The sequence below is a fragment of the Caretta caretta genome, chromosome 2, assembly GCF_965140235.1.
Source record: "Caretta caretta isolate rCarCar2 chromosome 2, rCarCar1.hap1, whole genome shotgun sequence".
Lineage (NCBI taxonomy): Eukaryota > Metazoa > Chordata > Testudines > Cheloniidae > Caretta > Caretta caretta.
In genome coordinates this window covers 68,144,089-68,216,177 of record NC_134207.1, presented here as the reverse complement: position 1 = coordinate 68,216,177, position 72,089 = coordinate 68,144,089, and the positions used below count along the sequence as shown (strand labels likewise).

The 72,089-nt window shown below is 42.1% G+C and overlaps 1 protein-coding gene and 1 long non-coding RNA gene across 5 annotated transcripts; one reads left to right on the top strand and one right to left on the bottom strand.

Annotated features, from left to right (window-relative positions):
• Nucleotides 1–27,073: 27,073 nt before the first annotated feature.
• PENK (proenkephalin) lies at nucleotides 27,074–34,436 on the bottom strand. 4 transcript variants are annotated; one of them, XM_048840725.2, is made up of 3 exons: nucleotides 34,099–34,436; nucleotides 33,221–33,361; nucleotides 27,074–28,045 (listed from the first exon to the last, which is right to left on the bottom strand). In XM_048840725.2, the coding sequence occupies exons 2-3, from the start codon at nucleotides 33,356–33,358 to the stop codon at nucleotides 27,377–27,379; spliced, it is 807 nt and encodes a 268-aa protein (XP_048696682.1). In that variant the 5' UTR covers nucleotides 33,359–33,361; nucleotides 34,099–34,436; the 3' UTR covers nucleotides 27,074–27,376. The 4 variants fall into 4 exon arrangements, with proteins under 4 accessions (XP_048696682.1, XP_048696681.1, XP_048696684.1 ...); XM_048840724.2 differs by having other exon boundaries at nucleotides 34,095–34,435; XM_048840727.2 differs by having other exon boundaries at nucleotides 34,293–34,431.
• Nucleotides 34,437–37,521: 3,085 nt separating this feature from the next.
• LOC125632475 (uncharacterized) lies at nucleotides 37,522–44,868 on the top strand. The gene is made up of 4 exons (XR_007355322.2): nucleotides 37,522–37,733; nucleotides 40,859–41,190; nucleotides 42,633–42,760; nucleotides 43,003–44,868. It is a non-coding gene; the product is annotated as an uncharacterized LOC125632475 (long non-coding RNA).
• Nucleotides 44,869–72,089: the final 27,221 nt, after the last annotated feature.

The following is a 72,089-nucleotide window of genomic DNA, read 5'->3' as shown; positions in this document are numbered from 1 at the left end:
CATATTTTATTCCAACACTGTTTGAGCTGAGCTTGTTTTCTGTTACATATTGCCTGAATCTCAAGGGGTTCTGTATGGGTGGTCAGGAGTGAAGGATCACTTCTGTACTAGAATGTACTGTTTTGCACATCAGGAAGCAGCTTTAATGGAGCACTAATTCTTCTATACCCCTGTTTCTTGATTGACTGTATGAGTGAGTTTTGGAATTTGTCAGGCCTTAGGAATTTTGGGGTTTACCATGATAGTGCATCTTCTGATCACTACGTAAAGGAGAAAGTGGCCTATGGCCTCAGTGAAAAAGATTTTACACTTCTCATAGCTACATTCAGGCTGAGGATGCAGCCCGGAGTATGTCCAGAGATCACCCATGTGAAATATTTTTGGTGCAGAATTTCTAATTTTTTAGCGCAGAATGCCCTTAGGAGTAATTGCTACCAGTGACTTGTCTTTAAGTCCCTGCTCTAGCAGCGGGATTCAAAGCAGTGTCTCCCCAAATCCCAGGCAAGTGCCCTAACCCCTGGGCTAAAGGTTATAAAAGGGGAAAAGCACCCACAAACTTTTCTCCCCCACCAGAAACTATCAGGTCAAATTCATGAATAGTTTTGGGTCAACCACAATTACATTTTTTGGCAAATAAATTATTTGTCCAAAATTGTGATGATCTCGATTCATGGGGCTAGTATATGGAGTGCATATTTTCCTTGCTGTACACATCTGCTCAACTATAGCCTCTGCAACACAGCAGTGTGCAAGCTAATCATTATTAAATTTCTGTCATTAAAGTTAATTAAAAGCTTGGAGGAGATGTGTTTGCAACACACATGCCCCACCTTGATCACCAAGATGGATCATTGTCTAAATAATTTTGCTTGTCAGAGAATGTCTCTAGTCTCCTAGTTTCAAGCACTATGGCTATGACATGCTCAGGGCTAACAATTGTCACGTGTTGTAACCTATGTTTCATACGTCATAGTGACTCTTGTAACTACATAATTCAGTAGAGGAAGGGAAGGAAATAATAGCTCTATTACCTGGTTTTCTGACATTTCATTGCACCCCCTGAATGAGCCGGTACTTATTCTTGCAGATCCAGCATTACACTCATGCGCAATCACAAGTACAGTTTCTTTCACCTATCTATAGGGGAGCCAGGAACACCAGCACAACATCAACAAGTAGCCAATGCACGTATAGCCTCCTCAGTCACTCACGGGAAACCTTCACTATCACTAGACATGTTGCTGCATATTAAATACATAACTTAAATCTGAAGAACTAGATATGGAAGGGGATCAGTTACCAATTGATGAGGCTGTCTCATCCTAACAACTCATCCCAAAGTGCCTGATCAACAGGTATATGGTGTATTGAGGACTCTGTTGGAATTGCATGCTGTCACTTCAAGAATGTGCGTGTGGGTAGTGGGGATGTTCCTTGTCCTACTTGCAGGCTAGAGGCCTCTGTAGGGAAGCATGTGAGCAGCAGTCATTTTGCAGCCAGACAGCTTATAGTAAGTTGTGCCTCACTGTTTTAGGGAGCAGCCGGCTTTGTCTCTGTTTTTTTGGGTTCCTGTGTATTATCATTCCGATAGCTAAGAATGAGAGTAGTGTTATGTTGCACCCTTCCTGCAAGAGGATGTATGTTTTTGTCTAACTTCTCTGTGTTTATACCATGAATACAACAAGATGACTAGTTGCCTATGGAAAATGGATCCTATATCTGAAACTTTTTGAATACAAGGACTAAAATGTTTGTATGAACAAAGAATCCAATTTAATCTTAATGAATATTTGCTGAGGCCTGTCAGCCAGGGAAAATGTTTTAAGGATATCTTTAGTTTTTTTGTGGCATAAACTGCCTTGTGTTCACACACGTGATCTTTTTTATTTTTTGTCTTATCTTGCATTCTTATCCTACTATAATTAATCTTCTTTGGAAGCAACATAAGTATTTCAGAATAAATTATACCATCGTAGTGTGTGTGTGGATGCATCCCCATTTCAAATTAACTATACTGTTTCACATAGTCCTCCCACTGCTATCCCACACTGCACTGCTTCACATCTGGATTAGTCTGGCTGGATCATGTGTGCTTTCCACTGCTCTGGGGTCTTTTTGACTGGCTTTATCCCATCTATTTAAATGCTGGGACAGCCCCTCAAGGCATCTGTTTGTGACTCCAGCTCTGGAAAGTTCCCAGACCCCAAGTCCATTACAAACCCTGAGTCCATTACAACCGCCATGCTCTGTGCTTTCCTATGGTTGAGATCATGGATTTCCTTGACCTCTGGAGAGGAGCACATTCAGTCTTATCTTTTTAGTAGTTGCTGGAATATGATCTAGAAGCTGCTAGAGGAGCAAATGCAGAAGAAGAGCAACTCCTGGGACAAGAACTAGTGCCATGCCAAAGCCAAGGACCTGTGGCAGAATTACAGAAATGCCAAAGACAAAACCATCACCTCTGGTAATGATCCCATGCCATGTACACACTATAAAGACCTGGATGGGATTTTTTACCAAGAGGCCATCACATTGGACAGTTTGGCCACAGCTCACCATGAGGCAGAGACACCTCCAGAAACCACACAAGCAATCACTGACCCTAACCTGGAGGAAATTCTCCCAGACTGCCAAGTTCTTTGGCACACCGTACAACTAGCCAGAGGCCCAGTTGGAGGTTACACCACAGATGTTCCACTACGACCCCACCAGAGAGCTAGAGTGACACTGCTTCAAAGGGGATCTCATCCAGTAACTATTAATGCTGTATTACAATTATCTTTTCCATTAGTACCCGCTCCGGGGAATTTGGAATGGCCTGGGATCTGACAGGGCCTTGCAGTTGGAAGTGAAAGGTAGGCTTCTAGGATACATGGGACAGATGTAAGACCTGGGAGTTCAAAAGACTATGTTGACAATGTGCCAGACAAATACAGACTTTTGGGACAATAAGTGTTAAATGGATTTCCTGGGGAAGTCCTAGGGAGAGGTTAATGCAAATTACCCAATTCTGCTTATGAAAAAACCCAGTGTTTTGAAGCTATGCCTGTAGGAGATGGTAATTGTCTGCTGATTATCTGTCACAGAAGGCCAAGATCAAAGGCCTGAGCTGTGTAAAGAAGTGGCTGACCTGTCCAGTATGGGTTCAGGATCTAATGGAGATATATAAGCTTGTAACAAGGGAGAAAGCCCCAGTTGTGGGTTTTGAAGGACTAAAGCTTAGAGCCCTCAGTTGGAGTTGGGGTTAACCTCTGGTAAGCTTTTTAACATGTGTGTAGGAATTTTTATTATTGTTTACATTTCTCTGTCTCTCTTTTACCTTAAGAATAAATGTGCTTGCGTAGAAAGACTTGTGTGATAACTTGCAACTGTGGACAATACACTGGTGATAGCTATTGGAGAGAAAGCAAGTGCAGACACTGACCAGTTTAGGCAGTCTGGCTAGCTGGAGATATCAAAGTGTAAAGTGGGGGCTGTGTAGCCATAAAATCCCCAATCAGGAGGTAGTGAGATGCATGTTTCCTTCCAAGAGAGGTGACAGCTGGCAGCCTGAAGCCTGAAGGGGGTGCCCCAGGGACCATGGAGGAGGAATACAGGTGCATTTACCCTGAAACTGTGACAACCCCTTTCTGTAGCTGTACACATCTCCCATCAGTTGATATATAAATATGAAACTGGTTAGCCAATGACCAGTAGCTCTTGAAGGTGGTGAGCTTCTAGATAGTGATGACATATGCTTCTCTAGGTTGAGAGGATTCTCATGTGGATGATCTGGTTCTGCAGCTCTGAGATGAAGTCTGTGAGGATTTCTAGGAAAATAGCCTTTCACATCTTGAAGAACCACTGCTGGTTCTCCCAACTGTGCAGCATTACTATCCTGTTCCACATAAGAATGGCCATACTGGGTCAGACCAACGGTTCATCTAGCCCAATGTCCTGTCTTCCAACATTGGCCAATGCCAGGTGCTTCAGAGGGAATGAACAGAACAGGTAATCATCAAGTGATCCATCCCCTGTCGCCCACTCCCATCTTCTTGCAAACAGAGATTAGGGACACTCAGAGCATGGTGTTGCATCCCTGACCGTCCTGGCTAAAATCCATTGATGAACCTATCCTCCTATTCCACCACTCACTGCTAGCTGGCCAAGATCAGAAGCAGTGGTCCACCAAGTGAAGCTAGTACAAGAAAACATCATGCAGAAGTGACTGCCTATTTTCATCCTCCTTGGCAGTATCCACATTGCATCATGGTGGTTATGATGGTGGCAATAGTCCATCTCCTGCAAAGGTACCAGTCTGTGTGATCATCAGTATGTTTGGAGCATCCTGTTCATATTAATGATGGTCAAGACTGCAGTGCTCATCCGTGGTACCACATGCTACCTGATAGCATTTTAAAGATTTATTTGAAACTGAAACAGTTTCAAAATGGTACTGGCTAGTGAAAGCCAGACAAATCATGAAACTTTGGAAGGAATCATGAAACTTTGACCCCAAGCCTCAGAACTCCGGTAAGTACCCTACAGGCCATCAACCCATATGCATTTGAGTCCACTGGCACAATATTGCATCCTGGAATACCTACCCAGGCTGTTGTGTGCTTTTTTTTTTAATAAAGTAAAGTGGTATGTGGATTCTGTGATTCACATGGGAAGCAGGTCAAACTGCTTTATACAAGTCAGTGTGGATACATTCTTAATTTAATTACATCTGTATAATCACAGAAAAAAAAGTTGGGGAAAAAAAAACTTTGCTATGTAGACAAGGCCTTAGTTCAGTCAAAATACAACATTTTTTGACAACGAAAATCTGTGCTGCCTTTTTAAAGCATATTCTGGATTCCTTATGCATGAATCAGTCAGCATTGCTGGTGGGATCTAAGTGATGGTCTCATGAAAAGTATCATTGACAAGGAAATGCCATTACAATGCAGAGTCAATTTTTCAGTGGCAGATAAGCACCTAGTGAGATTTGTGAAACACCTAGGCATCTAATATATGGGTTGCTTTTGGAACTTATCTACTAAACTAGATGCGCCACCTGATTATACAGACTTTGAAAATGACAAGCACTTTGGCTGTCTGAGGAATTTTTCGTGGAATATTGTTTGCATTGGAGAATGAAAAATCTAGAATGAATTCATAGGTAAGAAATATTATAGACTAGTCAGGTTTGCAGAAAAGTTAACTATTTAGAGGCATTTTTGTTAAAAGTTGGGAACAGGTCTTTTAAAGATAATTAGAGTGTGCTGAATCCAAATATGGTTGTTAACAAGCTGCATGTCCTGTCTAAAGGCCTCTGCAAAGAGAACAAAGTAACACAAGGAAATCGCTGAAGTGTAAATCTTTATTTCCTTTTTGTTTAGGATTAACATATTTCAATGTGATCTTAATGAGCTGTAGGATGTAATAAAAGTGATCAAATAATATGCACAACCTTTTATAAAGTTATTGAATTTCAATTTCTTATTTGCAAGAGGTATTTCAATGTGTTATACAGCCATGAAAGAGCCTGGCTCTTATAACAAGCATTAGCACCTTGAAACAAAAGTATGCAAGCTGATTGGCCTATTAGAAATAAAAAACAATCTGAAAATACCTGTTTTTAAAACAAGTGAAAATATTGTCTTTACTAAACATTAAGTAAACATTTTAATGCACACAAGTTAAGAACACATGTTGTACTGTTTCAAGAAACTTTGGTATACAGTTGCAGATTGAATCATCTTTTTACTAGGACAACACATCTACTTATTTGATAATACTGTTCTTAAGTACTAAATTTCAGGTACATTGACACCACCTTGTTCCAGTTCTCTGTATTTGCATGCTCCTGTGCAAATAACTCGTATTGTTCTGTATCTGCATTGCTGACTTCTGCACCCTATTTTGCAGCCATAGACTATTGCCTCTGTGCAGTCTGCTGGTATTAGAGGCAATGATATGAGCTGTGGTACCAGACTTCCATCCTCCTGTTTCCGGCCCATTGTATTTAGAGGAGGAAGTATTGGATTTGGGCAGTGGGCCTGTCTTCAAACTAGTGGCCTGGAAATGAGTTCCCTATATGTGGAAGTATCACTTGCAGGGCCAGATTAACCCTCCTGTGGGCCCAGGGCTATTAGATTTTGTGGGGCCCCTGTATACAAGTCCTAGGAGGGACTTTGGTGCAGGAGGGGACTGGGGCAGGGGGTTGGGGTGCAGGAGGGGGTGTGAGGTCTGGGAGGAAGTTTGGGTGGAGGAGGGGATTCTGATCTGGGGCAGGGGGTTGGGGTAGAGGAGGGGGTGCGAGGTGTAGGCTCCGGCCGGGAAGTGCTTACCGCAGGCAGCTCCCGGCCGGAAGCACAGCAGGGCTCAGGCAGCCTGCCTGCCTGCCATAGCCCCACGCTGCTCCTGGATGCGGCTGGCTCCTAGCACATCTCTGTGGCCCCTGGGGGGAGGGGGACAGTGTGTCTCAATGCGCTGCCCATGACTGTAAGCGCCACCCCCGTAGCTCCCATTGGCCAGTTTCCGGCCAAAGGGAGCTGTGAGGACAGTGCTGGGGGCGGGGACAGCGCGCGGGGCTGCCTCCCCCCCGCCAGGGTCTGCACAGATGTGCTAGGAGCCAGCCACTTCCGGGAGAGACGTGGGGCCATGGCATGGAGGCAGGCAGCCTGCCTGAGCACCCCGGTGCACTGTGGGGCTTTTAGCGGCCCAGAGTTGGAGATCGCTGCCTGTGATTTATTTTTGTGCGGCCCCCCCTTGAGCCAGTGCCCTGGGCTGAAGCCCCTAAAGCCCCTGCCTTAATCCGGCCCTGATCACTTGTCGGGGTGGGGGTTGGGTAAGGAGAAGATTGTCTGATGATTGCAAGCATGTGAACAAAATGTCACGTGCTTTGTCAGTGTTGTGGACCTCTGGCATGACATACGTCTTAACTCCCACCCCCTGCACTTTTCACATTCTGTGAGCCCAGGTCACCCAGTCCAAGGTTAGAAGAGGATGGTGTCACTGAAAAACTTTCCATGCTGTCTTCTTGCTGTGTCCACCAATAAAAGAGGAGGCATCAAAACCAGTGAGGGAATGAAATGGGAGCAGAGCTTCCAGAACACAAATGGCATGAATAAGAAAGTACTTTGGTTCTCTTGATGTGCTAGCTTTCATCCAAAGCTGCCTACATGTCATTTTTTGCTATAGTGAGCCAGCAAAATAATAAGCACATCAGCGTGCCTGGCTGCCACAACAACACTCTCGGCATCACTATGGACACAGTGTAAAATCACTCTTCCTGGTGAGTACACAGCTGTTCCTTCATGGTGAGCACACAGCTGACTGGTGTCATCTGTTGCTGTCGAGCACCATATTTCAGCCTCAGCCTGAAAGCCACCAGCCAGAATTATGATTTTATCATGTGGTGCTTGTCTCATTAGTTGCTCAGATGAAAATTTTGCAAGGTCCTATTTTCTGGAAGTGCAATGAATTTCATCGTTACTTGGAAGAGGCACATATCTGCTTTCCACCACTCTTTGGATGGGTCTTGTACTTCTTCAGTGTTTTTGCCTTTTATCACCTGTCATAAATTCCTTGTAGTACATTCCAAACACAATGTTTATTCTATGGAAGTACACTCCAGTCCTAAGTATTGTTTTTATAAAATGTGTCTACAAGGTCTCAGAATGTTTTGGCTCCAGATGGCTTTCCTATGGCTTGTACCAAAGCTTACATATCTATCACAAGACAGCTTCTCCCAACAGGGGTAAGTTGTTGGTGGGTTGTGGACACCAGCTGTCTGTATGTACATCACCCAGTGTTGCTTTTGTGCCTGTTCTTAGACCGTCATTTGTCTGTGCTAGTGACAAAGGGACAGGCATTAACTCATGTTTCAAAATCTGTTGCAAATTCAGTCTTGCTGGCATCATAGGTTGTGATTAGTCACTGATGAATATTTCTGTCTACCTTTACGGTTGAGGCTTTTCTTTTTACTTCTTTCCCAACCTCATATAGAATGGAAAAAGTTGGAGCATTATTTATTGGCAGTGGATCATGAATACATACATGTCCAGGCTCCCCGTCATGTGTCCTAAGTCATTTCTCCACAAAGCTGTCCAGTTGCACTTGTTCTATGACCTTTGCTTTTAACTGTGTGTCCTGTATAGCTTCAATAGCCAGATCTTTTTTTTTTTTTTTTTTTTTTTGCAATGTTTTGCAATGAAGTGAGTGGTTCCTCCCCACTTGGAACCTCTGAAGTGTTCATAAGAGTGCATCCTCATCTTCAATGTCATGTTGCTTTCTTGTCTTTCTTGATTCATTGTGAATAAGTTGGTTATCCAAGCCAACATGGAATATGGGTCTGGTATCTGCTGCGATATGGACATTGTAAGACAATCTGCTGCTAAGGGCTGAGCAAGTCTTGGTGATACCTACAATGTCATATCCTTTCTTTCCTGTGCCATTAAGCCACTCTTGCTCTGATCAGGGTCCACTTGGTTGAAAGTTCTGACATAATCTCTTGACAACAAAGTTCCCTTGCTGGAATTACCTTGACAGTAGTTTCAGACAGTAGTTGATTCATTTCTGTGATGCACCCCGCCTTGCATAGTTTGTGTGGTCAGATCTCATGAAGAAAGACAGCAAACATCTGAAGGTGAAGGGATGCAGCTTTCAAAATCCTTCTCTCTGGGTATGGTTGAATATGAACAGTAGGGTCACCATTTCCATGTACTGCCATCACAACATGAAGTTTACACCACCTTCACCTTTGCTGGTCACAGATGTGAAGGTGAGATTTAGAAATCTTTTTGAAGTATGAATTGACATCCTGAGAAGCATTATTTAGGTCAGCATTGTTGACTGCATAAAGAACAAACTTCCTGGGAGCCAGGTTGGGAGGAATAACAGCACCATTCTCAACATCCACAGTTTGTAGGGTTTTCTCTGCTAAGGCTGTCCACCTGTAGGATTCCTTGGTAATTAGTGGCCAGCCTTATGGAAAAGCTGAATAAGTTGTTTTGACCTTATTGCCTTTTGGAGTGTGCACCCAAGACCAATAAGCTGTGGTGTCCGCCACTGACACCATATACAATGTCTTGAACTACACTAAACACCTTGAATTTCACTGATTCTTGTTTCTCAAGGTTCTCTTCATCAGCATCGCCCACAAGAAAAGTCTGACCTTCATATAGCAAGTGGAGGAACATGTACAGGCCATCTGGAATGCAAGCAGTTGCATCATCCTCACTGACATTGAAACCTTTTTGGTCAGGGTGTGACACAGTGTCTCCCTAAATTTTCAATACATGTAGCAGTGACAGAAACATGTCTTCTTGGGGAGGGAAAATGCCAATGGCCATCACATCGTCTTGGCGAGAATCAGTCATTTGTGAGATGACTTGGCTAGAACTAAAAGTGTTTGTCTCTCAGCAGGAGGCTGATCAGGTAATGAATGAACTGAAATAAATCCCCAATATGAGTTTGGAGTTTTTTCTTGTATGACAATCTATGACTTGATGTAAGAGTGTGGAATTTCAGTGCCAGTTTCCTTTGCAGGATTGCAGTAACAATCCCAAACATCAGAGAGCTCCAAAACCTGGCCTTGATTGGCTGTATGCTGAAGCTCATTTTAGAGCCAAAGCATTGCTGTGTCAGTAATTTTGGTGCTCTCACTCTTTTTCGTCATAGACCTCATAAACAGGATGCAACAAGTCAGGTGGTACTTGCCTTCAGCAGCAATGAGGTCATTTATTCCAGCTAAATAAACATTCATTTTGTGGTCAAATAGAGAGGCCTTCATTATCTGTTCACTCACCTTCGGTGTAATTATAGAGATGAGTCTCTGTTTAGCGTGCACAAAACATGCAGCATCTCCAGTCCATAGATTTCACAGAACTTGACTATCTTGTATTATGGACATTGGTCTCTTTACTGGGATCACTGCAGCTTGCCATATGTGATACAACAGTTGCAGATGCTCTTGGTTTCTGTAACCTCTGGATTTTTGCCTTTGCCAGTGTATTGGGCATAGCAATTTCTGTGCCAAGCGAGTGATACTTTCTGTTCTGAATGAAAGATGGACTCAAGTCTGTCAATGACCTCTCTGTATTTCACATGTTCCAGTTTCTTTCTAATGACTATTTCTTCCCTTATTCTATGCAATTCCTGTTCACCTGCTTCACACACATCTTTATTTGATTCACGACAAATATTGCAGGGACTCTGGGAAACTGGGGTGGATCTGTTGAGACTTATTACTGGTTCCATAGTTTACCTACAACTGTAACCAATAGGAGTGTCATAAATCCCCATGTCCTCTGAAGTTGCTCTATTTGCAGAAAATACCATCACCATCACTTCAATGTTAGCATTGCATTATGTACTATAAAAATACTAAGCATGCAAAAAAATGATTTCACATAGTACAGGAAAAATAACTTCTGTGTTATGATTAACTTATTTCTAATATTACGATATATTAATGACTAAATGCTCTAAAATTGAATATTACGGTACAATAAGATGCACACCATGGGTTTAATACTTCTCATGTCTATTCTTAGTAGACTGAAAAGGAATTATGCCAATCTGTTTGATTTTGCTGACAAGTTCATGCACATGCTGTTGGTATATCAAACATTTATGGTGAATTTTGGCAGCCATATTATTTACATGTTTGAGGGTTTAAACATCAACATTCAGCAGGTTCAACTTATGTTAGAAAAAGTGGTTACCAACTTCTAACAAAAAATGCCTTTAGACTCCTTATAGAGGATTGATTCTGAGATTTCTGTATAGTCTATAGTACCATTGGCGCAAATAAGACTCTGTGTGAAGTCAGATAGGGTAGGTGGCAAAGTAATTTGTATTCAGACATGTGTAAAGAAGTTAACCCAAAATTACAGAATGCCTGCTAAGGGAGAGTGATTTAACCCTTGATAAGGAAGGACTGCTGAGTTAATAAGAAGAATTCATGCAGACATTAAAGAGGCACAACTCAGAAACTCTTTGCAGAGCACTAATGTCAATTCATCAAAAAGAGAGAGTCCAAATTTGCAAGGGGCCACAGACAAAAGTCACAATATAAAGGACAGCATGTATCAGATGTCTTGATGTTAGTCAGGTGATTGACTTTCCAAAACCCTGCAAGAAATACATATTACAATGTAGTAAAAAGAGACATTCTGCTGAAGTATGATCTTGCTCTTGCATAAATCAACTATACATAAGAAAATATGACTTCGATGTAAAGAAGTTGGTGTGAATTGTGTCCTGTCTGCCGTTTAACTGTAAATCACATGAAGTGAAAATGGTAGAATTAGGGAGCCAGATGCTGGGGTCTGGCAGTTCTGCACCAAGGCAGGTTGGGGGAGGGTGGTGGACTTGTGGTGCAAAGGTGTTATAAAGCTTACTTTTGCACTAACTTAATCCTAGGGTCACTCTGTGAAGGGCTGGCTCCCTGACATAGATTAAGTCAATCTGAAGGCTGCTCTGATTTACACTGGCTGCAAGCCATTGGAAGCCACAGACAAAATAGCCAGTGATCAGCCCAGCAGGAACATCCCAACCCCTATGGCAACAGCATGAGGGAGGCCAGGGTAGCGTAGAAGCTGTTATGGTGGCTGTGTGCCAAAGTAGAATCATAGAACCATAGACACTGACTCCGTACTGACTTAGCACACACTTTCCCTCCCCCCCATGCTTCCCTTCTGCCAGTGGCCCTTCCACTCAACTCCTCCTCCTCCCTCCCAGTGCCTCCCACCTCCCGCAATCAGCTCTTTCACAGCGTGCAGGAGGCACTGGGAGGGAGGGGAAGGAGCGGGTATGGGGCACGCTCAGGGGAGGCGGAGCAACTGGGTGGGAGGAAACTGGGCGGGAGTGTAGGGGGGGCAGGAAGAGGCAGGATGGTGGTGAGGGTTTGGGGGAAGGGATCGTGTGGGGGCGGGGCCTGCTGCAGAACAGCGGTTTCAGCACCTCTGGGGTCCGGAGGAAGCCGGCGCCTGTGCATAGAACCATAGGGTGAGAAGGGACCGCAAGAGTCATCTAGTCTAAGCCCCTGCCAAGATGCAGGGTTTGTTGTATCTAAACCATCCAATGATTGCTATCTAACTTCTTTTGGAAAACCTCTAGAGAAGGAGATCCCACAACTTCTTACAGTTAGGAAGTTTTTCCTGAGATTTAATCTAAATCTGCTATGCTGTAGTTTGAACCCATTGCCTCTTGTCCTGCCCTATATAGCAAGAGAGAACAACTTTTGTTGTCCATCTCTTTTTTGGCAACTTTTAATCAAAACTGCTATCGTGTCCCCCCTTAATTCCCTCTCTTCCAAATTGAACATACCGAGTTCCTTCAGCCTTTGCGTGTATGGCCTGCGTTCCATCCCTTTGATCATATTTGTCACTTGACTCTGAATTCTTTCCAGTTTCTCTACATCCTTTCTATACAGCAGTGACCAAAACTGGACACAGTACTTCAGATGAGGCCTAACTAGCGCCGAGTAGAGTGGTACTATCACTTCCTAGGACTTGCATGCTATGCTTCTGTTAATGCAACCCCAAATTACATTTGCTTTTGTTCAATAATATCGCATTGTTGACTCATGTTGAGACTGTGATCCACCACAACTCCCAGATTCTTCTTGGCTGTGCTGCTGCCAAGCCAGTTATCCCCCATTCTGTATTTGTGCAGTTTGTTTTTCTTCCATAATTATAGCACGTACATTTGTCTTTGTTGAATTTGATTTTGTTGTCTATAGCCCAATTCTCCAATTTATCAAGATCTTTTTAAATTTTAGTTCTATCCTCCAAAGTGTTTGCAAGCCCCCAGCTTTGTATTATCTGCAGATTTGATCAGTATGTTCTCTATTCCTACATCCATGTCATTCATAACAATGCCTAATAACACCAGCCCCAGAACAGAACTCTGTGGAACTCCACAATCTGACTCCTTCCAATCTGACATAATTCTATTAATAGTTACTCTTTGCTTGCAATTGTTTAACCAATTATGTGTCCAGTTAATGGTAGTTCTACTGAGCCCTCATTTCTCCAGCTTACTAATGACTTGCTAAAGTCCAGGTATATTATGCCCACCACATTCCTGCTATCCACCAAACCAGTTATCTTGTCAAAGAAGGAAATCAAGCTAGTCTGGCATGATTTGTTCTTAGTAAATCCATGCTGGCTGCTACTGATCACCCCTTCATCTCCTGGTACTTACAAATTGAATGTTTAATACATTGCTGTGGTAGGTTCCCAGGTATCGAGGACAGGCTGACTGGTCGAAAGATCCCCAGCTCCTTCTTTCCCCCCTTTTTAAAATATTTAAAGTATTCTCCTTGTACTGAGTTAATCCTCCCCAGGCGTGTTTTGTTGGCTCTATGGCTAGATTCCATCAACAGTACAGAACATATCTTCGTTCAGCTTCCTTTTCAAGAATACACAAGTATTGCAGTCAAGTGATTTAAAGCCAGGAACTACTTGGGATGTATCTATCCAGTGAGAAAACAAGGATTTTGCCTTGCTGAAATTACTTGCAGAAGTACAGAGGGAAAAAAAGGGAAGTACTTTCCCCTTAAGGTATTCCTCTTTTAGGGTGGAAACTTCAAAAGACTCCACACGCAATCGTGGACTGGAAAGAACCAGTCTTGCGTACCACGGACTACAATGCTTTAGAGACTTTTATGTGAGTGTGTTCTGAGAAGCATTCTCAAAAATTTCCTACGCTCAAGAAATAGGCATTGTATAAAATTAGAAAGAAATGCAAAGCTTGGGCAACATAAGATGTGAAATTTCTTTTAAGAGAGCACACGCACTTGAGCAGGGGTTCTCAAACTGGAGGTCAGGACCCCTCAGGGGGTCGTGAGGTTATTACATGGATGGGGGTCGCGAGTTGTCAGCCTCCACCCCAAACCCCACTTTGCCTCCAGCATTTATGATGGTGTTAAATATATAAAAATGTGTTTTTAACTTATAAGGGGGGTTGCACTCAGAGGCTTGCTATGTGAAGGGGGTCACCAGTACAAAAGTTTGAGAACCACTGCACTTGAGGGTACAAATGCTGTACAGTTCTAATAAAATTGAACCCATAGATTCTTTAAAGTTTGTATTTCCAGTACTAATAGTGTGATAATCCAATGATAAAGGTGAATGTACATAGTTTTATCAGCTCTGGAGCCTGATTTGGAAACTCAGGAATAATTCAGCTGAAGTCAGTATCATTACACCAATGTAAAACAGATTGATATCAAGCTTTTGAACTCCCAGCTCCCTAGTGTGTTACCAAAAATAAATGAAATGCTGATCAGTCACATGCCTATCTGCTGAAAGATTGTTTTTTGCATTTGTTATCATATTTAGATCAGATCTTTGACTTAAAACATACCAAAATTGCAGATTTGAAGACTTATTCAGGTTTGTGCAGTGGAGATTTTCTCAGCTATTTAGGATGCACCCTCACAGCTGAGGGATTTCAGAACAAAACCTTATTAACTAGATGCAATTTTGGTACCACTTGTGACAAACATAAGCAATGTATTTTCTTGCCTGTTATGTGAATATTCTTCCAATGTTCATGGAACAATTTGTTACAGAGACACCACCATAAAAAAAATACAAATAACTTGCACTAGTGAGATGATGTTAGCCAGAACACAAAGCTTAGCTCTGAAATCAAAATAATACAGATGTGACTGAATACAGAGAGAGAGAGAGAGAGCTGCCTGCCCACACAGATAAAAGTGTTAAAGAAATTATGCAGCAATCGAAAGGGGGCACATTAACTTGCTATTGAGCTCCATGCAATCTTTCTGTACTTAACTATAGGGCAGACTATACATTTTAAGTACTGATCACCACCAGTGTTCTCTACCAAAGACCCAGCAGTTCTACCAGTGTTTTTTGCTAGTTGATTGTGGCAGCACAAATAAGATGGCACTTCAGTAGAATTTGTAACCCCTCCACAGGTATTTTTTTTAATTTTAAATAGCTCAAAAAGGCAGAGCAGATAAAGTGCCTCCGCAATGCCACAGATCTTTTTTCTGACCCTCAACAGAGGGGTCTTCCTGAAATCTCATAAAGCAAAAACTAAAACCAACCAATAAAGTCAGTGGTTTTACTACATCCAGGAGAGACCATCAGCATGACTTGCTTTCTTCCAGTTTTCTCTTGGGTCAGTACCCCATTCGCATTACCAGAACCCAGGACTACAACATGATTGTCAGGAGAGTCTACATTTCCCAGCAACCTCCCTCAACTGCATTGCAAAATGAGGCTGAAAAGGAACTACTGGGAACCAGCATTATGCCTTACAACTGAAGGGAGAAGGGAGTCTAAACCCATCCTGCTCATGGAACTCTTGTCTTAGGCCTGAGCCAGGAGCATGAGCTTCTTTACAAACCCTTAAAAGTCCAAAGTACCTTGTTAACTTCAATTAACTTAGTTAACCACTGTAACTTCCAGTTATTGTATTTACTTGGAGTTAAAAGATGTTCTGCAAGTTGTTGTTCAGGACTGCCATTACAATGTTGTCCAGATATAATCTAGTAACTTAAAAATACTTTTCATTATGAGACATGATAATTATTCAGGTTACTTCAGCTACAAAGGGAGTTATATCTCCAGCATAGTTTGGAGAGACACTTGTACTGCTGTAAAGACAACTTATCATCTAATGAATTGCAGTTGTCCTGTGATGTGGCTGATGAACTTGTACATTGAGAGCTGCTGATGTGCATACACTATGGCACTGCATCAAAATCCCTAAAAGTTTTTTTCATTTGTATGAAGGATATGCTTGCCATGTCTTGCACAAACTAGTATTTGAGATGGGAATCCTGGGGGCCAGTTATGGGCAAGCAAGCAAAGAACAAAATTAAAATAATTTCCTTGTATGCTGTCATATTTCAAAAAGAAACACCACCTACACTATTTATGCTGGTGAAATGACCACATGCCCTGGAGAAAAGGTGTGCACTTTTTGCTTGTTCCATCCGTCCAGTTCTATGGTGCAGTACTTGGGTCCTTCCCAACCAATTGAAGAGGAATAACTATAAAAATACATCCACGCTTCTTTAATGCTTCCCAGCTTGCAATAAAAAGAACTTGGTTAGTTTAACAGTGCTGATCCCCCTGCCCCCCGGACACCAGGGTGACCTCCTATGGCCCAATGCAGCAATAGAGACAAACCCTGCCTCTGTTTTCCCCTACAGTCCCCAGGGCTGACTCAGTTGCCCATCTTCACCACACATCAGACCAACGTTCATCTCCACCACTTGGGAAAGGAATGTTGTCCCTCTAAATATCCAGTTTAAGCCCTATTCACAGGCATAATTAGAATAAGTGCAACTACCTATGGACTATAAGGTGGATAGAAAGTTGGCTAGATTGTCGGGCTCAACGGGTAGTTATCAATGGCTCCATGTCTAGTTGGCAGCCAGTATCAAGTGCAGTGCCCCAAGGGTCAGTCCTCAGGCCGGTTTTGTTCAATATCTTCATAAATGATCTGGAGGATGGTGTGGATTGCACCCTCAGCAAGTTTGCAGATGACACTAAACTGGGAGGAGTGGTAGATATGCTGGAGGGTAGGGATAGGATACAGAGGGACCTAGACAAATTAGAGGATTGGGCCAAAAGAAATCTGATGAGGTTCAACAAGGACAAGTGCAGAGTCCTGCACTTAGGACGGAAGAATCCCATGCACTGCTACAGACTAGGGACCGAATGGCTCGGCAGCAGTTCTGCAGAAAAGGACCTAGGGGTTACAGTGGACGAGAAGCTGGATATGAGTCAACAGTGTGCCCTTGTTGCCAAGAAGGCCAATGGCATTTTGGGATGTATAAGTAGGGGCATTGCCAGCAGATCGAGGGACGTGATCGTTCCCCTCTATTCGACATTGGTGAGGCCTCATCTGCAGTACTGTGTCCAGTTTTGGGCCCCCCACTACAAGAAGGATGTGGAAAAATTGGAAAGAATCCAGCGGAGGGCAACAAAAATGATTAGGGGACTGGAACACATGAGTTATGAGGAGAGGCTGAGGGAACTGGGATTGTTTAGTCTGCGGAAGAGAAGAATGAGGGGGGATCTGATAGCTGCTTTCAGCTACCTGAAAGGGGGTTCCAAAGATGGATCTAGACTTCTCAGTGGTAGCTGATGACAGAACAAGGAGTAATGGTCTCAAGTTACAGTGGGGGAGGTTTAGATTGGATATTAGGAAAAACTTTTTCACTAGGAGGGTGGTGAAACACTGGAATGCGTTACCTAGGGAGGTGGTGGAATCTCCTTCCTTCGATATTTTTAAGGTCAGGCTTGAGAAAGCCCTGGCTGGGATGATTTAGTTGGGGATTGGTCCTGCTTTGAGCAGGGGGTTGGACTAGATGACCTTCTGAGATCCCTTCCAACCCTGATACTCTATGATTCTATGATTCTATGAGACCTGCATAGAAGTAAGACAAGTAAGGACAGGTCTCAAAACCCCCGAAGTGAGGCTAGTTAAAAGGCAGCAGCTCTCCAGCCCCACACTCCAGGGGTCATCTCCAGGCCACCCACTTAAGAGTCAACAGTTCCTCTTCTCCAGTTCCTATATCCCTCTTCCAGGGCCTCCAGGACTCTGGCAGTTCTGCATGCTTCTTGCAGCTCTTCTCCTGATGCCTTCAATTCAGAACTTCTGCGAGAAGGCTCCCCACAATGTTCCACTTCCCAAGGCCCCCTTTGCCTGTTTGTTCTACCTGTGCGCCTGGGACCCTCTCTCTAGAATTAACCCTTCCGCTCCTGAGCTTGGCCTACACTGACTGTGCTGGTCAGTCCCCTTTACTTCGGGGCCTCTGCACCTATCTTCTACTCAGCTGAGTTTCCCCACATCTCTCCAACAGCACTCTCCCAACAGTTCTCTTTCTGCATTAGGTCTCTTCAGCAGCAGCTCCCGATTACTGCCTTCTCAGGTCTCATACAGGTCTCCCCACGCAGTTCTTACCAGCTCCTTTCTAGCTTCTCCTTTCTAGTCCACTTTCTTCTCCTTCTTCTTGTGTTCTATGCTGTAGCAGGCTCACGTTCTGACTCTGTAATCACCAGGTGCTGGATTTCATGATCTATAGTTACAATCTCTCTTTTCCCTGGTTTTTTAAAAAATTGTCATCTTGCTTTCTTAATGGTGTCCCATTTTCCTGATGCTGTTACCTGGTATTTTAATGTAATCGTTGTGACTTTTAGGTGCCTGAATTTGTCATACAACCCCCTCCCCACAACAATTTATACTCTTTACAATCCCAGAAGATATGCTCAACTGTTGCTTTGAACTTGCATGTTTCATACAGCCCGTCTTTGTGTTTATTAATTAAGTCCAAGCTCCTGTTTAAACCACAGTGTTCGGTAAGTATTTGGAGTAGAGCCACCTCATTCTTCACTCAGGTTCTTGCAGTATGTCTGCATTTTTGATTCTAGAGCATATTTCTAAAAATCTCTCCCCTAGTTTCTTTTGCCCATACTCCCTGCTACTCCTCTTTTATTTAGTTTTTAATTAATTTTTTAAGCTCCTGTTTAATTAGAGGGGGTCTCTATGTCAACTGGTTCATTTTTATAGCATTTTCTGCACTTTGTCTGCCACCTCATTTCCTGCTATCCCAACATGCACTGGGATCCATGTTGTTTCAGCGTTGACTACCATTTGTGCCAAGTCTTTTATTAGTAACAATATTTCATTGATTATATCATTTTTACTATCTGTAATGCAGATAGCTGCTGGTGAAATGCCATGTGAAGAATGAAGTAATTGGACTTACCCTGTTGGACAAAATTCATAGGGAACAGGGAAGATGGAAACTCTAAACAAATATATGAAAAATGCTGGGAATTCAGAAATTTGCATATATAGCCATTGCTTACAATAGTCCTGACAGGGAATCTGACAAGATTACAAGGGTAGGTCCCATGTCCAGTATCCAATATAATGCCAGCATTTTCCCTGCAAGTTTGACTATAATAACAGCTACAAAATTTGAAGGTCTAATGGATTTCTTTAATCCAAGTGTTGAGACACAGAACACTGTCCCCTGCTCCTGGTTTTCCCATCTTTAGACCCATCTATAAATATTGGGAGTGCCCCATTTATCACATATATATCCATTTGTTATATTTAATACTTCTAGCTCTCCTTTTAATTTCAATATATAGTTCCACATTTATATTGGAGTGGGTGGGTTGATTTCCATCTACAGTGCATTTTCTCATGGCTATATAAGCAAACTTCTTGTAGGTCTTTCTTTTCTCTTAGTTCCTTTGTCCATATTTTAATCCTACTAATATGAGGTATTTTTGATATATTCCCCCCCTGCCCCGCCCCGCATGTTGTCCACTGAATTCCCAGCATTTTTCATATATTTGTTTAGTGTTTCCATCTTCCCTGTTTCCTATGAATTTTGCCCAATGGGGTAAGTCCAATAATTTCATTCTTAAAGCTCCAGGCATTTCACCAGCAGCTATCTGCATTATGCACAAAGGGGTCATGATGAAGGCATCACATGCAATGCCTAATACCTGAGCTTGGATTGAATCTAGGTTCATTGTTGATGCTGAACTAAATGCTTGGAGCCATACTCGATGGGTGGTTTTAGTAATGCTCTACAAAACATTACCCCTGCTTTCTTATCCGCATCCCAGATGGTTCCAGAAATACCATTAAGTAGATTGATTTTACCTTTACATTTATCTACAATATTTTCTATGTGGTCCTTCTATGTTAGCTTGCTAGCAAATGTCACACACTATTTGCTGTCCATATACAGACAGTTTACAGTCTTTTTAATATTCCTTTTAGTGAATATCATTCCTTTAGTTTTGAGAATTGAAAGTTTAAACCCCACATGTTTCCCCATTCCACACTTTTCCTAAGTGCTTCATTAATTCGCTTCTCAGCTATCTCCTGGTTTCAGTTTTTTGCTCATATGGCAAAATCATCTGCAGACAAGGAAATACCTATTCCTGCATTCATCTTTTTTGGGTTATCATTTATCATTATGTTGAATAAGGTAGGGCTGATGACCCTCCCCTATGGAGTTCCACTTGTGGTTGTATATATGCTAGAATAGGCTTCTCTACTCTGACCTGCATACCTCTTTTGCTTGAGAAATCCTTTATTCACCTATATACCCTTCCTTTTATGCCCATGGATGCTATTTTATGTAATAAGCCAGGGGTTCTCAAACTGGGGGTCAGGACCTCTCCGGGGGGTCGCGAGCTGCCAGCCTCCAACATTTATAATGGTGTTAAATATATTTAAAAGTGTTTTTAATTGATAAGAGGGGGGTCTCACTCAGAGGCTTGCTATGTGAAAGGGGTCACCAGTACAAAAGTTTGAGAACCACTGCAATAAGCCTCTCTTCATAGTGTATCATATGATTTTTCAATATCCAGAAAAGCTATCATTTATTCCTTACTTCTCATACTGTTTAGTGCTTCTGTCTCTATTCTTATGATATGATCAAATTCTCTACTCGTACTATATGATTTCCTTCCCCTCCTGAACCCACTTTGTACTCTGTAAGTCATTTCTCTCTAGATACGTTGTTAATCTTTCAGTCATCATTCTTCCTTAACTTTACCCATGCACGATGTAAGGGCAACTGGCCTGTATAAGTCTTGTTCGCAGCTTACCTGGTCTCCACACCGCATGTTTTCACTCCATTGGTAGCTCACCTTTTAGCAGTATTTTCTGACTAAGCTTTTCATTACACATGCCACCCTTGCCTGGTTCAGAGTTTTTGCATTTACCTTTAGTTTTTGAAGTTCCCTCACACAGAGGTTTTTGTTCAATACGGTATACTCATCTTCCTCCCTCTTCCTCCCATTCTCATGATCTTCTGTAATGAATCCCCCCCCATGCTGATTTCTCTCCTCTTTCTCAACTTCTGTCTAGGTCTTTACAGGTGCCCTCTATCAGGCACCTATGTGTGCATGCATGCTAGCTTTCCCTCTATATGTGAAAGAAATTAGTTTTGCAGTTAGTTGTGAGAGTGGTGATGTGTATGGAAATGAGTTCCATAATCTAAGTCCAAGCGCATATAAAAGTTGTTTTCTGCAATCATGAGCCTCTCCCTATTCAGTGTCATATCCCAGATGAACAATCGCCAGTGGAACATAGCTGTCATGGGTAGCTACAGGCAAAAGGGGAGAGGCAGTCTCTTGGGTACTGTTGCTAGGGCCAGTCCCATGGAGGACTTTGGATTTCAGCACAGAGATGTTGAACTGGATTCTTTGTTCAATCAATGGTGAACAAATGCAAAGAGTGGAACTCAGTGGTGACGTGTTCACGGCAACCTGTGTTACTAAGCAGAAATGCTACGGTATTCTGTACAAGCTGGAGCTTTCTCAAGGCATGACTTCATTTCTAAGCATAATAAGTTGCAATAATCAAGTCTAAAAGTCACCAGTGAGAGGATCACTGTAACCAGTGATCTGAGTTTGATAGGCTGGGGTGTCATTTTTTAGCTAGATATGGATGGAAGAGGCTTTTAGCTTATAGTAGCACAAAGGAGTCCAAAAGGATCTTATGGTTATTTATTGAACAGACAACAATTTGAGGGCAGATGCCTTCAGTAGTGAGGGATGCTATAGAGAAGGTAAGTTCTTCAAACACCTTCTGTTTACCTGCCAGCATCATCTCATTCTGGCCGACATTCAGCTTCAGTCAGTGGTTCTTCACTCATGTACTGATTTCAGCAAGGCATTGAGAAAGTCAGGTATAGAGGTGGGTATTATCTGCACACTACCGTCACTTCAGCCCAAGTTGTCTGACCAGCTCCCCCAAGTGGTTTAATAAAGATGTTGACTAATACAAGGGAGAGTATTTAACCTTGTGGGATCCCACAGGTGAGGGCTTTGGGGGCAGGAAAAACAGTTGCCCTCTGAGTTCAGTTTGAGAGGAAGGACCTGTGAGCCGTATCAAGACATTCCATTCCTCCTGCAGCTCCCTGTAGATGGGATAGGAGGATTTGAAGATCACCAGTCTCAAATGCTGCAGAGAGGCTTAGCAGGTTCAAAATGGATGCTGCACAGCCCCAAACCAGTTCCAAATCATAAGCCTTCCCTTGAGTCTGTTGACTCACAACTCAGTAAGCAAAATTTAAATGTGTGCAAGCTCCTGTAACCCACACAAAAGTTTGTTCTTCATTTTGACCCATGTCAGCTCTGTTCAGCCTGACACTGACCATTTTCATATGGACTAATGGCACAGGAAAAAAGCAGTTGGCTTCAATGATGGACTTAAGTTCTGGTCTGTCAACTGTGTCAAATTAAAAAATAACAAAACAAAAAAACAGTATAAAAATTCTGGGGGAATGTTTTCCAGAGCAAGAAATACAGTGGCATTGATATCGTATAGAATTTTAGCCAAACACCCCAGTGTTGCCAAATTGTTACATCAGACAAATCCACCTCCTGGTCGTACTGATGCTAGTATCATATTCAGGTAATCAAGAGACAGAAATGTATGAAGCAAGATATCACAAAACACCTGTTCCAGAGTATCTGCTGGGGACACCATAGGACAATAAATCCAATAGTGAATTCATAGCATAGATATATAGAAAATATTGGCACCAATTTAGGGCCATTGCAAATGGCAAATCATCCCATATACTTCAGTTTAAAATGATTGGAATGAACGTGAGCACTGATCAGAGGTCCACCCACACAGATCTGATTGCAGAACTGGAGCATGAGACAAAGCATACTATTATAATTTATTAGGTAAAGATAGGGTAAGAAGAATCTGTTAGAAGCAATGTCTGCAGAACCAGTGAGGCTGGCTGACAGAGAGTGAAAGAGGGAACAGTGGCAATCAGATTCAAGAGGCAAAGACCATATATGCCTTTAGTCTCCCCAAAAAACAATGGTGTCTCTGAAAAGGCTCAGTGATGAACTCCTAGTGCAGAAATATGCCAACCTCCCTGAACAACAAGCAATGCAGCCCTCTTTAACAAATCATTTGGAACCCAGAGGTGATGTTGTGATAGCTGTTTATCCTCAATAATGGATTTCATGGCATGGCTTCAACAAGGATTACAGTAAATGCTCAGTTTAGGTAAAGTCACAATCTAATTAAAGAATTTCAGTCTAAATCCCTTCTGTGCCGGTAAAGATGCATCCATCAAATGTCTCTAAGCATTTAATTTTCCATGGCAACAATTAATTGGGTATGTAACAGTTCATATGCTTCAAATGAGGCTGATGGTGTTAGTAATTGAATGCTTGGATTAATATTTTATAGCTGGTTTCATGAGCTTATTTGTTGTTTACAAACATTTTCACTGTGACACTTCCCTGCCTCCCTTGGAGGAAGCATCAGGACATAGCCACAAAACAATGGGGTATTTTTATCTATGTGTTCTCTTTGAGCTTTATGACCATTTTTAATACTTAGGGCAATTAAAGGATTATGGACAAAAAGTTCAAAGTTGGAACCTAACTCCACATTTTAGCACTGAAGCAAGGCTTCATTTTTACAGGGGTGCTTCCAGTTATTTATTTCAAATATTGTTTCCATTTTTCCCAGTTCAAATCAGAAGGCAGCTCTGACTCTCCTGGATGGTGAAATAATGTTTGTCTCTTGTGGTGGAAATTGATGTAGGAATCTCTATGGGAAAGATGGATTGAGGCAAAAGCAGAGATTACTGGAAAGTCTATGCATTAGAGGGATCACTAGCACTGGAGAAAAGAGGGGAGAGAAGCAGGCTGGAGACATTTCTCAGAGGAAGGGATATCCTTAATGCGAACAGGCAGGAGTTGTGAAAGTATTAGGACTTTGAAAGAGAACTGGGCATTTTATACAGCTCTGTTTAATGTTTTATATCTCACTTATCACTGGATACCTCAATGGGGCAGGATTGTGTTGTAGTTGCGTGCAATAGCTTGCAGCGCTGAGGAGATTCCATATGGGAGCTCCAGGCAGCTGCTGTAGTCCCCCCTGGGCTGTGAGAGTTATGGTAAGGGTGTCCCATGCCCTCAGAGCAGCCCGGAATTGGGAAGATGCAAAAGTAGCTTGCGGCCACCTTATCCTAGGCTGTGAATTCTGTGCTGCTTCTCTTGGCACAGGATAGAATCTCGATCCCTGTGTCCCACTAAGATTTCTGGTGCTGAGGTAATAAAGCCAAACGTGTGGCATTGAAGGGAATGTATAATTTTGAATGAACAGGAACCTTAGCTGTTAATGTATCATTTTACTTCACATGTAGGCGCTCAGATCCAACCCTTAGTGACAGAAGGACACTCACATACCATATGGTGAGCAGTTGGAATAGGAACCTTAGCGGTAGCATTGCAGGCGGTGCTTGCTCTGTAGAGCCAGGATGCAGTCAGCACTTTTTAAGTGCCGAAAACCTTCTATTCATCCTCCTCCCCTCCTGAACTACTCTCTCCTCTCAGCTTTACCTGGTACAGGAAACCCTCCTTCTGCTGCCTCCTGTTGATCCGTGGCCCATTACATAGACCCACATCTCCTACAGCTTGCCTGACTCCTTTCCACCATCACATTGGAGGCAGACACCCTTTTATAATCTGCTGTCTTTCACCTTCCTATCCAATACTGGGCCAACTCTCTTCCTTCTCTTGTCTACTGCAGAGGAACACCCTATCCCACACTCAGCTCCTCCCCACCATTATTCATATTCAGTATTTGGCACGTATCTACTTGTTGTGTGGCCAAATACTGAAATCCTGGATTCACCACATCTCTCTAAAGATGTGTTCTCTTACCTTGCCAAATGTCAAGATTCCCAGGGTGGTAACAAATGTCAGAGAAAGGCCGCTTTTCTATTTTCTAATACTATTTTTGCTCCCTAAGTGACAGCTTCTTTTTCAAAATCCTCTTGCAATCCATTTCCACAAAGACATTTGGATTTGCTTCAGACTCGTCTCTCCTCTTTTGTTCACTATGTTTCAATAAAACAATTTTTCTACATTATATCACAATTTCTATTTTAGGAGCATATAGTGGGGGAAAATAGGGCACCGCTGATCAAAATGAAGATTCTCCATCTTCATCTTCCAACTCAAAACCCCTGTCCTCAACCCCTGCTTTGATCCTAGATTAAAACAAATCAACGATAGTAAATCTTGCCTGTTGATTTGCCTGCTGGACTGAAGCACTTGGAGTTGATGTCCATTGCCGAGCATTTTAGACTACTTCTGGATCAGGCAGGTGACCCTGAAGCTGCACAGAACTGAAAATAATGGGAAAAACTGCTAAGAAACTGCAGGCACAACAAAAGACATGAAAAAGAAGCAATTCTTATGTGGCATCTTTCTAAATTGAGTTATGAAGGAAAACTGACCCACAGACACTCCAGAAGGGTTTAAATTGTGGTGGTGTTGGTGAGGGGCATGACAGCCAAATAACTCCACTATTCCCCCTGGCCAACCAACTGGAGGCAAATAAACCCCTCTTCGCTCCCCGAGCTGCACTCCAAGTTGTATCAGAAACCATGGGTGGGCTAGTCCCTCTTCTCCTCTTCTGGAACCTGGCCATCCCCCTGCTAGTCAGACCAAACTTCATCCAGCTGAGCTGAGCAGGGGCACTTGTTCATGGCTTTCTAAATTGAGCATCACCTGCTGTCTAACAGAAATAGAAAGACAGGTGCCCTGCTTTCCTCTGCTGTAAAATGACTGGCTTTTAGTTTATCAGCCCTGCCACTGGATTGTCACCTCATTCAGCCATCCCAGTTATCCTCTAAGGGCTGAGCCCAGGATTTTCAGAAATTGGGGGCCTAGAGCTAGGCTCTTAGTCCATATTTGGGTGTCTAAATAAGAAGCCTGATTTTCAAAGATGCAGAGTGCTCAGCAGCTCCATGGGCTTCTAATGAGAGGAGAGACAGGCTGATAAATTGCCATTTTTGTGCACAAGTATCACTGTTCAAAATTAAAACTGACTTCACTAGCAGTTGCTGTGCACTCAGCACCACTGAAACCAATTCCCACCTATTCAGGCCCCTAAATATACATTTAGGAGCCTAACTTTGGTTATCTATTATTGAAAATCTTGGTCCTATGTTTTATTTGTCTTTGAACTATTGTGCACACCTATGGTACTAATTATTGTCTTAATTATTAATTAATTAATAATTATGGCTAATTATTAGTAATACAATATGTAGGTGGAGGTGCTCTGTGGAAGGAACCCAGTGACTAGATGTGTAGGAACAGAATGTAGAAGGAGCCACTTTGGGAAGCTCCTGGGCAAATTATGTATTGCTGCTCCTTGTGGCAAAGAGACCAATGTCAATAGAGCTCCTAAGTGAGCTGTCCTGCTTGGGAGCCCTGGAAAACTGGGGGAGGGGCTAACTGAGGTTGGTATGGATGCCAGACCTGCAGTGTTGGGGTTGGGGTTTCCCATATAATCTCATCTTCTCTGTGCCACAAACCCAGGCCCAAATTCAAGGGGCTAAGATCCTCAGCTGGTGTAAACCAATATAGCTTTACTGATTTTGATAGAGCCAAGTCAACACACATTATCTGAGGATAAGCCCCAGTCCCAAAGTTGCTCCCCAAAGAAACCTCTGTCAAACACTCTGCAAGGTCAAAATTGTGGAGTTTTCTGTTCAGTTTTTCCTTCTTCTGTGCACTTTCCTGTGGAAGGGAAACTTTTGACCCTTAATGGTTGTAGCTGAAAAGCCAGTTGCACAAACCTATATTGGATGAATGTAAAATATATGTCCAAAGAAACATGACATTAGAATTCCCTGGTATGCCAGGGAAGTTGAAGAAATGTTTTTAGTATTTTATACCGTGCTCATATGTTTTCTTGCTGCATAATAGCTAAACTTAGTGGTTAGTAATAGTAATTTTAGTCTTTTAAAAAACTTTATTCCACTAAATTGCAAAAGTGAGAGGAGAAATCTGACCCATTTTAGGATATATTCGGTGTCCTAACTTTATAAGAAACCTAGGAAGCAAAGATAAAAATTAATCCAATTTCAATTCTTGCTGTGGTGTGAACAGAAGGAATTGTGTGATTACAAAGAGCTGGTGCTTTAAATTATAAGTTTTGGTTATTCAGTGCTGAATGAATTTGACAAAAGTTGTTGATTAAATGCACTTGTAGGAAATAACAAACACTTCAAAATCCATTATGCAGTTAGGATGAAGAATTTATTGTATACACAATTAAGCAGTTCTACTGTAGATGTGCGGTAGTGTTTAAAGAAAAGGGATAAGGTAACCAAAATAGTTTTAGCATGAAAACTACAATATAGACTTAAACTGACTAAAACAGAAGTTATTGACTTAAAAGAACACGGAACCTGAAACAACAGATTGCATCATTAACTAGGACAGTAAAAAACTGTACAGTACAAGCAACACATTACAATAAATTATGACCAATGAGGCAGTGTCTTTCATTTGGGACAAAAGGGGTAAAGGGGAGGATATTAAAATCTCATAAATCCACCATATCTCTTTTCCATCTCTGGAACCTCTTTGGAATAACTTTCCCCATCTTCATCTGAAGGGAGAAAAGAATCAGTGAAGCGCTTAAGAAATCCACCATAACGTTTCTGGTAGTCCAGCCACCATTCTGGCCTCCCTACTCTTCTCATAAAGCCACCGTATCTCTTTTGCAGCTCTTTGGCTTCATCTTCCAGTTCTGGACTGCGCTTGAAGCTTCTCATGAAGCCTCCATATCTTTTACTGACCTCCCCATCATTATCATTTATCTGTCGGTAATGTGAGCCTTCAGCGTTGGCCCCTGTTCCCAGAAGCTCCTTCAGCAGATCAGAGGAATTAGCCAGGGCGTCATCATTGGAGTCTTTCTTCATAAACCCTCCATACCTCTTAGTAAGGATCTCACCTCCGTTTGTTTCCTCCTCCGGTTCTACATGATAAAGCTCGTCCATTTTCTTCATGAAGCCACCATACCTTTTCATGAAGCCACCATACTTCTTTGCTAGCAAATGGTTCTCATCCTGTTCTTTCTTGTTGTCCCCTGGAGCACTGTTGCCTTCCTCAGAAAGATCCAGTTTTGTCAATTGCATAAGCTCCTTGCAGGTTTCCCAGGCTTTGGCAGAAGGCAGTTTTCCTTCACATTCTAGTGTGCATGCCTGAAAAATTGATGGGATTTACTAAGAATGATTTAAAAGAAACAGACACTCTGATGTCATCTTGTCTTTTTATTTTTTGTTAAAGGCACAAGCCAATCTCTAGATCAGTGATACTCAGACATCACAGGTTCAGGAGCCAAACTAGCCATTAACACTACCCAAAAGACTCACAGTAGTGTGAATTAATTGTTTCATTTACTATAGTACTAGATATTCATATTTAAACAATATGACAGGGGAAATATTTAGGTTTATACATATTATTCTCACAGCAAAATGACTGACCAATATTATTTTATCAACTACAGTTGGTTGTAAACACAGTAAAAGCATCCCAATTAGTTAATAATTAAGTCATAGTGTTTTAATATTATGTGCTGCAAAGAGCCACAGGAGACACATTAAAGAGCCACTTGCAACTCACGATTATCAGTCTGAGTATCACTGCTCTAGATACTCATTGGCTGGAAGGAACTTCCCTCATGGACATCTTATTCCATAATTTTTCATTATGCCATTTCTTGTGCCTTCCCCTCAAGCAGCTGGTATTGGTAGTGGTCACTGTCAGATAGAGGATACTGGACTAGATGGACTACTGGTCTGATCTGCTACAGCAATTCCTATGTTTCTAGTTTAAACAAAGACATCCATGTGCACGCACACATCTCTCTCAAAGAGGTCTGGAACAATTTATGAGCACTTCTAAGTAATATTCTATATTTAAGTGTACAATTTAGGGAGGTCAAAAATGTCTCGTCAAAAGGATTTTGACAAGGATTAAGTAAGATTAGGTAAAACTGAGTAATCAGCAGTAATACTGAAATTATTTCACCTCAGAAAAGTCATTTCCACTCCACTAGCTCATAATTTGCAATAGGTGGGCCTATGAGAAATGATTAAATCATATAAAGGTATGATCTCATATGATCTGATTTTTGCAGTTGTGAAATGCATTTATTATATTTGAAATGTTATGTTTGTTTACATTATTAACCTTATTGTCCCATCATCATATTTAATAATAAATAAAAATAAATTATGATACTTAATTTACCCTTTTATAGTGCCTTCCATCTAAGGATCTCAGAAAGCTTTACAAATGTGAAAATAAGCCTCAAAACAGCTCTGTGTAGTAAGTAACTGACTACCTCACTACTTCTGTAGTTACCTGTGAGTTAAGTCCTAAGTGTGATAAATATATTAAGAAAAAGCATCTATCAATCTACTATATATGCTATAGCAAGACAGAAGATTTATGGTACAATTATTTCCATATTAGTGATTACTCGAGAGTTAAAGGTTCATCTCAAATTGAGTTTAAAGTAATTATGTTGTTAGCAACATTCTACTCCTAAGCCATCACAATTTTTCTTTTTAACTGGCACTGCATGACTACGTCCATGTGAACATATTTGGGTTATTAAAATAATATGGTCTTAGCTGGAATCTGATTTGGAAATCACTGTAATACAAAAAACAAGAACTTTTTTTTTTGGTTAATGGATCAGTTTAAACAATCATTCTCCCACCCCCAGAAAAAACATACATCACACACTTAGTATATAATAATGGTTTGATTACTTCCTATAGTGCTCATTATGATAAAAGTAATAGTGAACTCACTAGTTGTTAATGTCTTTAGAAACATTTATGTTTTAGAAACCAATAGTATGTAAAATATTGTATGATACTGTACTTTTTCTGATTTGGTATATCAGCTGATAAATGCTATTGCTGAACAGGATTTAACACTTCCTTAAATAGCTTTGCTGTACAAGAAAGATTGTTAATGTTAATTTAGGCTTCCCAATTAACACTGAGAATTCATTGAAATAGATGTACAGAATTTCATGTGGACATATATGTCAACTGCATTCAGAATATTTTTTGTGTGTAACTGCTGTGGTTAAAGAGGTGCTATTATTTCTGTTATAAACAAAAATGTTCAGTGATTTATAATTCAGCTGGATTAGGGTCCAAACCTTCATTCCTCGTGCACTGAAACAATCACAAACTTTCCATTAATTTCAATAGGAGTGTTGAGTGCACAAAGACTGCAAAATCAAATCCTTGAGGTCAGAGTCTGCAAGGTGCTGCTGAATGTCAACTGCAAAGTACTCAGCACCTTATTCCCATCAATTTCCATGGGAATTGAGGACACCCAGCATTTGTCAGAACTAGACCCTTAAATTCCATGCAAGGTGCCATTGTGAATATATTTTAAAATAATGCTAGTGTTTTTTAACTACAGAGGACACACTGAGTTTGGATGGTTTCTCATGCTTTAACAGGCTGTACCTTAAGAACAACTTAAATGTTGCAAAGAGTCCTGTGGCACCTTATAGACTAACAGATATATTGGAGCATAAGCTTTCATGCGTGAATATCCACTTCCTCAGATGCATGTAGTGGAAATTTCCAGAGGCAGATATAAATATGCTAGCAAGAATGGCTAGCCAACTACAAAAGAAGTTTCTCCTCCCTTGGTGTTCACACCTCAACTGCTAGAAGAGGGCCTCATCCTCCCTGATTGAACTAACCTCCTTATCCCTAGCCTGATTTCTTGCTTGCATATTTATACCTGCCTCTGGAAATTTCCACTACATGCACCCCAGGAAGTGGGTATTCACCCACGAAAGCTTATGCTCCAGTACCTCTGTTAGTCGATAAGATGCCACAGGACTCTTTGCCACTTTTACAGATCCAGACTAACACGGCTACCCCTCTGAACTTAAATGTTGTAGCCCTACATTTTACAGGCAATGTCCTTTGAGCCAACTAAATGCTTCCCGATATCTGGAAGAAAAAAGCTCTTATTGAGGTATTGCTGCTCCTGTAGGGCTTGTTCCTCCTCCACCGGGAGCAGGCTCAGATTCTTAGGACTGACCCTGCCAGAGGCTGAACTCTCTGGCGGGGATCTAGCAAAGCACTCAGTCCCACTGACTTCAAGAAGCAGGTGAATGGCTCCATTGAATTCAGTGGGACTATTCACTACAGCGTGAAGAGCTGTGCTTGGCCCGACCTCGGCCAAAGCGCTCGGCGGCTTGCACCTCTCCATGGTGCCGTCTCCCAAACGAGAAGCTCCAATACCTAATAATAAGAGGAGCCAATGAAGGCTAAAAATACAGCCCAGCATCATGTCATCTTCCGCCGTCCTTCCCGGACGGAACTGCTGCAGCCTTGAGTCTGAATTTTCTTGCTTTTTTGGATTTAAGAGTTTTACCTTGGCCGTTAATTTTTTTTAAACTTAAACTTTTTTTCGTTTAAATGAATACTGTCATACAAACAAGTCAAAACTAGTTTCAGCTACTTCTTCTACCCCCTGAGTGTGTCTCTTAGCCATATTTTTGTTTGTTGATCTCCCTCCCAAATCACAGACGAAGAAGAAGAAATATTGTTTCTCTCCCTGTTCTACTGCGAAGGACCCGCACCAACAACAGGGAGATCTGTATGACTGATTATACAGGAGAACTGTACACAGACCCAGGCTATAAGTATAGGATCCAGTGCTGTCAAATGCACGCATTACATACACTGGCAGTCTGACCATTGTTCTCTAACCTCTCCCTGCGATAGAACGGTAGGTGCTGTAACAATGAGAAGTGTAAGTTTACGTCGCGTTTGCACTTTTTAAACGCATGTTATGGAGTCGAGTGGAGATTTACCGTTCAAGCTATGACTTGGTAACTGAGAAATGGAATAACAGATTTAAAGGAAATCTTTAAACTCCCATGTCTTTGATGACTTGTCCTAGCTGTGTAATCACATAATGAGACTCCTGTTCTGCAAAGTTATCCTCAAAGGACAAACAATTTTCATTCTAATGGAAGGCAGTTTATAATGGATGGTTGTCGAATGAGAAGACAAGAACAACGCCATATCCTATACGGGAGAGGCTTCTTTGCTAAAGGAACAGTTCGTTATTAGGGAACGCCTAAGAGGGAAACTACATCGGAGCCCAGGGTGAGACGTTCTCCTCTCGAGGGGATTCGAATACAGACTATTTTGCCATTGGTTCAGTTCTGTTCTGCCTTTACATCTCATTATTCGCTGCTTTCTCTCTTTTAAAATGTGATGGATTTGTTCTGAACCAGAGACTTGGGCCGGAATTTCTGCAGTGATTCCATTCTTCTCTAGGCTTCAATCTCTCTTAGTCCCACCAGGATCATCAAAAGGCTCCCTGAAACTTTTTTGCTCCCGGGAGCTTATCCTACGAATTCTCAAAATTAAACCTAGTGATCAGGGTAACTTTAGACTCACAGGTAAAAGGATGATTTCTTTTAAGGGGAGAAAAGGAGTACTTGTGGCACCTTAAAGACTAACCAATTTATTTGAGCATAAGCTTTCCTGAGCTACAGCTCACTTCATCAGATGTATCCGATGAAGTGAGCTGTAGCTCAGGAAAGCTCATGCTCAAATAAATGTGTTAGTCTTTAAGGTGCCACAAGTACTCCTTTTCTTTTTGCGAATACAGACTAACAGGGCTGTTACTCTGAAACCTGTCATTATTTAAGGGGAGAGGGAGCTTAGTAGTTTTTAGAAGGGCCTGTTCCAGTCTCTCCTCGAGCTCCCAGAATAGCTCTGGTGGCATTTCTAGTCTATTTCACTCTAGCGGTGTGACATCAGACCTCCAATTGAAATGCTGCATTTTATGTTTTAAAGAAGATAATTGGTTCCAGCTGCGCTGGTAGATTCGAGTTCAAATATCAGAAACCCCCCTTATCTCCCGGGCACTGCCCTTGGGGCGAGGTCTTGTAAAGGGCCCAGCTCCCCAAGGCGTCAGTGGCTCGCTACCTGCCACCAGTGCAGGATGGGCTCCTGGGAGGAGGCATCATTGCCTGCTCTCCTCTAAGGCCCGATCCTCCCCAGGCACCTTGGAGCACCCGCAAGTGGACCTCAACAGTCAATTAGCTCAACTGACTCGCTGGGGCTGGGCAGGAGCTTTGTGGAGCTCTCCAGGGTGCCGAACTGTGCGGCTTGTCTCGGGGGAAGGAGAGCGCAGAGCCGCAGGAAAGCCAGCCCGCGGCCGGAGTATCTTGTCCCCCCACCCCGACAGCTAAACTCCCTTCTCTAACTCTGCTTGAGGGGAGCCGGCTCCTCCGGGAGCAGCTGCTGTACCTCTTGGGCGGCGTGTGGGGTGAGAGAGTTACTTGGGAATACATGGATCCCGCTTACCAGGGGGTTGATCTCTGCGTGGTGACCCAGCCGGTAGGAGCAGGAGGCGCAGTCCTTGCTGCAGTCCGCCTGCACTGTCCAGACAAGGCAGCTGCTGAGAGCCAAGAACAAGCCGCAAAGTCTCAGGAGCAACGCCATGGGCTGCGAAAAGAACAGGTCAGAAATCAGCCTGCCACCAGCTTCCTCCCTGGCCCTGGGAGAAGCGTCCCCAACCCCACAGCCAGTCACACCTGTGCGGTGCCCCGGCTTCCTCCAAGCCTCAGACACTGGCGCTGCAAACTATTCACCAGCAGCGGAACGCTGGTTAGGCACGGGACGCGGAGTGCAGCAAGTTGGAACACTTTGCGCTCTCTGTTCCGCAGCGGCAGACAGGGACAGCCCCCGGTTTCCCCGCCCCCACTTCCCTGGGTCGCCAAGACCTCAGCCTGGCTCTTCTGGGGTTCGCAGAGCTGGAGTTGTTCCTTTTTGCAAGCCCAGAGCCTGCACGGGAACAGGACCTAGCGCTGCATGTGAAGAACGAACTAAAAGTGGTTAACGGAAATTAAATCAGTTTCCCCCCAAATTGATTTAAAAGCAATTTAAATTAAAGCATTTCTCCTGCCACTCTCTTTCCCTGTCCCCAGTCATTATCCCAGACAGCCAGGAAAGAGGTTAGATACCAGATCTACAGAGATATTCGAAGGTAAAGCCTTGGAGCGATTGCCTGGCAAGAGTTTGTACGCACACAGCCTCCGAACAACAAAGCAGTAGCCTAGGAAACTAGACAGCAAAGCTGTTACAGAAATAAAACTCAGCCTAGCCACTGCAAGCAATGGTACTAGACGCCTCGCCCCAGCCCCCAGCCTAATGCCGGTCCTTAGAGCAATTCACTCACATACATGCTGCTTCCTTGGGAGCCCGCAGAAGCTCCTCGGGAGTGAGCTGTCGCTTGCTGGAGCCTCTTGGTTTGAGCCCCTTGTATTTATAGAAGGGCTAAGCAATTTGTGCCTCTGGAGAAGCTCTAGAAGGAAAAAAAATACAGGAGAAAAGTAATAGCTCGCAGTTACTGAGCATCAGCTTCAGTAAATCTTACAGGAGCGAGGAGGCAGGCGGAGAAAGTGCCCCGCTGGAGCTGCGGTCTGCTGGCCCCTGCGCTGGCTGGCTGGATCTGTTTGCAGGGCTGGGGTGCTCTTCACCAAAGTCAGGGCTCTGGGAAGCGGATGGAGCCACTTTATAATTAGTCAAAAAGGGAAAAGCGAAGCCTCCTCCAATCGCCTCCGGGCTCCATCTGACGCAGGACCTACGAAATCCCACTCTGGCCCCCTAATTAGCGATTCTGCCTGGGAAGGGGATGAGCCAGGCGGGGAAGTCAGCGAGCACGTTTTCTGCCACCCCCCCCCCGCCCCGCCCCGCGGGTGGTTGGGGACAGCTGGGGGCAGAGGGCGGGGGAGGGCGTGCTCCAGGAAACGGCGTGTCCTTTGACAGCCCCCACCTGTCTTTCGGGAGCTCTCCCACCGAGCGCGAGACGAGTGACTTGGGGGCGCCAGGCGTGAGCAACCCCGGCCGCTTGGTCTGACGGTGTGAGTGACACAGGACAAGAGGAGCCCGCCAGCAAGGGGCAAGCTGGACCCCCTCCCCTCTTTGGTCCACGTGCTCCAGCCTTGCTGAAGTAGCAGAGCCGGGGAGAGCCCTGCCCCACTGGCTAACCACGTTTCTCTAGGTGACAGCACTAGGGGTTAGGGAAACTGCGGCACAGAGCGCACTGGGGGCTGAACCCCCCGCCCACTGGTCCGCTCCCCTTGATCTTCCTTAATATCTGGCAGGGCTAGACCATTCCACCCCAGCTGCGAATCTCTCACCCCCAAAGCTGGGGAAGGGAAGCCAGTGTGTAAAACTCCATCAAACCCCACTGGAAAGAAGAAAAGGCTCCAAAGGACAAAGCCGCAGGGTCAAGGAGATCCGGGTCACTAAAGACAGGGGGAGGGAAAGAGATTTTATCCCACCAGTGGTTCAACTGCCTCTTTGGTTCTTCCCATCTTTCTCACTTGTTTGCTCTACATAAGAACATAAGAACAACCCTACTGGGTCAGACCAAAGGTCCATCTAGCCCAGTATCCTGTCTTCCCACATTGGCAAATGCCAGGTGCCCCACAGGGAATGAAAAAAACAGGTAATCACCAAGTGATCCATCCCCGCTGTTGCCCACACCTCTAGGTGAGGTTTGCTCGCTAGAGGGCGCCCAGCTCCTGCAAAGGCTGGAGGAGCAGCCAGGCTTGTGAGAAGGGTCTGCGCTTTAAGCTTTTGTGCACACTGGCCATGTGAAAATGAGCCCAATGCTCACACACCCCCAATGGGGTTCATAAGATTGGCCATACTGGGTCAGGCCGACAGTGGCCAGTGCCAGATGCTTCAGAGAGAATGACCAGAATAGGGCAATTATCAAATGATCCACCCAGGTCCAGCCCCAGAATCTGGTAGTCAAGGTTTAACATATTCCTCTGTTATATGAGTGTTATAAACCTCATGGCAACACTTGAAAGACCCAGAAACCACTCTCTCCTAGACCTAGCTTGGTCCCTGGGTAAACTGTGATTATAAGGAAAGCTACCCAAGCTTTCAAGTTGCATGTCTCCCTATTTGACTGATTTTTCTTCTCTAACTGATGGATATTTTGCCTATGGACCCAAAAACCATGATAACATTTCAGACCTCAGGAGTAAGGTACAATCTAAAACTGACCACACCTCACAGACTGAGTTGCTTCAGGAAGGTTTTACAGTATATTCTGGTCCCGTAAAGTTCAGGACAGGTACTATCGCTTCCCAAGACCTCTCCTGATTGCATGTGAAAACACAAGTGGGTTCTCATAGGAATTAAAAGAACGGAAATGGATATGTTGCTTTAAAGTTTCTATTCACAAAGAATGACTATGATCTGTCGCAGGGGTTGGCAACCTTTCATAAGTGGTGTGTCGAGTCTTCATTTATTCACTCTAATTTAAGGTTTCGCGTGCTAGTAATACATGTTAACGTTTTTAGAAGGTCTGTTTCTGTAAGTTTATAATATATAGCTAAACTATTGTTGTATGTAAAGTAAATAAGGTTTTTAAAATGTTAAGAAGCTTCATTTAAAATTAAATTAAAATGCAGAGCCCCCCCGGACCGGTGGCCAGGACCCAGGCAGCGTGAGTGTCACTGAAAATCAGCTCGCTTGCAGCCTTCGGCACGCGTGCCATAGGTTGCCTACCCCTGATCTGTAGTGTGTGGGGTATTAAAACTATCAATTTCTACTGGAACCCAGGAGTGAGATTTTCAGTTTATCAAGGCATATCATAAAGTGTGAATGTACAGATTTCCCTCTAATTCTGCTTTATCTTCTACCATATTAAACATATTGGACCAGAGCTGTATTCACAATTAATTTGGCTTCACACATCACACAGCTTTATGAAACTGCCACTACCTATGAAGTCTGAAGACACTGCCATAGGCAGGAGGCTGCATGAGTTTGGATCAGTTGTTGGACGCTTTTCGTTAATACGATGTGGGCTCCAAACACAAGACACTAAACATCAGTGGAAAATGGATCTTGTCCTTATCCCATCTCTTGCTCTGCACCAGCTGTGGAATGTTCTGAATTTAAGCTTTTGAAGAAAGTCAGAAAAATCTCTCATGTCCATAATTCCTTTTCCTCCCCACTCCACCCCCCATGGAAACGAAAGGTTTTGTATGTTAATAGCAATTATTATTGTAACAAAGCAACAGCAATTACACCTCACATCTCTTTGTATAAATGACACATTGAAATTATTGCAGTTTTTTAAAAAAGCATGCCACAGCTGCCTTACGTAAGCGCCAATAAGTCCTTTGTTAAAAGTGCTGAATTACTTTTGTTTTCATTGTTTGGTTTTGTTGATATATTGTCTTTGGGGGAAAAACATTTTAAGTCAAAACGTGGCTATGAAATATACAGCAGTCACCTTTTAAAAGTTAGTCACACTAAGATTCATACATTCCAAGGCCAGAGGGGGCCATTGGGATCATCTAGTCTGACCTCCTGTATAACACAGGCCATAGAACTTTTCCAAAATAACTCCTAAAGTATATGCTCGTCAAACATTCTAACATTATCTTCTAAGGACATACAAGAAAATGTAGCTAAGAAATCCCGCTGCTATTACTAGAACACTCAGAATGCTGCTTCTTCTTTAAATGCTGCAGCAAATTAGGTGTTTTAGAGAAGAGGGTTGAACAGCTGTGGACTGAAGTTTAAGGCAAGTTTTCCCTATTAGTTAATCAAGATACAGCTTCTTTCACATGGTAAGAAAAGCAGGAGGAAGAACAAAAATAACTGTCATTTTTCGTTAAAATCTGAGAAATTCTATCCATTCTCACAGATGAACTTGCCTCAAAATTAGAAAAACACCCCAAGCCAAATCCTGCTCCATCCAGACTGAAGAGAGAAAAGAGGGACGCTGGCCTGGATCCTCTCTTGGTCCATCCTTGCTGACCAGGGCATAATCCAGAGGGCATAGGTAAGGTGTTCTCTGCTTTTCCTTCTCAAAGGAGCAAAGAAAGCTCCAGCTTGTACATACTGCAGCTACTAGCCATTGCAGGGGGATGGCTATATCCCTAGACAGCCCATTTGGGATGGTGTCTGTATCAGCTGATATAGGAGCAGGTCCACCTTCCTAGCACTCCCTACCTGAAATCTAATGGTGCTGGTGTGCATGAGATGAGAGTCTTTGTGACAACTATTACTCCTGGGATCAGAGATTGGGATCATAGACTAAAGTGAAGTGGCTGGACAAAGAGCCCCAAATGGATTTCTATGCTAAAGAAGGAGCCATTAAAACCAATGTAGTTGCACTAATGTAAAACCACTAAGTGAGAAGAGAATCAAGGGCCCATATTTATAGAGTAATACCAAACAGCTTTGGGAATTAATCCTCTTGAGAAAAGGAAGATGGTTAAAATGCATCACAATGGTCCCTAATTTTATTTATGTTGACATGTGAGGGATCTGAGTTTGGAGTACTGAGTTAGTTCCCACACTACTGTGTTAGCAGGGATACTACATGGATGGTATGCAGTCTGCTCAGGAGAATGAAATGTCTCATGCCACTCTGACTCCCTCTGATGTGGTAAGGTACATGGTAAGGCACTGACTGGCTGCAGGTGCCACATTCAGTCCCTCCTCCACTGCATGGGAAGTCTTACAAGCAGAGCCTTCTGTAGAGGTATAAAAGCAGGAAAGAGGGGAATGTTCAGTTCCCAGGGCTTGAGGGAGTATCAGAACAACAGTGTATGAATAAAGTAACTAGAACATTAGCTTACAGCTCTTAAACACAATGAAATTTTAATTGCAACTGCAATGCAATGCAATTGTCTCAGCCAGTCAGGGCCCAGGGATGCTGTATAATTACTGACTCACTGTACAGTCATTTATCAGATATGCTGATCCTTGCATGCTGATAGTGTGTCTGAGTGTTTGTATGTGTGTGTGTGGGGGGGAAAGGGGGAGGCATTGGGCTGCATAATGCCTCTGTGATTATTTCGCAGTCATGGAACTGGCAGGGCTTAAATTCAGCTGGAGCTGTTGGGAGCAGAGTGCCAGTAAATATTTTCAAACCCCTTCTGGGGAGTGTAAGCCAGTTTCAGGGGGTCCACAGGCACGCCCCATGGGGTTGAAGACCCAAGTTTCGGCATGACCCATGGGGGCTGAAGACCTGAGCCGCGGCGCCTCCCACGGGGCAGAAGCCCTGAGCCTCAGAGCCTCCCGTGTGGCAGGAGCCCCAAACCCTGGCACACCCCCACCCTCCATGGGGCTAAAGCCCTAAGACCTCCCACTGCAGCTGAAGCCTGGCACCCCGAATGAGGGGGACATGGGGGGCTCCAGGAAGTAATCTATTAGAATTTAAGCCCTGGGTACAGTACATAATTCCTGTGCTCTGACTGGCTATTGCCTTCATAACCCCACATCGACATGCCCATAACAGTCACCTCAGATATTCAACCCATCCACATCTTCTTACCCCACATGCCCTCACTTCTCCCCACCTTCTGCTGTTCACTGCTGAAAGAGCCTAATGCTCACAGAGAAGGTGTAATTTCATCTAAATGAAGAGTTCCCTTTCCTTCAGGTTGAATTACAGCAGGAGAGAGCCCAGTGATGTCTAGCTTTAGTTCAGCTTTGGGAGAGATACTCTTTGCAGAGAGACCTTAACAACAGGGATGGAGGAAAGGGAGCACACAGAATAAATATAACATAAAAAATTACTCATTGTGGGAATGGGGGCTGATCTGTCCTAAGAAGCATCAGGGATAAGAAGCAGAGATACGAAGACAGGTGTAAGAGGAGGGAGGATGCTTTTCAATATAGTAATAACAATACCTTGTTGCTCATTGTTAACTTGGTAATAACAGTGTCCTGGGCGGATAAAAACTGCAGTTCTTTCAGTTTATTTAATCCAAAATAGAGCATGCACTCTAGTTACCATCTAAATATACTAGAGAAAAACAAATATTGTTTGTATTAAGCAATGCTTAGAAGCTCCAATCAAGATCAGGATCCCATTATGCCAGGGCCTGTCCAAACACATAGTAAGACACCATCTCTGCCCCAAAGACAGAGACAATCAAAACAGGACAGACAACGGTGTGGAGGACCAGGGACAGAGAGAATCCTTATATTACAGATGGGGAACTAAGGGAGACAGTTTGAATGACATGTCCAAAGTCATGCAGAAAGTTACCAGCAAAGATAGGAATTGAACCTACTTCTCCCAAGTTCCAAGTCAGTACATTAGCCAAAAACCCAGCCTTCCTCTCTGAAACCTCTCATCTCCATCATTCTAAATATCTCTACATTCTACAGAATAGCTGAGCCACAATTAAATGGAGGTAGATTTAGGAAAAAATAAAATCAACATGGTGATAGACTCCCAGGAGCCCTTGCTAGAGCAGAAAACCTTAACGATGGGATCAAAATGGGAAGTAAGGAACTAGAAACAGCACTTTATGCGATTTATTTCACCTCTGTGCAAAGGACGAGCATGAAGCTGAGTCATTTTTTTATATCCTCTGAATTGTCTGGTTCTATTTAATTTGATAAAGAACACAGGGTTCAGTTTTTATGGAACATCTGTATTTATACAAATGCTGAGGAAGGATGTTCATTTTGATAAAGGACTCTACTGTTTGCTATAAAACACTTAATCTCTCTCCCAGACACATAGGATATATATTTCTCCACATCTTTTTAATATCTTTAGTAAAATTACATCCAATGTAGGTAAGAAATGTAACACAGAACCGTCATAGTTTATACATTCTATATGGCAGTGTCACAAGATCCACTTTTACTGGACTAAAATATGCACCATAATAGGCGACATATATATATTCCTCAGGCTATAATGGAGCACCTACTAGGAAAGAAATGAAATAAGAGTGGTACAATGATATGGAAATGTTTATCAGTTATTTAAAAGAAATGTATATTGAGACAATTGGACTACTGCAGTTCTACCCATATCTAGTGAGCGGACTTCCTTAATAAACAATGAATTACAGCAAAGAGATAGCAAAGGGAAGTTTGAAGACAGTTACCAATATGGAAATATTTAACAAAATGACTCTTTTTCCTTTCTCGTTGTAGATTATAATGTTTTGTAGATTATGAAGACTAATCAGATGAAACATGCTGCTAAAGGGGAAAGAATGCCTCATTCCATTCTCTGATCTTGTATCCATGTAAAATAGACAGAGTATTGCATGTACTGATTGCCCCTATGTATAACAAACATGCACTTATAATTGCACTGGTTTACCTGTAATTGAGTTACAAAAGAATTTAAAAAATGGGAATTTAAGACAAAGAGAACTTCAAACTGAACTACGGAGAGCGTGTGCGCACAGACACACACACAAACACACACACGAGTTTGGAGATAAGGACTGAACTGAATGGAACATGTAGAATACTTTACAGTAAGTACATATTAACTATAACAGCATAATGTAGTTCATTTAATTAGAGGGCATGACAGAAAACATTTGCAGTAGGTTAAGTCCTGCTATCATATTACATTTTGATTTTGAATCCAGGGACATTAATTATTATTTCATACATGAGTGGAGTGATTTATTTTCATATTTTAACTTGAGAAAATGTATCCATGAAATAAAATGTCATAATTCGGGGGTGGGGGGTGGAAGGGGGTGAGAATTGGAATGCATGTGTTATAAGGGGGATTATGGTGTATATAATGCAGAAGTAGAAAGATTAGTAGAAAATTAAGAGTAAGATTTTGTCTGAGAAAATAACCATTTTAAGCATGTTAAAAACATCCTAAACAGTGAAGCTAAAATGTCAGTTTGGGTTACTTTCCCAGCCTGGCTCAGAATGTGTTCATATACAACTGAGCTTCTGACCTACCTTCCCCCATTCCCAGAATTCTCATGTTCTTGTTTCTAGTATTTTATTGCCCTGTTGGGAGATGTTGCTTTCACATGATATTACAACGTTCAGAACTAATTTCTCTTGTATAATTAAGAACTGTGTGGGATGCCAACGAGACATCTAAAGCATCATAGGCAGTCAGGGCAACAAAGGGACAGACTTTTTGCTACACCTCTCAGGAGGAGTTGGAATGGGGGACGGCAAAGGTGGTTTTAAGCTGCTTCTGCACGTCCCAGATTCTGGGCTGCTCAGGAGATAGTTCATCCCCTATCATAAATTAGAGCATCTCCAGGGACTAATTGAATTTACAGTAGCCTTACACAGTTGGCTAAGGGCTGCTTTGCAGCCTAGAATTGCCACAGTAGACAGCACTCTGGTTACAGTCCCCACTGCTGCTCCAACATGCTCCCTCTGTCCCTACATGGGGGCTATGAGGTGGGGCAATGTAGGGACATTTACACTGGCCCTATTCTGCCTCTGCATTGGGGAAATTTCCATGGACCACTGGATTGGCATGGAGGGGCCATAATCTGACCCAGTATTCCTGTCCTAGAAAATACAGTTTAAGTCCCTGTTTAGACTGGGGATTTGCCTCGATCACAGACAGGGCTGTAGCTGTAGCTGTGCAATTCCTAGCATAGACAGATAAAGCTGCTGTTTGCACTGGCAGAGTTTACCCTGGTTTCAAACTGGACTAAGTTCCACACGTGAAAATAGTAGATTTGCCAGTTTCCATTAGAACTTCCATTGGTGCAACTACATCCATGACTGTAGTTTCTGCAAATCCCCAGTCTAGGTAGATTCATGCACCCAAGGGTTGGGGCAGGAAAGGTGAGTAACACAAGACAAAGTGATTAAATGGAAACATTAAGTACACGTCGTATTCGTTCCACAATTTAATTTTTTTGATTGCTCATAATTTTCAGTTGGCAAAGGGGGTGGCTTCAGATTTCTGTTTCTCTTTAAACAGTGTGTTTTCAAGAGAGATTTAAAAGAGGAAGGCTAGAGGCTTGACAGACCAGATCAAAGAGGGAGCTCCGGGCATATGAGAAAGAAGGCATTACGAGAGGAAACTAAGGAAATGTCCAGTGGTGTGGGGTGAGTAGAGAATAAGGTTCTTTGAAGATGAAATATATATACTACCATTAGTCATCATCGGCACATTCCCCTTATTCCTTGCCTTCAGTGAGTCAAGCTTTTCCATTTCATCTGTGTTTGATTATAATGTCTTTCGCCACTGCCTGGCGCCTCTCTTTTCTTACATTTTTATATAAAGACCTAGAAGGTGGATTCCGACCTTTACCCCAGCCCAGGTGATAGTTTCACATTCATTCTTGTAGTGAGGCAGAATGGCTCCCTCCGAACTGGACTGTGATGGACCACTACACTCCTGTGCTGGGCAGAGCCGAATCCTCCACACCTCCGGCACTGGAAGTCCCGGGTTGGGACAGGAAGTATAAAAGCAGAGCTCTGGGGCTCAGTTGGGGCTGGACCACCGGAGGGAGCAGATGTCTCTTCCAGGGAGCGGTGATCTTTGCAGGATCCCAGACTAGCCCGTGAGTGACAGCATGCCCTGCTTTTGGAGGAGATAGACGAGTATCCTGAGGAGCTGCCAGGACCGCCGTCAGACAAATGCCCCAAAGAGCTCTGGGGACTGTCAGCAGCTGAGTACCCCAAGGAGACAGAGAACCATCAGACTACGGGGCCCTATATCCAGATTGTGGTAAGAAGTAGCCCAGGGGAATGAGACTTTAGTCTGGTTCTGCTGCTGGAGAGTGAATCAGCATGTTTTGGGAGTATCACTGCAGACCTATCCACCACTATTAGGGCCCTGGGCTGGGACTCAGTGGAATAGGGTGGGCCTATGTCTCCCTGCCCCCTGCTACTGACCCCACCCTGGGGTGGCAGCCAAACCCCTCTTTTTGGCTGGGCTGTGTTATCGGCTCACTATCAGCCAGGTGGTCATGGGCTAAAGACTGTTTGTGCTCTGTCCAGCCCAGAGGGCCAGAACTCCCCTATACACTGTTAATTACTGTTTGCCCCAGTCAGGTGGCTGTGGGCTAAAGACTGCTCATGGCTCTGCCCCACCCAGAGGGCCAGAGTTCCTCCTCCCTAGACTGTTGCTGTCTGCCCCAGCCAGGCGGCTTCAGGCTAAAGACTGTTTGTGGCTTGGCCCCACCCAGAGGGCTGGAGTTTCCCCTATAGACTGTTACCTGCTGTCTGCCTGTAGTGAGGCAGAGTGGCCTCCCTCCCCACTCAAGAGCGAGGACTACAATTCTCTTTAAAGCTACTTTTTTATCTTTGAAAATAATTTCCTTTTCCCTCCTGCATTATTGAACACTCCAGAGTCTAACAAGCAGCTCCAGCCACCTGAGCCCTTATTACCTTTTGTGCAAATAATTGTTGATAATATTTTCGTTAGATTGGACATAGCTATAGTTTGGGCCTGGATTCAGGTTTAGATCATGGGCCACATTTATGTACATAGGGATGAGGAGTCTTTGAGCGATAGGGAGAAGCAAATGAGGAGTGAGGGTTGGGGACAGCATGGCAATATGGGGTAAGGGAAGGATGAATGATGAGGTAAGAGGTTTTCATAGCAGAAGACATCTTATTAGAGAGATTGCCTCATGGACCACTCCTCTCCCATTCACAGTAATAAAAAATAATAATGCCTACCTATCTCTTATCTAGCATTTGTCATCAGTAGATCTCAAAACACTTCACAAAGGAGGTCAGTACCATAAAGTAAGTGAAATAACTTAAAGCTTGTGAGGTAAGGAGATAAATTTGAGTCTAGATTGAGGCAGAATTGAGAGAAGCATAAGGTTGACAATTTTATGAACTAATGCTATTCTGTGTTATAAAACATCCCATCTACAGAGTTTCCTCTGCTCTACTCTTTGTTACCAGATGCATTAGGTAGATTTTTCACCTTCCTCTAAAGGAAGCAGTGTTGGTCATTGCCAGAGGCTGTGTCTCCTGCCCTTTCAGAGAGGGTTCTCCTAATTGACTTTATTATGTCACTCATGTTTTTGTGTCTGGTAACGCTTATGAAGAGTTGTGATGGGAGTTGTGAAGAGAGTTAAAAATTAACCATTTACTGTAATGAGGTTTTGTCTTGTCAATATAGTGCTATAAAGTTTCAGTGTTAGGAACGAGACTACACAGCGCCATTGCTCTACCACGCTAATAAATAAAATGACTCATTTGTCTATGTATCTTGTTTATTATTATTATTATTATTATTATTATTATTATTATTATTTATTATTAAAGTAAGCTATGTTTCAAGAATATTTGTTTTCTGGCTGCTTCACACTCTGCGCTAGAATCAGATACAGTGTGATTTAGTGCTGGCAGAATGACTCCTGAAGTCTTAAAAAGTGTTTGTCTTCTGATTTATTTAACATCATTTTACTTTTGGAAAAAGGCAAGGTATGTATTAGAAAGATGGCAAAAATAAATATTAATGAATCCATTTATCATGCCAGTAAATCCCTCAACTAAAAGAGGCTGCAAAAAGAATTTGGCATTTGAATTGCCTGGATACTGATTTAAATATCACTAAAAATCAATAAAAGAGAAAGTTGAGAGGATTTCATGAGGCAGGAGACCCTGCAGGGTAAAGGTGGGCCACCATAACATTGCTAATTGTTCATTTCCAGCCTAAACTTTTGTGAAGTGTTGCTGCATGCTGTCAACCAGGTGCTTCATTTCCTACACAACTGGGCCTGATTATCAGTTTGAGCTTTAGGCCACTGGCTCCTCCATCTGTTTAAACCCATATTGAGTGGGAGGGAGCAGGGCTGGAATGCACAGCATGACAGCTGATTCTCAGCTGGTAGAGTGGTCCCTAGGGGATCATTCCAGCTGGCATAATTCACAGTCGTCAGTAGAGTGGCTAACATCTATGGGAATTAGGAGGTATGACTTTGGTCACCAGGGAATCACCCACATATTTCTATTAAGACAACAAAATCATTTTGAAAGTGTCTACATAAATAAGGGCTGTAAAGCTCAAAACTAGAGCTGGTCAGAAAAATTCCGACAAAACATTTTTCCATTGAAATTTTTTAAATTTGGCTAAATCAAAATGTTTTGCAGAGACGGTTTCATTTTGATGAAGTACCAACAGAACCCTGCCTGCCAGACAGGCTTCCACTGGAAACCTGCCTGGTTTCCTGCCAGCTTAGCTGCCTGGCGCCTTGGCAACCTGCCGTGTCCAGTATAAACTGGAAGTTGTAGTGTTATTAACATGTATCCAATCAGTGCCCAGAAACTGATGGTCCATACCCCAAAGAATTTATAGTCTATTTAATTCCACTGAAGACGTTGGAGTTGTATTGATAGGAAACTATTATATGAGGAGAATCAGGCCCATTATATTTTTCAACTTTAACAATATTTTAGTATTTCTGTTCAATGCAGGGTAAATTTGAGCGATATTTACATGATGAAAATCTACCCATCCCTCGTAGTGGTTGGTTCTTCTGCTCATCGCTGTATTATTCAAGTGTCTTCCATGTAAAATAAAGTGGCAATAACCACATCCTTAACAGACTCATGATCCCTTTCCTTTCTGGGTTATAGAAAGCTGTAATTGTGGTGGGTCTTTCTCTTCCCCCTTTTAATATATACAACATGAGCCATTTGATTCACAGAACAAGATTACCAAGCCTTTTTAATAAAAACACAATTCACAGGAGATTCCGCTCATTGCTTTTGAACTACATGGCTATGGCTTTTGGTCCATTTTGAATATCTTACACTGATGTAACACTAGTGACTTCAGCAGAGCGACTCCTAATTCACACCAGTGCAAGTTCAGCATCAGAGCTTTTTTTCTCCATGCAGTTATCGCTTTGGTTACATCCATGGGAGCATATAATTATTACTTTTGCCTCCAGAGGCTTGCATACAACAATTATACAGAAGAATGCTAATTCACACTGATGACTGGGAGAGCCATTGTGGAGTATCCAACTTTGCAAGTTAGTAAATGGATAAAAAAAAGCCAGGATAATGCCTGTTAAGATGTTCTTTGTTCATTTATTTTGATGTGCGGGTTAGCTTTAATTATGAGAATACTCCTTAATGTACGAGTAATTGGACTGTTGCATGTTTTGTAAAAGAAAGGAAACTGTAGTATAAGACATCACAAATATTTGCTATGCAATCTTTTCAGAGATATAGGTTGATAACACGAGGGCGTGTATTTTTTTTTTAGCTTTTATGGTAAGATTTATTAGGTTAGTGGACTGACCAAGTAAGAATTAATGAGGTTTTACTTCACTGTATACTGAGAAAGTAATAAAAGTACCAAATTAAATATGAAGACTATAAAGATCAAACAAAGCACATCCCTTTGCTCATAATTATGTCTATATATACATTCAAAATTTATTGAAATTAAGCATTGCATCCCAATCCTGTAAAAATTTATACATATGTTTAACTTTATGCATGTGCATAGTTCCATCAACTGCAATGGGCCTATTGTTAGGGGACTGGAGAATCCCCAGACAGGCCACACGCTTAGATGCTACTGTGTCCCCAGGGTTAGGCACCTTTGCCCTTCTTGTTTTATGGTGTATTTTATCACTGTTTTAGCATGCATTTTGTTTAATGTGGTCATACATGTTTGGGCTCAGCAGCAGGGAATGCTGTCGTTGGGCATATCTGGAAATGCTGTGTATGTGACGTGACCATCACAAAGTGCATGTATAACTTGATGTACCAGGGGGGTGTTCAGAGCTTCTCCATGTGGAGAGGTGACGGCCTCTGAACAGAGAGGAAGGTTCATCTGCCCACAACTGGTATGCCTCACGGGACAACCCAGCAGGGAGTGCGATTGCTTACTTCACTTGCTGTACTGTAGCCTGGGATCACTCATTTGGATTCTATTGTAGTTTTCAATAAATGGTTAAAATCCACCTGCTCTCGAATGCAACTTGGAATTGCTCCAAGTTTGTAACACTATGCATAAAGTAAGCAGTTGCATGTGTCTGCAGGGTAAGGGCTGTCCTGGGAGCTTTAGTTCTTGAACAAAAAAAGAGAGGAATTTGACATTCAGAGTTAATGCAACACAGTGTGTAACTCCCTTTCCATATTTAGCTTTTGCAGAGGTCTCCAAACCATGGTACGTTCACAAGTTATATGTGGCTACACAATATTCCGGTCCAGGGGAATGATTTTAAAATGGAATCTCACCTTTAAACATACATTTTCTTTCTTTGGTGAACAGAAACTCCTTACTTTCATTAAAATGGTCATTAGTGTATATTTGTGCACTTAGTTAAGTTATAAATTGGAACGTACAAAAGGTGAGGGTGAAAATTAAATAAAATACAGTAATCTAAGCATTAAATAATTGTTACCTCCTTGAATCAGTGCTTCTGTAACATCAGTCTAAAACAGAAGCAAATTACATTTGAGAAAAGAAACTAAGGCCTTAATATCCTTGATCATGTTTAGACTTTGTTACTCTTCCTTTTTATTTCTTCTACTTCAAGACAGAGGAAATAGAGTCACAAGTCGTTCATGAGTAATACTGTTCATCTGAACTGTTTGAATGAACTATAAATGCCAGCAATTAACTCATCATTTACTGAAGTGACACATTAAGGGTTAAGCACGTTATATCAAATGAAGCGTATTATTTCAGCACCCCACCTTTACCTGCATTTTCAGAACAATATTTCAGCTGGAAAATCTAAACTCATCTAATCTCTACCTAAAATCTAAATTCATTCTAGAATCTAAAGCCCAACACTGATTCCCATGATGAAACACAATATTAATTGATGTACAAGATTTTGAAAAGTAAGTGCAAAATGGTATGCATTAGAAATGTGGGGCCAGCACATCAGCTGGTGTGACTCCATATAACTCCAAAGGTGTTACATTGATTTACACCAGAGTCTTACTCCTCTTTGTCTATGTATTGCATAATAACGTGTTAATCATGTTTTGAAGGATCAAAATTTTTATGCTACTGATTTTTTAGTTAATTATGTAACATTTAATTTCATTACAGATAGTGATTTATAAATGGTTTATAATAGATAAGGTAAATAGAGACAAGATAGATACCTTCTACGAGACAAAAGAGAGGGAGATAATGGTACAAGTCTGGATTAAAAAGAAAACATTGATGTGCACATCAGGAAATGAAAATCCTAAAAAAGTAATGACCAGATTAAACTGTTCCCCAAGGAAGAAGTGATATCCCCTCTGTTTAATCTTAATAGCAGTTCAGAGAAAAGTCTTCTGTTGGGTTAAGGACAGACAAGGTAGGCTTTTTCCATAACTCATTTCCATGATTCTATGTAGATGAATATTACATTAAAATGACGATATACTTATTATAGCATAAATATTTATAATTGAAGGCAGATGTTGCTGACATGAGGGGGCAACCATGCTGCTTCCATTAATACCAGCAACTCAAATCTGGTATGATTACATGAAAGAACTTTGATTTTTTTTTGCTAATTAAATCAATTTTGTCTTAGGTTTTACTTGGCTCTTCTACAGCTGATTCTGTCCAAGGGTCTCAAAGCACTATATACAATTTATTCAACCATCACAGCTCCTCTGTGAAGTAGGATGTATTGTTTAAGCATCACCCCACTCACCTATCATGACTTCCCTACTCAGCCCCATCCTCCTATCTATTTCCCCTCTGAATTGACTTGTTTATATCATTCTCTCCCTCATCACTGCCCTTTCTGCTATGCTGTCCTTCATTCTGTGAACTTATCCCCTGGTTTTCTTGAACTCACTCTCCATTCCCCTCTAAAGCATAATGGGGGCAGCTGAGGGTCTGTTTCAGGTAGCTAGGCCCTATTCTACACTTAACATTTAGGTTGAACTAGCTATGTCACTCAGGTGTGAAAAATTCACACCCCTGAGCAGCGTAGTGAAGCTGCCTAACCCTTCGTGTAGATGCAGCTAAATTGATGGAGAAATTCTTTCACTGACATATCCAGCGCTGCTTGGGGAAGTGAATTACCTGCAGTGATGGAAAAACCCCTTCCATCGCTGTAGGAAGCATTGACACTATGTCTCTACAGCAGCATAGCTGCCATGCTGCAGCTGTAACCCCCGTAGTGCAGACATTTCAAGGCTAACCTTTGCAGGACTCCAACTTTTCTTCATTATCTCAAGCTCCTGCTATTATCTGGTTTCAGTGGGACTATTCGTGTGCTTAAAGCTAAAGCTGTGAGTAAGGGTTTGCAGGATCAGTGCCTTATTCCCTGTGTTTTGCATTAGAGCTGCCAGTTAACATTTTACATTGCAAAGCTCAGAGGGAGCACCTTTGAAAACCAAGCCACTTATTTGGTCCCCAAATATATTTTAGGCCCCTCAATTTGAAAGTGGTGGCAAAACCAGAGTTTTCAAGGACATCCATTTACTGTATGTACAACCCATGTGGGTTAATTTGCAGACTCTAAGCTACCATTAAAACGAATCTAAATTAAAGTTGTGTAAGCCTTTTCCAAAGAGATAGCCTTCAAAGTTTATGGGAACGCTATATTTCACAGGGTTTAGTAGAGATGGGCAAATTTGTATTGTCTAATTTGAAATCCATTCGAATGTTCTGGGTCCATCCAAATACATACGGAAATAAAATCATGGTACTTAGTACTTGAATAGACATTTACATATTTTCCAAAGTTTTACCTTGTCTCCATTCCATATTTGGTTTGGCAGCTTTGCTAATTCTGTCATTGTTGACTCTTCATGCTTGATTTGAAGAGAAGAAAAAGTCTCAAGTACACTTTCTGTAAGTTTCCAAATCAACCACATAAACATGTTAAAAAATAGGTCATAGCAGCTATCAATCTGAAAATTTTAATGACCACCTGTCAAAGCAACTGTTTATGCTAACAAAAGAACTACGCCTCAGAAAGCCATCAGTAGTCTCATGGATATTCAGTTTTATTTCCATGGAGTTGACAACAATGTTCTCATGTTATTCAGGCACAAGAAAGGAAAAACATCAATTTTTCATATTAATAATTTTAATGGAAGAAATGCAGCTGATCAGTCTTAAGAGAGGCAGCAAAGCACTTTGGCTGTAAACAGAGGTGATGTGCAGAATAAAGGTACGTAATTATAGATTTTAGTTAAAGTAGTAGGAGGTTTACTCAAGACATGTCTCTCTCTCTCAAATCCAAGAAAAATTCTGTAAACTATGGTCACCAATAATTTGCAGCTAAAATATACTCAGGCTCGCTGTATGTTAGGCAACACATCCAGGTTATTTGTCATCTCCCACCATTACACCCACGTCTATTGCAAGGAAGCTAGGTGAGCTAGGGCTACCTGTATAGGGAATATTTTCAGTCCATTCTAGATTGCACACCATGGGCTCAGTCATATGCAGTAATTGCCCTGCAGGTAAAATTCACAAAGGGGACTTAGGCTGAGTGATGCAGCACCTAACTTTTAGGTATCCTCCTGCCTAATGGAATTTGCAACTCTTGAGTTATGCACCCAGGCTCCTCATACAACGTCTGGGGAGAGTTAGGTGCAAAAAAAAAAAAAGAAAGAAAAACCAACAAAAAAAGGGATTCACAGAAGACAGCACACTTAACTGGGAGCTGCCTAAGCTAGGCAGTAGGAAATGCAAAGGACAGAGATGGGGCTTAAACCCTGCCCCTCAAAAGGACTTAGGTTGGTGCCTATCTCTGGGCCAGAGGGAGGTGGCCTCCCTCTCCTCAGGATTCAAAACCATGAACCCTCTTCTGGACTTAGGTGCCTAAGCCAGGTCAGCCCTTTCACAAGAAATAAAACATGGAGGAAGAGTTCCCATTTTACCCAGAGTACTCACCCAGGCTGTGGGAGCCCTGGGTTCAAATCCCTCAGGTCCTTGCCTAATGTGGAGTAGGGACTTGAATCCAGCTCTCCCACAGCCTGGGTGAGGGCCCTAACCACTGGACTATTGGCAGTTCTGGGGTGGGTCACTTTCCTATTGAAGTGGTTCCACTTTGTATAAAATGCTTCAACATTCTTTACACAAGAGAATGTAAATTTTAAAGTTAGATGCCTAAGTCTGCCTTTTAAATCCCACCCCATATATCCTTTACACTTAGAAGCAATTGCTTCCATTTTGAAATGGGCAAGGGGAACATTTCTCTCTATTAGGTTCTTTATATTTACTTATTGCATCTTCATATTCACGGTGGCTTTTGTTTTTGGTATACACTTAGTGCCTTTGGCAGTGTACGTTCCGCACAAATGAAAGGGCTGGACAAAAATGTGGTCCATGCAAAACCATCATTTGAAGAGGTTACTTGGCTAGGTGTTTAGAACTCTGACATTAGGAGGAGGCTCAATTTAGAGCAGATTACCTTGGGAGTCCCAGTAGACACCTGGACTGGCATACGATTCTTATAAACCAGCTACATTCTGAAGAAAATTAGAGTGTTGTCTCCTAATAGAACAAAATCTCACCTTCAAGACCATCATGGAGGTCTAATAACATTAATTTCACACACTATCAGTTAGGTAACAGGGCCTAATCCTGTGAGGTGCTAAATGCATTCAACTCTCCTTGGTGTTGTATGGCTTAAATAGCAGTTAAGAGCACTTCACATCTGGCAGAACATACTCAGGATGGGGCAGTACTGAACCCTAGTTTTCCACTTGACCGTTTTGGCATTCTTGTATATTATACTTTGGACATTTTAGCTTCAGAATTAGTTAGCTTCCCAAGAAGTTCTCAGTGATCTCGGAAAATGTTTCTGAACTGATTTAGCATATTTGATTGGGGAATTTCAGTGAAAGACTTCCTATGTCCATTAACTGTGGGTAGGTCTTTAAACAAAAAGTTAAATCCTAAAAATTGCAATACAATCCCAGATTTCCTTTCTAAGTTAACCAATGCAACCAAGCAATTCTTCACCACTAATGGAGTTTAGAAGTCTTTGTGCAAATTGGTAAGTGATAGAATTTTACCTCTAATCAACTGCAGCAGACCATGCAGGCACCTGTACAAAAATGGCAATTACCTCATGTTGCCAAATGAAGGGAGTCAGTAATGAGCTGGCACTGATGGCTCTTGCTATTAAATCAAAATGCTGAACCCAGAGTGGAAGTATTCCAACAACTTTGCATGAGCTCAGAAGAAAATTCCTGTGAGATGATGTTTAGAGTGTTCTGGATTGCTGAGAACTTGTTTGTCTGTACAAGTGATTAAATTCCGAACATGCTTTCAATAACGAACATACTGACAGGTAAGAAATAACAAAGAGCAACAGGATTTTCTGGTAGTCACTTCTATTTTTCCCCAGCAGGGGACGAGATGGCTTGGGGGGAGTAGCAATGGGTTATGCAGCATTTTACCCATTTGGTTACTGGTTGAAATCCATTTTAGGATGATTTCATACAACTATTCACTCACTCTTGTTAAATGTATTAGCGTTCCCAATCTCGTTCTGTGCAGCCAGATGTCAAAGACACCATCACAACTGGCACACTCATTGGCCATTTCACGGAGGCGTGGAGAATGAACCTGTCATTGAGGAGTGGGTTCTCCCTGTCAGAGTTGAGGAGCATAGGCAGGGCTGTGTGGAGAATTTTGCACTGTTACTATGTGTGGTACACCCGTTCTGTAGGTAAATAATGGCAGAGGGGTCACCAGGGCATTCAATCCAGTGCCCTTAACCATCATTACCTTCACTTACAAATATTAAACTAAACAATATATTTATGACAAATGAATAATTGAAACAAAAAGTAAGTTCTTGGGTTGATAGTTTAACAAAGAAAGATTTGTTATTTAGCTCCATGAGCTAACGCACATATTGCAAACTGATGGATAGAAGGTTTGTTTCTCCTCCATGTCAAATCCTCTCTCATCTACTTTGAAAAGGAAACTTGATGTATCTTGTTTGTTGTCAGATGATGAAGGGTGACATCAAAGAGAATGTACTCCTTTCATAAGGAAGGAATATAGGTAACTAAAGAGAATACTGCTGAAGAGTAGCTATGTGACGCCTATTTTGTACACAATTACCGCTGACCTCTATGACAATTTAATTCAGAATGTAAATAAAGTGAAAGTTATGACAACATTTCAAACCACCACCAACACAACTGAAGAGATTAATCCTAAATAAGCAATCTTTAAATAATGCTAAGGTTTAGACAAGTCTACTGAAAGTAAATAGTTTAAGAAGGAATATCTAATGAAAATAATGTACATACAGGTGCATTAAAATGAAGCTGTACTTAATATGGTTAAGTTTACATAAGGAGAGAAGTCTCTCATCAAGATTCATCTATTTGTTTTATCTCAGTTGTCAAATCACAATCCTGTTTCTGCCCTGCTCTAATATCATTTTAATAATGCAAAAGAGAATTGTGCTGTTTAACATTTAAAAGCAAACTTCTCTAAACTGTAACACTTAATTTGTGATGATTAAACTTGTATAAAAGCAGGATGAAAACCAATTAGTCTGTTACATTGTTCTGCCAGTCTTTAGGTGCCACAAGAATGCCATTTAAGGAGGAAAGATCCTCAGAATACTCATTTTAATTAAAAGTCTTCATTTCTACTTTTCAGTGCACTAAATAGTGAGACTGAATTGAGAAACCAGAGAGAAAAAGTGAATAGTAACTATCTCAATTAAACATAGCCTGCTCAACCAACATTTCCAGAATCTCATTGGCTTTGTCCACCTTTTCCCCATGAGAAGTAGGAAAAATACACCATTAGCTCTGGGGATTGTTTGAGAATGACTTACCACGATGCACCTTGTTGTCACTGGAAATTTGAGGTCAAAAAAGTCTCTGATTCCCCCCGTCCCCCCAATTTTTACAGGTGTTAATTGAAATAGTTTTTTCTTTTTAATATTAAGTTTCACTCAAACTTCCATAAAAATCGTATCACGCTTCAATTCATTGACACTAAAGTCCCTGATGTTTTGACATTTAATTATATTTGCGGCAATGTAAATCAGATAACACCTGTCAGAACAACAAATAGACTGTAGGATACAAATTATTTAGTGTTCTAGTTTGTTTGTTCTAATGAAGGGCACCAAGTGATCCCTTGGCTCTCATCACATTTTCTTTAAGGGCTAACATGGCTAAAACATTTCTGTACCGTTTTTTCAGATGGAGCACTACTGAAGTTGTCTCTTTAGGCTATTTCGACCACTCTTAGGACATTGCTCTGAAACAGCGTAGGACTCTGAGTGCTTGCATTAATTTGGATGGAAGAACACCAAGTCCAGAGACTAATTCTCAGCTACATTATGTGACGCTTTTATTTTAAATCATAGATTCATCATTTTTAAGGCAAGAAGGGACTATTAGATCTAGTCTGCTCTCTCATATATCACAGGCCATTACATTGCATGCACTTATCCCTGTATTGAGCCCAATAATTGTGTTTGGCTAAACCCTATCTTCCAGAAAGGCACCCATGCTTCATTTGAGGACATTAAGAGACGAAGAATCCACCACTTCCTTTGGTAGTTTGTTCCAGTGGTTATTCACTCTCACTGTTAAAAATTTGTGCCTAATTTCTAATTTGAATTTATCTGTCTTCGGCTTCCAACTAGTGGTTCTTGCTATGCCTTTCTCTGCTAGTTTAAAGAGCCCTTTAGTACCCTATACTTTCTCTCCATGAAGGTACTTATATCCAGCCATTTCTCCGTCTTCTGTTTGATAAGCTAAATAAATTGATCTATTAAAGTCTCTCACACTCCAGTCTGCAAATTGCTTTTGTGGCTCTTTTCTGCACCCTCTTCAATTTTTCCAACATCCTTTCTAAAATGTGGACACCAGAACCGGAGGCAGTATTCTAGTATCACGGTCGCCAATGCCATGTAGAGAGGTAAAAACCATCTCCCGACTCCTACTCAGTACTTCCCTGTTTATACAGCCAAGGCTCAGATTAGGCCTTTTGGGCACAGCATAGCACTGGGAGCTCATGTTGAGGTGCTTGCCCACCGTCATGCCTTCATCCTTTTCAGAGTCACTGTTTTCCAGGATACAGTGCCCCATTCTGTAGGTATGGTCTGCATTCTTTGTTCCTAGCTGTATGACCTTGCATTTGATTGAATTAAAATGCATTTTTAATGGGTCAAGTTCACCAAGTAATCTAGATCACTCTGTATGACTAACCTGTCATTATTTACCACTCCACCAGTCTCTCTGTCATCCACATACAATTTGATCAGCAGTGATGTTATATTTACTTCCAGATCATTGATAAAATTATTGAATAGCATTGGGCCTAGTGGAGTTCCCTGTAAACACCGCCATTCAATGACGATTCTCCAGCTTCTTTTTGAGATCTGTCAGGTAGCCAGTTCTTCATGCATTCAATGGGCGGTTTATTGAGGTTTCATAGTGATGATTTTTTTTAAATCAGAATGTTGTGCAAATGAGCTCACCAAAGTCTAAGTATATAACATCTACTCATTTACTTTTGTTGACCAAACTTGCTTTCTTATCAAAGAATGAGATCAAGTTTGTTTGAAAGGAGACCCATTTTTTGTAAAACCATGTTGACTAGTATTGATTATTTCCCCCCTCCTTTAATTCTTTATTATTTGAATCCTTGTATCAGCTTTTCCATTATTTTCACTAGCACTGATGTCAGGATAACTTGCCTATAATTACACTGGCTCATGTTACGAGAACTAGAACCCTTACGGCTGTTAAAAATAGGAAACTCCAAGACAGCTGTTTTTCCAAACAAATTAGCCCTAATTTTAAATGTGTTTCTCTATAGCGCCTATGAAAGCCAATTATGCTTATGAAGCAACAAGCAGCACCATTCCTTTCAAAAAGACAAACAAACAAGCAATGCTATTTTTGTAATTAACAGCACAGAAAAGTATCACTACAGAACAAAACCAAGGTGGAGTAAACCCAAGGTCAGAGGCAGGGGACAGCCCACAGGTTTAGCAGGCTGGACCACATGCAAGAGGGCATCACTCACCTGAAGTTTCAAAAACAAAAGGAGAAAAGGCTTCCCTTCTTCTTTGTGTATCTGCACAACATGCCTTAGGTGCACACCTAACCAGGATTCATCACCAATTGGTCCGCTGGTTAGATCATTAGCTTCCCTGGCTTGGGCCTGGTACTGATGAGTAGTGTGACATGAACGCTGATCCGTGCTCCACAAGGCTTTCCCTAGCCTGCTGATTGGTTCAAATGACACTCTAGAATTCTAAAAGCCACATGCTGATACCCTAACTCACAACGAGTAATACTTTACTCTGTACTCTGCAAGTAGTCCCATTGATTTCCAGTGGGATTGCTCATGTAGTAAGGTATTACTCAACATGATTCAGAGTATAAAAATCTGGTCCAAAGAAAGTGACTCACGTAACTCTCCCTTTGTATAAGTGCAGATATTTTTCTAAGCAACTAGACCGAGGTGATCCCAGCCATTTCCTTCCTCCACACCCCCTTCCCCCCCGAAATAGCTCAATTGGATGACAAGCCCTGTTGTGAGGACAGATAGCTGAAAACCATCTGCTCAGAAGGGGGGTTATAAAGCCCTTTCCTGGCAGTTGTGATCTCATTTAATTCTATTAGACAATTCACAAATTAAAAGTGGTCAAGTGGAGTTTTGTAGGTCAATTATTAAGAATAATTTCCCCTCCTAATATTGAGTTAGAAAAAAAATGTTGAGGAAAAAATGGAGAAGTCTCTAAAATACCTAATTTTCTTGGGGAAAAAAAGACATGCTATGAACTCTACTGATTTGATGATTATTGCTGACCAGTAGCATGTTACATCTAGAGTCCAGTACTCTTTTTAGATGCTCCATTTGCAGAGAGGGGCTAATATTATGTAAAGGCTTTGATGAGGGGCCTCAAAAGGACTGCTCTAATGCAGGAATACAGATTCTTCAAGTATGGGGCGGTCCGAGAATACAAGGCATTTGTAGAGTTTCTGTTCCTGTTTTTCACCTGTCTGCTGTTTAGCTTGCAAGAGTTTATTCTCTATTCAACCCAAAATTTCAAAAATAACCTCTGAGTATGGGTGTTTCAATTGTTGTGTGCCCACCTGTACAAGCCTTTGGCCTGATTTTCATGAGTGCTGAGGACTCACAATTCAGACTGAAGCCAACGGGTCTTCTGGGTGCTCAGTACACCAATGGAAGTATGAAATTTTGGCCCTCAGGGCCATAAGTGCTTTCAGTCTCAATACAAACCGCCTTTTGATGTCAAGGATAGCTGCATGCCCGGACTGAGGGCAGTCAATTGCCTTACAGCAGTTACATAGCTGCCATGCTGCCTGCTGAGTGCATCCCTTATCCGTGCTGGACATGCCCCTTTCTTAGTCAATATGAGTCAATGTTTGGGCTGCACCGGCTCCCATATAAGTTTCCGACTCCCCGCACAAGGGAAGCAGCAGCTACTTTCTACCACCCTAAGCTCCCCACACCGGATCACTCCCTATCTCAGGAGTCCTGAACTTCCAAACTCAGGCTGAATCTGGCCCATGTTTTGTGACTGAAAGTGATGGTATAGAAGCTAGTCAGACTGGCACATTTTTTTCCCCTCCAGACCACGTGTGGAAATACATCATCTCACAATTAAGTGTATTTCTGATTTTTGCTACTATGGCAGTAGGACAGGTTGTTGGTGAAATACCCTCGGGAGGTTTAAGCATAGGTTTAAGTACCCTTTTCTTGTCAGGAGCCTCACATGCAAGATGGCGATACGACAAACCTTTCTAGTTTCAGTTTAACTTCTGTTTTTATATAGCCCTTAGATATCACAGTGATAGGTGCTGAGAGATGGGCACTAATCTGGATTTTTTTTATTCCACTAATTGTATTAAAGAGAAACTTCCTTGCCAGTAGATGTTGAAGAACAAAACAAATTACAGAAAATATTTTATGGGTGGAACTTAAAAATGGAAGGAACCTAATATTTAAAATGTATCAGATCTTAAATGAGACCAGGTCTGTGCATGCTGGCATGTAGCTACAGAAAATTTCTTTAGATGCAGCGTGCGCACCAGCATCAATAGTTTTGCCTGAGATCTGGAGGGCAGTAACTGGGCATTAAGCGTGATATCCTAATGCCCACTTCAGCCCCTTTACAGCAGTGAAGGGACTCTAGAGGTTCCAGTTCTGGCCAAAGAAGAATTCCCCCGGCACAGTGTCTGCAGAAGAAAACCACAAGTCTGCCTTCCCAGGACCCCATCGCAAACTCAGGATTAGGAGATGGAGCTGTAACACTGTGGAGATTCCAGGCAGCACTGCAGAGCAGCCAGGGATGCTGCAGTAACTTATACAGGCTTCTATCACTGTAAGTTACACAGGATCAGCCAGAGCAGCACTGAAGCCGGATGGCTCAGAGGTGGGTTAAAGCCACCTTAGTTCCATTTCCTTCCATTTGGGCTGCACTTGTAAGAAGTGAAACACAGGCTATTACCCACAATATTTAATTTCAGGCACCTACGTTTGCAAATTTGGATCATGTGAAAAGTAGATTACATTCTGGGACTATCAACCTTGATTATGATGATGAATAACAGTAAGTTGCTTTGAATGGTTTTATCCTCAATTGTTTTTCCCTTTCAAAGGAATATCAGATTAGGCACAGAGCACATGTTTCAAATTCCCAAAGATGACTGCATGGGTGCCCATAGAATATAATATGTTGCTTGGTAGTGTAAGTAGCATGAACGTGTACAGCTTCTAATCAGAATTTCTGCCTCCTCTTTTCATAAAAGACATGGACTAACCTGAACCAAGTGTTATTGACACACAACTATAACAATGAAGAGGTATATATAGTACTGGCAGGGAAACAGCAAAGTTAAAGAGGGGAAAAAGAAAATGGAAGGGATGTAGAAAGAGACATCAGTGGAAAAAACTAGAGAAAAAAGAAAGAGGATGAGGAAATTGAAGCAACAGAGAAAGAGAGAACTGCAATAGCAGAGAAAATGAAGCAAAAAAGTCAAGAAGTAGAAAGAGAAAGAGAGAGAGAAAAAATGGCATAAAAGGAAAGGAAGGCTGAGAAAGAAAAAAACAAAGCCACAGATTCCTAGAAAGCAAGGAGTATGGTAGTTTTAGATGGTAAGTCTTCCAGAGCAGGGATTGTCTCTTGTCTGTATTTGTACAGAATCAGGAACAAAGGCTAGCTGAGGTCTTTGGGGACTACCATAAATATATATGTTTACTATTACTATATCACCACCTGCCGGTCAGTCTGGGAGCGGTACTTGGAAATCGAAAATAGAAGGAATGACAGACTTTGCCTTTCACTGTTGTCAAAACATCCCTATAGCTGGGAGAGAATTCCCTGAAAGTGGTCTTCTTAGGCAGGAGAGCAAAAGGGGATGATTTGGGTTTGAGTGGAGGACAGTGGGATCTGAAATGAACAGGACACTGACCTTAACCTGAGCCCCAAAAATAAGGAATGTTATGAAAGCCATGAAAATGAAGATCAGAAGTTTTCTGGGGTTTCTTACCTTGTCTTGAGCATTTTCATGGAATAAGGTATGGTTTCTAAATGTTACTGCTAAGTCTACTAGTAAAGTTTTTATTTTGCCATGAGCCTTCATACATTAAATTCTTGTAATACACTCAAACCCTCTTTCCTTGAATGCCTCTCTTCCATCAACTGGGCTGATCCCCATTATAGATTCAGAAATTTTAAGGGACCATTATGATCATCTAGTTTGACCTAGTGCATACCAGATATTCATGCTATTTATTTTACAATTTACTAACTTCTAATGACAGTATCCTACTAGCAAGTATCTAATATGAAGATATGTAAAATGTCTCTTCTTAGTGGAACTGAGTATAACCAAGAATCATATTCACAAAATGTCTTTGATCACTTTTCTTTTTAAAAAATAGCCTAAAACCAACAAAGAAGTACTGGGTAGAATTAAGCAAGTGTCCTAGAATACTGATGCTGTTCCATTCTGAATTATTCCTTTGATGAAAAACATCAGCATTATAGTTTTGCTTATTATACTACTTTGTATGCCCTATGCACATCAAGTCAAAGATAACATTGTATGAGTTTCTGGCCTTAATTTAACAGTAAAACCATCATTTTTTGACCCTTTCAATCTTGCAGCATGCTGAAAAATGAGTTTGAAAAAAAATAACTCAATGAAATCTTCTTGTTATTACAAACCTCATGAATCCATATTTTGTTCCTGTTGCCAGAACTGAGGTTATTCATGTACAAACTAATAACATGAAAATTTTGTATGCTATATTCTAAATGTGTTGCTCTGTAAGGCTAAAGGGACATTATTTTCACATATTAAAATAGCCTTAGAAATGGAGAAATACTCAAGTGAGTGAAAATAAAAAAAGATGCCAGGGTTTTAGCGATGAGAAATATTTGCCACTCAACACTGACCAGCCAAACACCATACAGGGATATCATGCTATGAATCTACGTTGCTAAAGCTGGAAACATTGGCATCATGATGCGAAACTATAGCTGGTTTTGGGTGAAAGCTGCTGGGGTTAGGTGCTGCTGAACTGCTGCTGGGAGAGCTGGCTGAGGGTTGCTGGGTACTCGTTCTGGAAGATATCATTAGCACTATAGGGAACCGTCTGCTACAGAACCACTTTGAATCTAGCCCAGCTCAGTAGAGTTTAATTGGTGGCTATCACATGAGATGAGTTAGGAGTTGGAATTGAGCCCTAGCAATGTCACAAACGCAGCACTATTTGGCAGACACAGCAAAGACCAAGAATTGCATTGGCCATGGAGACTACAGGAAGCCTCTCATATCAGGACTGAGGCATGCTGGCAGGCTTTTTGGGTGGAAAGCTTACCCTGCTGCCGCCACCACCCTGTTTATAAAAAACAGAGGGGGACTTCATTTACCAGGTCTATTAAGCCAACACCTTTCCCACTGAGGCAAGCAAGTTTCCTGTTTGTTCACAGGGAAATGACAGTCTACAGAGCAAGAATCAATTTCATTTTTCTATTTTGTTAACTCAAAGAATCAACTGGCACATATTTTTAAATAAAAGTTTCTAGATTCTAAGATTTTGTAAAAATCACTGAATTCTGCTGTAGAAGATTCTAAATTACACAATTTGAATTTCCCCACTTTTCTGTGGGAGGATTTTATAACCCTGACTTATCAGAAAGTGTACAAGACTGAAAGGGGTAAAGAAAAATTAAAGGAAGGTGTATAAAAGAAATGCTAAATCAGAAATTTAATGAAGTAAGATAATCATCTTTCATTCCATTTCCCAATATTATCCCTTACTAACCTTATTGTCTCTTTGCCAATTTGCTTCCTATCTATTTAAAACAGTTGTTTATCGCTCATGGCCTAAATGTTGTGATGAGTCTATCCCAAAAGAAGTGGAAGATAATATCCCAGGGACTGAGATAAATTTTCCTTCTTTTTGTTCCATTAGTTGAGAAGGGAGTGGGAGATTAGTGTTAAAAAGCTTTATCATTTGTCCAGAACAGAGATAAGCTCTAAGTGCAAAGCTTGGTGACAGAGCCAACTTCCACAAAGTTTAGAGGTATTCAGATCCAGGAGTTTGGGTCGGGCTCAACTCCAATTACAAACTGACAAAGCACAAGGTCCAGACAAATAACATCCTACTGTTCTAAGTATGGAAATTTAGGGTAGAGGTTGTAGATTGCTTACTAATGGCCTAATCCTGCAAGGCTCAGAGCACACTGGTCCCAAACCAGCACATGCTTAACTGGATTGGGGCCAAAGGGCCCAGCGGCACCTTATACAACTGGACCCCAAGCAAACACTTAAGTACAAGCTTAGCTCTACTCACTTGAGTAGTTCCATTGAAGTGAATAGGACTGGTCATGTTAGCAAGTATGTGCACAGATGTTTGCAGAATCAGGGCCTAAAATTGTAGATAATCCCTCCATTGGTAGTTAAATCAGAGGCAGTATGCCCTAGTGGATTAGGGACTAGGATTTAGGAACTCCCAAGTCTTAGCCTGAGCTATGCCACTTCATTTGGCCTTGGGCTTCCTTGTTTGTGAAATGGGAATACTAATCAAGCCCCCACAAGAACTCCACAACAAATTGGAACTAATTTCTGCAGCAAGACCTGCTCTGTGGCCTTCTAGTACAGCAGACAGGAAATTTGACAGTATCAAGTACATTTTAAAAAAGGGAGACCAATGTTGTATATGCTACCCGCACATCATCAGTAGTCAGTGTGATGCAGAGTTTTGTATTAGCAACACTAATTACATCATCCAGATTGTCAGCAGGATGCTGGATAAGGGACAGTCTGGGGTTTTTGGCACCTGGGAGGTAGTTTGGGATTGTGGTGTGAGTATGTTAGCTGGATGTTTCTGCTAAGGTGATGAGCAGTGAAACGGTCAACAATGACCTTGAGGTTTCTGATTTAACACCCCCAGTGAGATGAATGGGGCAATTCACACTATTCAGAGCTCTTGTTGCAGGCTGCTTGCAGACACAGGCAGCATTCCCAAATCTTTTCATAGTGTGAGCCACATTTTAATACAGAGATTGTTTCATGGATTTCTTCAAAATTGTCCATTCACAAGTGCATAATGTCTCTGTTGGAACCATAGCAATTGTTTATATGGAAAATTAATATTATTCAAGTATTTCATATATTTTAGCTTTCTTTTCATGTGATTTGGCAGCTGGAAATGAGGAGAAGCCAGCACCATGACAACAGCCAATTCTCTGCAGACAGCCAGGAAGTGCTCCAGAGCCAACCAGTGGTCCATGGACCACAAATGGGAACTTATGTTCTGTAACCACACAGACGGATCCCAGTTCTGCTTTTGATTTGCAATTATATAATAAAATAATCATGATATAGCTAAATAAAGGCAACTACTCAGAAAGATCCTTCCGTGTAGTGATTTATATGATGTAATTTGGAGAGATGAAAGACTCCTTGTGGTAATGACTAATGTGTAAAAGGAATAGTAGGGAAGATTAATTATTGCACTGATTAACAGCCCACAAATCTCTATATTTTATTAGATAACATATCTATTTTGTTGTCAGCCATGCACAAACATATACATTTTCTTTTATCACACATTTTTTTCCTCCCTGAATAATAGGCAGCATTGTTTTAGGAATAAATAAGATAAATGGAATTTACAGTAAGAGCTAAAATAAAGAGACTTTTCTGTGTTATGCTGTATACTGTTTGTACAGTACTGTGGCTAGAACTGCATTTTATTTTAGCAGTTGTGATCTTACCAACTACCATCACACCTCCAACTATCCTTCTGGGGACGAAGTCAATTGGAATGTGGTAGTGACCAAATGTCACTAATATCAGATCTGTGCTCATCCTAGCTCCTTCATAGTCAGGATTCATAAGAAGACATGGAAAGTAGATGGCTCTGGTAACACCTGCAGATGTTTTCCTATGGGTAAGAACACAAGACAAACTTCAGTGCTTTTGCAGTGGTGTTTAGCAGTAGTCTTTGACACCTTTGGTCATACAAAACCAAGCAATAGTGGATGGTGCAGAACTAAAGTTAGTTTCAGTCATTCCAGTGTAACAGGTCCCAGAGAAGAGTGATGGAATGCTGCAACTCCCCACCTCCCGTACCCCCACCCCCCGCATATACAGAATTTGACAGAGTTGGGAGGTCTATTTCCTCTTCTTTTCAACTTACACGTGACCTCTCACAGAGGCATTGATGTATCAGATGATTCTGTGTCACCCATACATAAATGATGACATTTTCTGAAAACAACACCTTTCATGGTGTGATAAAACTGCTGCCTCAGTTTCCCTAGAGTGGTAGTTTAACCCTCCCCCTCCCCTCTAGATGAAAATTCCACCCCTTCTGAGGCAATGAAAGTCCAAATGAATGTCCAAGTCCTCACCCACTCTCTTTCCTAGTTCACAGGCCTCCCTCGAGATCTATCAGTCTTCTCCCTTCTCAGAGATACAGCTGCAAAGACACCGGCTAGTCCCTCAGGATTTGTTTATACTGCAGCTGGGAGCATGCCTCCCAGCCCAAGCAGAGAGCCACGCTAGCTCTGCTCGAGGTAGTGTGCTAAACAGAGCAGCATACACATAGCTCCCCACTACAGAAGGGATGTGGACAAATTGGAGAGAGTCCAGCAATGAAAATGATTAGGGGGCTGGGGCACATCACTTATGAGGAGAGGCTGAGGGAACTGGTCTTATTTTGGCTGTAGAAGAGAAGAGTGAGTGGGGATTTGATAGCAGCCTTCAACTACCTGAAGGGGGGTTCCAAAGAGGATGGAGCTCCGCTGTTCTCAGTGGTGGCAGAAGACAGAACGAAAAGCAATGGTTTCAAGTTGCAGTGGGGGAGGTCTAGGTTGGCTATTAGGAAACACTGTTTCACTAGGAGGGTGGTGAAGCACTGGAATGGGTTACCTAGGGAGGTGGTGGAATCTCCATCCTTAGAGGTTTTTAAGGTCAGGCTTGACAAAGCCCTGGCTGGGATGATTTAGTTGGGGATTGGTCCTGCTTTGAGCAGGGGGTTGGACTAGGTGACCTCCTGAGATCCCTTCCAATCCTGATATTCTGTGATTCTATGATTGTTGAGTCGGTGGCGGCACAGTATGAGCCTGTCTAATGCCCTGTGTCTGAGCTGGGGCGGCTAGTCTGTGCCTCTTGCTCGTGCTGCTATTTTTAATGCACTAACTCAAACAGAGCTAGCTCATGTCTGTCTACCCAGGCTGGGAGCCATGCTACCGGCTGCATAGCCCCAGAGACAAAGGAGAACTCACACCTTCCCTCTTCTGCAAGCTGTACCATAGGGTCTTCAATAATGAGGGGTGTCCAGTCTGACTACCTACTCTTCCCCATGTCTATTCTCCGTACTTCCTTTGCTCGGCAACAGTCCCTTAATTCCACTCTCAGGACTTGATACTCTCTGCCAAATACCGCCCATTCTGAGGGATAACTTACCCAGAAATGTGGCTGCCTTTTTAGGTCTCTTCCCAGGCTCTCTCACCAGCTCCTTTAAAATGTCCCTGCCAGGCTCTGGCGGGCAGACAAAGAGCCCAAGCCCCTGCCATAAGACTTACAACAGGTCTTGTTCCCTCTTGTGTCTCTCTTGCAGTGAAGAACAGCAAGATATTCAGATCCCTGCCCCCCTTCCCAGCATGCACTACTGCCAAACTCTAAATTCCCATCAGCTCCCAGAATTACCTGTTTTGGGCAGAAGCCCGGAAAAGGGTCCTGGTGGAGCTACACCCTCCCTTAAAGAGCCCTATTATACCCAGGCCGTATGGAAATTATACTGTGATTAGACAAACTCTATGTATTTATATGGCCCCCAACGTCATGATATGTGAGCACCTCCCATTTCCAACTGCTGGCTGCCTTTGAGTTTTTCCAACACATATCCCTCTCCTTAAAAAGAAAAGGAGGACTTGTGGCACCTTAGAGACTAACCAGTTTATTTGAGCATAAGCTTTCATGAGCTACAGCTCAAATAAATTGGTTAGTCTCTAAGGTGCCACAAGTCCTCCTTTTCTTTTTGCGAATACAGACTAACAGGGCTGTTACTCTGAAACCATCCCTATCCTTGCCACCAAACTAACATTTCACTTGCATTTAGTAAAGCTTCCCCTCCCCCACTTTAGAAACCTTCCAAAATTCTACCACTACTGAGCTTTACTAGACTTGATAGCAGTTGTTAAACTGTTATAAATTGCACAGGCGGAATGAAAACATGCGGGGAAAATGTGCCCTATAACTATTGCTAAGTTATAATGAAACAGAATGTGCATCCTGTTCATATGAATACTAAATAAGTTCATTGTGATTAGGGCTAAAGTATAACAATGATTTCCAAGTGTAATTCATAATAATGGGCCACAAAGGAAAGTTCTTGTCACATGCAGATTGCTTTAATCGTGTATGACAGATGTGGTTAAAACGAATGCATATTTGTGCAGGCTCTTTCAGCAGAGAAAGTAATAAGAAATAGTAAAACTGTATGCAATATTACAGACCCATATAAATAACATATTACTGCATTTGAGTTGCTTAGTAGGAATTAAACTTTAAATGCTCCCATGCAACACCTGATGGTGTGCATCACAGATTGTTAGTGACTTGCTGGAAGGGGAAGAAATTGATGTCCAGCAGAGAAAAGCACATTTTCGAAGGCAAGAAAACATTTGAGGAACCATTAGAAAAGCATATATTTGGTGAAAGGGAGGGCCAGTTAGTTTAGTGTTCTCAAAAGAAGAATGGCAGTAGAACTAGATAAAATGTGGTGTTATCTGGGAACAGGACTTTTGCAAGTTTCTTCCACACAGCTCTGCCAATCCACTAGCACCTTACTATTCCAGTCTTGGATGTCTCCTAATGAGAGAAGGCAGCAGCCGGGTTGAACACTGTGATGATCTTGTGAGGTAGATGAAAAGCCATTAGAGAGCAACTTGAGTCCAAACTATATCACTTGTGACCCATCAAAGTTTAGCCCCAGTTTCCAGTTAGAGAACATTTAATTCACTATTGCACCTTGTCTAGCTGGGCCCTGTTGACCTAGCCAGTATGAGTAACTTCCAGTATCTTCAGACATGGTTATCAACTGTAAATCATTGCAGGACATCTCTCATTTGGCACCATTATCTGTGACAATCCATTTTTATGAGCAGTACTTCTGGGTGTCATGTCTCAGAAAAAAAACAGCCTCTGGTATGACACAGCTGCATACTCTGATACTTCTGAGTAGACCTGTGCAAATAATTCATTTTTTGGTTGGTTAGAAATGCTGGAAAAAAAACTCAAAACCTTTTCTAGTTTGGGGTCAACCTGAAACCATTTTTTTTAAACTTTCAGCGAATTGAAAAAAACGAACAAACAATAAAAACCCTTGCAGCAGTGAGTCTCAGAGGCCAGACCCGCTGCAGGCTTCTAAATGTCTGCTTAGCCCTTCTCTGAGGTACAAAAGCCTGTGAACAATATACGAGGATGGAGAATGTATTGGTATGAAAGGCCCAGAATATACAGGAAAAATAGCACTTCTGCGGCGCAGTGGGGTTGGTATAAGGAGCAAAGAGCCTTCCCAGAGAATTCTGGCTTCCTGTGTGCCATGAAGGTAAATGCCTCTCTACATGGAAATGCGGAAATCGGATTGTGCAAGGGCTCCGGCAATGGGTCTCAGATCTTTGTGGATCCATTGGCCCACAAATCCAGGTAAGAGGAGGGGGCACAGCTGTTCACGGTCATGCAGCTTTAGTAATGTCTGTGTCCTTTGAAGTCCGGACGGGGTAGGGAAGGTTACATTCCTCAACAATCCATATAGATCTTCCATCAAAACCTTTTAGATCGGGTGTGGTACAGGAAACCAGGGTTTGGACTCTATTTATAGGCCATTCTAAAAGCTGGAGAAACTTTGGTTAAAGGGATGTCCCTGGGGACCCTTCCCCAAGAGATCTGATAAACAGCAGGGGCCAGGTCTGAACACTCTTTCCTTCCCCATATGCCAAGGGGAGATATCTTCCCACCACAGTAACTGTTGTTACTGAGGGAAAAGAGAGTAAATGAGTGAATGTGGAAAGGCTGCGGGCAGAGCATGTGTGTGACTGGACACAGAGTGTGTGTGACTATGTAGATGAGTTGTGTGGATGAATGTGGAGTGAGTGAGAACATGCAACTGGTCATAGGAGAATACATGTGGAAGGGTGTCTGCGGCATATGGATTACAAATAGGCCAGCACATGCAGTGAGTGACTCTCAATGTGAGGGGGAGAGGGGTGGAAGTACATGGGGTGGAAAGAAAGGAAGAGAAACAAGACCAGCTCACAAAGTTTTCCACTTTATCTTTCTGTAGTTTCGGGGTTGGCCAACCCTATCTTAGCACTGACCACGTTTTAATACAGAGATTGTCTTTTGGACATCTGCCCTCACATTCATGGCCACCTAACATCTCTGGGCTAGGTTCACAAAGGGGATTTCGACTCAGTGTTGCCGTGCCTAACGTTTAATTGCCATGAAACCCAGAGCCCTGAGTTATCGGCCAAGACTCCCTACACAGGTCACGGGGAGAGTTAGGCTGTCTGAGAACGGAATCCACATAAGCCAGCAAAATGAGTGGGGAGCTGCTTAAACTAGCCAATCTGAAATGCTAAGGAGAGGGGTATGGCCTAAGCCACCAAAGGGAGTTAGGCACCTAAATTGGGCCAGAGGCAGATGCTTCCCGCAGCTTGGGACTCACAGCCATGGACACTCTCCTGGAGTAGGGACCCAAGCCCTGTCTTTCAAAAAAAACAATGATGGTGGTGCCATTGCCATCTCCACCTTATAACTTCTATGCCAGTAGTTCAGGCACTGTGCGAAGTGGGGCAGCTTCTACAGAAGAGAGTGAGAAAGGCCCACCCCAGTGGTTAGGGCACTGGCCTGAGAGTGTAAATTCCTGCTCCACGTCAGGCAGAGGGTGGATTTGAACCTCAGTCTAGAAAAGTGCTCTAAGCACTGGGTAAAGGTCATGGGGGTAGGTACTACCACCACCACCTCCTCCATTTTTGTTTGAGACCTGAAGGAGTAGGTGGGCTCTGAGTGAATCAGGCCCCGCAAGCGAGACAGGCCAGTTAACTCCTACTTTGAGGATCCCACTAGGGCTCAGATGTGAGTGAGGTGGCTGCGTGCCCAGTAGCAGAAATTTAGGTACCAATGGAAACTTAGGTATGGGCAGGGTTTGGCGGCAGTTGAGCAAGGGGGATTGAGTATCTAAGTGCTGGCCTTAGGTGCCTAAAGTGGCAGTTAGTTGCCTAGGTCCCTTTGGGGATTAGCCCTCTAAGGCAACTACAGCAGTTGCTAACATGGAAAAGTAATATTAGGAATATATTTTTCATTTTCCTTTAATGCAATTTGTTAGGATATAGATATTCAGGCCTGTCTGCAAAGGCCTGTACTCTAAGAATTTAGGTGTACTCTTATCACTTGGCTAGTTATAGAGGTATAAAAGAAAGAATCAAAATCACTGTAGGCTGGTGTAAGGGCCTTCTCTTACTGTGACAGTCTGAGGCCCTGTTCTTAGGCTAAGGCCTTTGGCTAAGCAGCAGAGGCAGCCACAAGCTGGGAAGCGAACGGTCACATCCTCACATTTCAAACTAGTCACACTGAAATAAGGTGCTATTGGGCTGGGAGTGCAGGCCCTAAGTTTCCTGTCTAACAGAGCTGGTTGAAAAATGGAAAGAACAATTTTGTGAAAAGAATTCAAATTTGTTTCAATTTTGCAAGGTTTGAAATGGAACTTTTCATTTTTTTCAAAATGTTTAAAATTTTTAATTTTTTAAAAATTTTCATATTTTTAGTATTTTGAATTTTCATTTCCTCCCTTTTCACTCTTTTTCCTTTTTGTGAGGAGTAACTCATTTTGTGCCTTAGCCTTTTTGATTTTGTTCCTACATGCTTGTGCTATTCTTTTGTACTCCTCCTTAGCAATTTGTCCATGTTTCCACTTCTTGTAGGATTGCTTTTTGACTTTCAGGTCACTAAAGAGCTCTTGATGATATTCTTCCTTATCTTTCCTTCGCATTGGGATACTTTGCAGTTGTGCCTTTCATATTGTCTCCTTGAGAAACTGCCAGCTCTCCTGACCCCCTTTTGCCCTTAGATTTTATTCACATTGTACCTTAGCTTCCTGTTCTCTGAGTTGGTTAAAGTTGGTTCTGCTGCTCTCACTCCTTCCTTTTAGAATAATAAAATATATCATTTTATGATCATTCACCTACTTCAGATTCACAGCCAGTTCCGCTCTGTTAGTCAGACTCAAGTCTAAAATGGCTGCCTCCTTGGTTACTTCCTCCACCAAATGAAACAAGAACTTGTCCCCAATATATTCCAAGAACTTATTTGACATTTTTTCTTTTTCTGTATTATTTTCCCAATAGATGTCTGGGTAGTTAATGTCCTCCATTATTACCAGGTCTTGTGTTTGGGATATTTATTTGTTCTATAAATGCCTCACCCGCCACATCTTCTGATTGGAGGTCTATGGTAGACCCACACTTTGACCTCTCTTTCTCCCCAGTCTTTTATTTTCACCCAGAGATTTTCAGCAGGTCTGCCTCTCTCTTCTGGAGCTCAGAATGAATGTAGACTTTCTTTACGTACAATGCAGTACTTCCTCCCTTTTTGCCCTTCCTCTCCTGCCTGAACAAGCTACACTTCTATACCAATAGTCCAGTCACAAGATTTATCCCACCAAGTCTCTGTGAGGCCAGTTATGTCCTAATTTTGCTTGTATACTAAGAGTTCCAGTTCTTCCTGTGTCTTTCCCATACTCCATGCTTTTGTGTATATTGACATCTAAGATATTGAGCAGATTTCCCCACTGTTTTTGTTCCTTTGACCCTATTGCAATTTTCCATTACTCTTCCCCCTTTTCCCCAACTTTCAGACATCTGTCAGGGTCACCTCTTTTTATACTTACCCATGGGCTTTTGTCACCTGCCCTCTTTGAATGTAGTTTAAACCTTCCCTCACTAGGGTAGTGAGACAGTGTCCAAAGAAGCCCTTCCCCTTCTTTGTCAGGTGGACTTCATTTCTTCCCAGCTGTCTTCTTTCCTGGAACACATCCCTTGGTCAAGGAAGCCAAAGCCCTTCTATCTACACCAGATTGAGGCATTTAGTATGAAATGTCTTTTTAGAGACATTTTGCCACACACATGCACCTTTTAGACATATATGTGGAAGAAAGCATACCCTACAGAGCAAGTTCATTGCTATTTACACCTCTTTAAATTACCCTGGAAGCAGTAACACACCAGAGGTAGCTAGCACGAAGACAAAAGTTTGGATTATAGGTGCTGAAGAATTAAACAGAGGTAAATCAAACTTTAATAATGGCACATGGTACCAGGGCAAATCTCACCTGTTTTCCAGTTTCTGGTCTGCCAGTAAAAATAGCCAGGGATGATGCAAATCTTTTAATTAATCTCTCTCAGATCTTAAATTGTTCCTGGAATACCTAATGGAAGCTTGTTATATAGCTGCATCAAAGAAGATGAAAAGGATGAAGCCCATTTAAAGGATTAGTTAGCATTGACCCTGAGTAGCTCTAACTTGGTTTCTTTTCTCTAACTTTCCCTTTATTGTAGCTAACTATGTGCATGGTTGGTGTTGAGAAGATGTGCAATGTGCAACCATTTTGTTGTTGAAAGGAGAGCTGGGAAATGACTGATTTTTTCAGTTCAGTAACTAGCAATAAAGCAAACATCAGGAAAGGATTTGGACTGTACACAATGGGCCCAATCCTTGTTTCACTGAAGTCAGTGGCAAATGTCCCATTAACTTAAATGATACTGTGATTTGGCCCATGTGTTGTCCTCAGAGCAGGGTGGGAGTTACATCAGCTCACATAAATCTGTAACTTGGACTTGAGTATGTATGGTCTCTTGGGGTCTAGAGAATGTACTCTGAAATTTATGGTGCTGACTGTGAAAACCAATCTACATAGATGGACCTCTATATT

Coding starts and splice junctions, on each gene's coding strand:
- PENK (XM_048840724.2), bottom strand. Junction 28,046..33,220: donor ACGCAGAGATCAACCCCCTG/GTAAGCGGGATC, acceptor TCAATTTTTCAG/GCATGCACACTAGAATGTGA.